The sequence below is a fragment of the Amaranthus tricolor genome, chromosome 7 (genome assembly GCF_026212465.1).
Source record: "Amaranthus tricolor cultivar Red isolate AtriRed21 chromosome 7, ASM2621246v1, whole genome shotgun sequence".
In the NCBI taxonomy this organism is placed as follows: Eukaryota; Viridiplantae; Streptophyta; class Magnoliopsida; order Caryophyllales; family Amaranthaceae; genus Amaranthus; species Amaranthus tricolor.
In genome coordinates, this window is record NC_080053.1 from 29,209,773 (window position 1) to 29,279,078 (window position 69,306).

Here is a 69,306-nt window from a genome sequence, read left to right on the forward strand (position 1 = left end):
TTTTTTTTATGTTTTTCATTAATATAATGGTTAAAGGGTAAAGACTAATGATTATTAAAGCAATGATATTTTTAGCTTTAGTTGTTTCATTATGTATTAGATAAACTAAGTTTTATTCAGCATGAAAATAATTAACAATGTAATTCTTTTATCTTATTTTCTCTATTCTTTTGTGATCTCAACATAACATAAGTAATGCACGTCAAATATCAGTTGAAAGCATGAGATATCTTTCGAAATGGTCTAAAATACGAGTTTTTTACACCTTTACAATGCAAGAGTATTGATTCCTTTTTTTAAAAAAATCTTTATATCATGATTGATGCAATGTGATGCAGCCTTATTTTTACAAGCTCGAGTTTCCTAATAATGCTTTAAAAACATATTTTTTTAGTATGATTTTGAAAACAAAATTTGCATGCCAACTTCTTTGATAATGCTTCTCTACCTCTGAACATCTGCTTTTTCCTATAAAATTACATTTTTGTTACTAATGTAGTCTAATAAAGAGACTCTGGGTGAGACTTAGAGAGTTATTAGAATTGTTTTGATTCGGTTTAAAATCTAATTTTGTGTTTATGTTGGATTATATATTATTGTAAATTTATTTTTAAAGTCGGGTCAAAGTCGAATTCAGTTATAGAGTCGGATAAATATCAAATCGTCGGATTTGTTTTGAAAACCTCTAACAATTACCAATTAATTTCTACTAGTTCTATGAAATCTTATTCTTTAATAGACTTTAAACAGGAATAGTTTATTATGTTGTTAAAACTATATGAAAGTCATATCCGTACCAAGTTGAACTAAAAGTATTGGTTATGGCTCTATAGAGAATCTAAACAAGGGGGTGGGGGCATAGTGACCTTAAATGGGATCGAGGGGATTAGAAGATCAAGCCCTTGTGTTTAACGGTGTGTTTACTTATTAGTATTAATAATATTGAAAATTTAATGTTGAACTTTAAAAAGGATTATAGTAGATAGATAAGAATAGCGTAAATGAAAAGATTTTGATTGAAGAGTAGGCATATATTGAGAATTAAATTTCAAAACGAAGATATAAAAAAGAGCTTAGGAAGAAATTGTGCACGTACAACTAGGTAAAATTAGATGACGCGTATAAATTTTACACTTGTCCCTTATTTTGGTGGTCTCAAGATTTATAATTTTTTTATTATCAGATATTAATGCATATATTAGAACGACTCAATAAATTATGTACACTTCTTATTTATGTAAAGATGTAGATAATATTTACAACCAAGGGTCAATCATAAAGAACTTCTTTGTTATCATTCACAAGGGTAACTCTAACCCCAAAACCATACGTGGATGGGAGTCACTTAATGACATTATGTTATATTATTGAAAATAGAATGAATGCAAATAACGATTATAATCAAGATCAGTCAATCAAAAACAACTTTATTATTACATTGAGGATAAAATTGCGTATATCTAATTTGTCAAACCCGTTTTTACATAATGAAATATTGTTGTCGTTCCCAAAAACAGTATTCTAATCCTTACAAAGTTGGCTAGTAAAGAGAAAAGACCCTTTATGAATTACATGGTGAGTGTTTAATAAAATGTTTTGATCCAATTATACTTAATCTGGTTTTAAGTGTACTTTTATAAAAACAAAAATAAATATAGAAGTGTTATCCGTACCAAATTGAACGACGCTTCATACAATTTAGGTATATGTAAGTTGACCCTTAAGAGAACCTAAATAGTAGCATTTTTAGTAAAGAGGAGAATGGGGATTACTAAATACTATCGATCATTTCGGTCATTTTGCTCTATTAACTTTTAGTATGAAAATTAAACCGTTGAGTATAATGGCTTAAGTAGTGAGATAATTTACAATAAAAGAGAATATAGAGTAAATGTAATAAAGGTATTTCTGAAAATAGAAATACAAATAAATTTATTGAGACAAACTAAAATTAGAAAAGAAAAATTATCGAAAATAATTCAGTCTATCACTCATACCCTGCGAATAATCTCACATTTGAATTATGATTTAATAATCTTACCTTTGCTATGTATCAGCTTTTAGCATACACAATGATCTGAACCACCACAACCTCATCCTTCATCTTCTATACTCAATATGTTAAGAGTAAATACATATTAAAGATTAAATTATTAAAAAATAATCAATAACACAAATGAGTAAAATGTTAGATTATTATAGAGTAAATCGAGTGATAAAGAGGAGGAATGGGCCTTATCTAGAAGTGCTGTTAATTTTCTAGTTTAGAAGGCAGTGCCACAAAGCAGTGAGATTAATTTTACACCGACCGTCGGTATGCTCATGCTTTTGTGCTTGAGTGCACTAATATTCATTATTCATTGGGTCTTACATGCTAGTGGAATCATGCTCTTGATAATTGTCTTTATGTGACCTGAAAATGCATTTTTAAAACCTTAGGTTGCATTTGTATTTATGTATAAATACCATTTCCACATCTTTAACTTCTCACAATACCAACTTCAATTAGAACTACATACTTTAACTTGACTATACTTTACACTTGTTGTCATTAATGGCTTCGTTCAAATTTAAATTCTCGTTTTGCCTTGTCTTACTATTCAAAATTTTGTTCCAAATCTTTGCTCGCCCTCTCCCAGTTGCACCTACATTGTCGTTAATCAAGTATGAAAGCGTAGCTTCGTTTCCGAGCCCCATTGCTCGTCCTGAACTCGTACCAAAACCACCCACATTATCATCGGTTGATGATAAAGATTTTAATGCATTTTCAAGCTTCGTAGCTAACCCTCCACCAGTACCGTTACATGTATCACACACATTATCGACGAATAATAAGCATGATATGATCCAACAAGCCAGAGAAATGTTCAAAGGTAGATTACAAAGAGAGGATGTTATTAGAAGTTATTATGTATCTGATAGAGTGACTCCAGGAGGACCTGATCCGCATCATCATTAAAGTATAAATGTCAAAGCAAGACTTTAGGTGAACCTCATGTCAATCCCAACTGACTATTGATTACGTTTTTCTTACCTCGTTCTTAGTATGCCAAAAACATAACTTTTCGCATGTCGACTGTCGAGGGAGGGAAGTGTAATTTTGTGATGTAAAGAATATGTATCCTTACATTTTTCAAGAGAATGAGTGGCATACAAATTCGTTTTGTCACCATCTAAATGACTCTTCATTTCTGATTTCACTACTTGAAACAAGTTTTTATATCATCATCATCTTTCACACTTTTTCTGTGTAATATTTTTCTGTCTATCTGAATTTGATTCATCAAATTCAAAAAGTTTTGACATTTTTTTAGATGCATTAAATTCAAAGAGATAAAGAAAAGACATATACGACTCGTTTAGTTAATTAGTAATACTAAATAGTGGTAATAAAAATAATTCATAGTGTGAAATTTCATCACAAGTATCATGTCATTTCCATGGTAAAGAAACTCTAATCACAAAAAAGTTATTTTATTTACAAATTTTCATTATCACCTAATACCACATCTCTTAATGGTAATGCATTGGAATGAATTTGATGAAGAAAATGATATGATTGAAGTTGGACAAACATGGCCATCAATGTAACCAAGAGATTTTTCAACCAAATTACACTAGTTTTCATTCTTATTACCACCGTTTATTACCACCTACTAAACGGGCAGTTAGAGTTAGAGTATGCTATTACTCATGAATTAAAATACTTGTATATCAATAAAATATTATGATTTACTTTCAATATTGGTATACATTAGTCATAGCCGTTGATTAATAAGGGCAAAGTGTGCTATCGTCCGGGGCCCCAAATTTTTAGGGCCCAAAATATATTTTTTTCTATATAAGTTTGATATTAACTTGAATATAATTTATATATAATCTACACTTATTGCTATGTAATATGAATTATTAAGTTTTTTTTAATTAATTAAAATATCAACCATACAAAACAAAAATAGATTTTATTTTGTTATTAGGCCTTAATTTTTTAGGTGCTTTTTTTATTTTTCGTACTGGAGCCAAAAATAAATGAGACGGCCATGACATCAGCTAATTAGTTTCTCTTATTTTCTCATAGCATCCAAGGAGAAAAGGGGTTACCATACCATTTTATATATTGCTATGATTTTCTATTGCTCGAACTCTTCTACTCTTATCACAAATGATCCTGTTGAATCCTTAACACTCCTACATGAACACGAAACTTAGCTAAGATTAGTTCAAATTCTCCATATATTTTCATAAATAGCAAGTTTTAAATGCCACCGTCTTATCATTGAGAAGAGACCATACAATTAACATATGTCTAATTGATTATTTTAAGATTATAGATAATCGCTTTCAGATTATAATTGATCACTCTAAGACTATAAAAAGTTATCACTTTTTCAAACTTTAAGTGATCATTTTAAGGTAATCAGTGATCATTTTTAGACAATAAATATATATTAGATCAATCCAATAAAAATGTTTTGTCCGTAAAATCGTGTGTTTCATAAAATAAGCTTAAACACATATCCCATTTGAACATTAGAGTAAAAATCCAATTAAGATTATTATAAGTATGCACAAAGCTTCTTGTTTAAGTAGTCTTAGATATTGTTATTGCTGAAGGCCTTGTTAGTTTGTCCCTATCTGTTTATCACACTTTCTTTTTTAGTCGATATTTTTTGTTTCGCTATAATTTTTTTTATGAAAATTTTCCAATCACTTTTATTTATTTTTTTTTTATGCTTCAATTTTCTTTTTAATATCATCTAAACAATTTAATGATCTCATCATTTTTTAATCTTTGTGCAAAATTTGTAATACGTACATTTTAATAAATTTGTTGTTTGAATGATGTAAAAAATTTAAGTTAAATATATAGATCAACTTATAAGATCATAGCTAAAATAAAAAATATAGTAAATTTCGCAGGTGAATTAAAATTAAAATGAAATATACAGATAATCATTAGCTACTAGTAACTTAGTCTTACAAGTAGTTTTGATGAGTATACACAAAGAAGCTCTTCATCTTATAAAAGTCAAGAATTATTGCTTTTTGGAAGAAGGATCTATATCAAATACTAACATCCAAATTTAACTTTTTGGTGTATATTTGCTTCTAACATACATGTTCAGTGATCTGAATTACCACAGCTCCACCCCTCTTCTCCCACACTAGATACGCTGGGAGCTAATACGTACATATTGAAGTTGAGATGATTAGAAAATAACTAATAGTTGAGATTATTCATAATGGATAAGTAAAATATTAAACTATTTTTAACAATTTTTCTTTTATTTTGAAGATCGGGCCAAGTATGAATTAAAAATTCAATTTCTAATGAACTTATTTATAAATTGTCTAAATCTACCATCTTAATCAATAAATTTTGATTATTCATATCTTTCTCCCTTAATGTATATCATTTATGTCATATTTAGTCTTATCTACACTAAAAGTTACAATTGTGTTTATTTTACATTAGTGGAATCCATGCTCAATAGGATAAGGGTAACTTATGGTAAATAGAATGATAAAGATGACAATTACTCAACTCAAATACTTAAAAAGATTGATGACTCAAGTGATCAATAGAATTAGAATAAGTATATGGACTCGTTTCATCTTCTCATGGTTGGACAGTTTTATAAAAGACTTGCATGTTTTAATTATACTTAATGTAAAAGTATAAAAAATAAATATAAATAATATTTGTATTTGAGACGAATTAAATAAAATTTGATTTGATTACATTTAAATTCATTAAGATTAAACTTGGCCAAGACCATCTCAAATTGAGACCAAGAGTTGGTCGGCCCAATTTGCGCGTGTAACAACATCACACGTTTTTCCTTGTTTTTTCCATTTCTGGGTATTTATCAAAAATTGAAATTTTTTATTTTAATTGATTTGTTTAAAGTTTACTTTAAGTTGAAATTGATACCTTTAAGGTCAAAATTTGATACCTTTAAGATTAAAATTGAAAAATATCCAGAAAATGGAAAAAAAAAATGAGAGAAAGCTTGTGAGGTTGATATACACGCGAATTAAGCCAGCCCAAATTAACGGTCTCATTAAGAGGCCGTCTTGTCTAAGACCAGCTGACAAAGTTTTTGAAAGTTAGAAATATTTTAGTGACATAATCTACCTGGTTGTTATGAAAAGTATCAGCCCAATAAGAATCTACCAATTAAAGTCCAGCTTGGTAAAGAAGTCTATTTCATGTATCGTCATCATTGTCTTTTGCCTCTTGATAAGGTCAGATTGTTAGGCCCATATTTCAACTTTCCTTAGGTTGTAGTAGAGTTGGCCAATGAAATCAGGTTCTTGTAAGATAACGATCTTTATATAAAAAGTTTACCCAAATTTTTGTTAGAGACGGTTTTTTTAAGAGATCATTTTTAATTGGGCCGGTTCATTATATATCTTTTAAAATATTGTAAGTTGGCATTAAGATTGATATAAGTAGACATTTATGATATTAAAATTAGGCATTAAGGATACGGAAAGTAAGCATTAAGGATAATGTAAATAGGCATTATAGATATGTTAAGTAGCCATTAATCTTTAGCGGAACGGACTTGAAATACGTTTTTCCAAGAGACGGTCTCTCTAGAAACTAGCTGAAAAGTTTATATGTTAATGATTTATATTAGTTGCTTATTCAATCTATATATTTCCTCTGTTTTATTATACTTGCTACATTTTACTTTTTACGTAATCTAATGTGTTATTTTGATTATTTATATATTGAGCTACACAAATCTAAAAATTATAAAAAATTAATATCATGAAAGCTTGCGATTAGACGATTTAAATTAGATCCCACTTGGTTATATTTTTTCTTACACATGAGCCGCAATATATAAAATAAGCTTTAATGATGAATAGTGTCAATTGCTCTAATGTAGCAACTATTTTAGAACGGAGGAAGTATAAAATATATTTCATGGTGAAACTATCTCATACAAAAATTGGTACAATAAAAAATTAGATTTGAATTGGCCCGATCAATTTAGAAATATATTTCAATCAATGTGAGATTTAGATTCAAACATAAACTGGCTTGTTCAGCGCCAAGTAGTTGTGGAGATAGTTGTTAGTTGTAGATAGCTATAATTGTATAATTATTTGGTTAGTCTAATCAACAATATATATAAATTAATAATGTACGACAATAGTAACAATTTTGGTATCGACATAAATATAATTTCTTGAGAAAAATATAAAAACAATGTTAAAACGCTACTTTTGATTCGGAATGCAACAAGTGGTAACATCTTGAAAAATAGTTACCGCACCACTAAACACGATCTAAAGTAGTTTTTTGTCAAATAATACTTTTTCTAAAGTATTGTTTCAATTACAGTAAACTATTACCTAAACCATAATGTTGAAAACGCCTTAAAATCTTTAATTTGTAAACATATAATGGACTAAAACAACAAATTAAAGTCTAGAATGATTAGGGATTTATTTTGGACCCTAGACCTATTAGACTTAATAATAGTAATTATTATTTGCAAAAGACTACCTCAAAATTATTTTTATTTTTATTTTTGCAATAAACTATTTCAAAAGTTATAAATAACACTAAATCAATAGATTTTAATATTTTTTTAGTCTCTTTAAATTTGCTATATTAAACAAATTAAAGTGTAAGCTTTAAAATTATTTTGCAGCAAATTTAAAAGAACAAATATATTTTTTTATTATGAGTTGAATTTGACTCTAGACCGAACGTGCCATTTGCCTATGAGAAAATTCTCTTTGAATTTATTTCTCCACTATTAAAGTAAGAATAAAAAATTTAGGCTGAATTTAAGTGGACATATAACAGCCGAACATGTGAAATGAAGTCATTAATGACACAATCAATATTTAAATAAATATATTTTAGATTCTTTTAAGGTTTTAATAACAATTTACGTGGAAATCACCATCTCTAATCATTGTGGATATCAGATATTCATATCCCAAAATAGTATATTTTTTAATCTTTCTTTTCTACACCAATTTTTTTTGGTACAACTAACTATACATAGCAGTGGACCTTGGATTTTTACACCCCTGAGTCCAAGAAATTAATTAGAGGAGTCATAATATATTTTACTTAAAATTTTAAATATTTTTTATTATAATTTGTTTTAAGAAAATCGATATAAATTATAATTTATGATAAAGCTTCGACACTTACACATCTCTTATTACATGTATAGCTTAGTATCTCACAATATGTATTTATGCTAATAATTGACTAAAGAATGTAAATTTTATTGGAAAATTGAATGTAAAATCCTTATCAATTGCCAATAATAATGACTAAATTTATCATTTTATATCTATTACATAAAATTTTATATTTCCAAAATATTTTTATACCTTAAATTTTTTTTAATTATTTTATAAATATTTGATTGGAAACTAATCAAGGATATTAGTATAGGATGTGCAGACTATTCATTTTTAAAAGTATGTTGAATAAACTTGATTGTCATTCAATTGTAGTATGTAGTATATCCGTGTATGCGACACAATTCAATATTTTTTAAAGAATAGTTACGCTTTGAGAGGTGACATAAAAAATTAGACCTAATAATCTGAGAAAAGTGATACATGCTCTAACCGAAATAAGACTAAATTGTTGGTTTAAATAGGGGTAGATGCATGCTTTAAAAGTTGTGGGGTTATAAGAACTTTACGGCTGGAGGCTAGGGCTAGTTGGGGCCAATATTTGGCATTTGCCTGCCGCCACTCATCGACGTATAAGCCCACATGTAGACCACCTTGTCGCCAAGAAAATAACTATATAATCCATTATAAAAGTTTCAATCAAAAGTGGTCTTCTTTTTGCTGTCCACTATTTCTCGACCCCAATTATTTTTAGTAATTCCTCCTCTAAATACTCGCATCTAATTCTGATATGTTGGTGCAAAAAAATATTATTATCATTTATAAATATTATGGAACGGATAAGATATAAGCTTTATATGAACTCTCTCATTATGAGATAAACTTATATAATTAGTTTATTTTTCTAACTGATCACTTTAAGGTTATAAGTGATCACTTTAAGGTTGTAAGTGATCACTCTGAGTACAAAAAGTGATTACTTTAGAATTGTAACTAATCACTTTAAGGTTATAGGTAATCATTCTATGAATATAAAAAGTGATTACTCTAAAATTGTGAGTAATCACTTTAAGATTATAGGTAATTAATTTAAAATGGTAAAGATACTGTGACACCTTTTCATTTGAGAATTTGTGCTTTAGTCCATTGTAAAGTATTGAACTTGATGCAATTGATATAGGATTTATAAACAAATTTCCTATCTCACTCTTTTTAGTGAGCTCACTTGTTTGTCATATAACATTAAGCATAACTCTGAAAAAATCTCAATTAATTATTATTTTTTTTCAGCCTACTCAATAATTAAATAAAATATAACTAAAATTTGAACTATGAATATTATTTAAATAATTGAATATTCCACTTTCTTTCTCTTTTGACTCCATTAGTTTTCATGGATTTGTTTCAAGGTATTCTTAATAAGGAAATCAACTCAACTAAGCTTTATAGCATGCTTTGCGGCGGGCGCCCACCTATTCCAGCTGTGCTAGCTATGTCTAGGCTTGTTAGTAGTTCCATTTTTTAATAGTTTCTTAAAAATTATAAAATGTTAATATTATGAAAGTAGACGATTAAACAATTCAAACAAGATCCCACTTGACTATTTTTCTTTTTACACATTTATCGCAATATACAAAATAAGTTTAAACGATAAACAGTGTCAATTATTATTATATAGCGAGTATTTCAGAACGAAGTAGCTATTGTGTTGCTTGGACTCTTCATTGCTAAATCTTTTTATTATCACCATAAGATTGCATATACTCGGTCTGTCATACTTCATAGATAAAAGACATTTAGGTAATGAAATTTAACAAGCATTTCTATTTCATTAAGAAATTAAGATCAATAAACATGATAGTCTTCCGATTAGAGATGATCAAAATTATCATTCAAATAAAAATTTAGGGGCCATGAACACTCAAGTTTTATTTTTTTTAAAATACTCTTATCGTTAAGCCACATTATTAGTGTATATTAGATAATATTCTGCATATATATATATATATATATATATATATATATATATATATATATATATATATATATATATATATATATATATATATATATAATTAAAGATATTAATAATTTAAATAGAGAGTATATTACTTAATAGGATTAGAACTAGCATAAAACACTTCATTTGTTGTGTGTTGTGTGTTGTGACCTCTCATTTCTTTTTTGCATTCTTCTTAAATCTTTGCAAAGACTTGAGTCTTGACTTTAATATAAATCAAGATTCAAAATTATATGAACTATGAAGTACACGTTGTCTAGAAAGCTACGGTTCTACAAGTCGAATCTTACCTATAAATGCGTCACATTTAATCATACTAGAATAATTCACTACATCTTTAACTAAACATATTAACAAATAAAAATTATAATTAAAATTTATAACTATTTTATAATTACCACCAAAAATATATTTAAAAAGTATGTAGTTTTTTTTGTTAGCATTTACATATTAATAATTCTAATAGTACTAAAAAAATAAAATTTTGTCGTAAATATTATTTTTTTTTGGGTAAATTTTGACTTTGATTTTCACTAATCATTCCATTCTCTTAGCCTACCATATATAAAAGAAATAAAAATAAAAGTTTTAATACTACTAAGTGGAAGACCCGATTCTCATTTAGTTCCACCTTAAAAATTCTAGTATACTCGATAGAATGGAAGGATTAGGTGAGAAGCTCGGTCATAGGCTTTCAGTCCGTTGCACAGGTGATCTAGAAAAGATTTGATTCTTATAATTTCATTAAGTATTAGCTAACAATTTGTTTTGTATGAGACCGTCTCACCCTGAAACTGACCTATATAATTAGCATAATTTTCTAATTGATTACTTTAAACTTATAAGTAATTACTTAAATATATTAAATGTACATGGATCAACCCAATAATAATATTCTTAACCGTTTTCATTTAAGAATTTGTGATTAGATAAAATAACAATTAAGTATGATATCACAATCCAATATCCATGAAAACACAATTGACGGTTGCATAGTATTATTCTATGATTTGAGTCGGCGTATGTGGTAGCCTAGTAAACCACATGAAGATCTCTTAGAATATAGACGTATGTAAAAGCACGTTATATGAATGGTTATCATGCCTTTAATTTGAGGTTGGTTTTGGCTAATGCTAGTGGCAACTATGTATTTGTTATTTTTCAATTTCAACCCTACTAAATATTTTATCTCAAAAACTCTCCTATAAATTTATGTAATATTGCAATTTCAATGAATGGACGAATATATTGTTGTGAGGTTTAAAGACGTTAAGAGATGAGTTGCGCTTAGTGTTCATTCAGGTTATTGAGTTGATTTTAAATCAAGTGTTTCAAGATGGTTTAAAATTAAATCTTATATCCACATGAGTTTTTACATAATTTAAAATTTTAAAATGTATTTTGAAGACAGGTCAAATCAAACTCAACTATTAGATAGATTAATATCAAATATGTTTTGAATACCCACTACAACAAATTTAACTTTTCGCAATATTGAATTTAGTGGCATTAAAAAAATGCCACTGATTTGTATTTTTAGTGTAACTATTTTTAGTTTTTATTTTAATTTCCACTATAAAATGATTTAGTAGTGACACTTTACTTGGCCTTTAATGGTATATGTAATTTTTATTATATTCTATAGTGACATGTATGAGAAACGTCACTAGATCCTATGTCGCGAAAAGTTTTAACATGATTTTTTATTATGCAGCTAAAAGATCTAAAAAATATTACTAAATCCACTATATATACCATTAAAAATATAAAATAGTGATATTTAAATTAAATATCACTAATTATCCCATGAAACACAAATTATATTGTAAAGAACTCAGATCTTATTGAGCACTCATGCCTACTTGTAAATTATCCAATCCACTTTAAATTAATAGTAATAAAATATTCTAAAAAGATTCAGTATCACAAAATAAAGATAGTAAACTTTTCCCCTACTACTTTGGGAACGAACGAAAATAACGTTTGGCTATCACACGTTGGACCAACCAACCTAACTAATGCTATATTTCACTTAATTTGTTATATGATTTAGTTTATTTTGACAAATTTACTTTATTTTTTTTATACCACCTTATTGCTTTTACTTTATATGTAATCTCTTTTAATTCTGAATAATTTACTATTTTGATTTATTATATTTAAATTTTTTAATCACTGTATCAAAAATTAATGAGGCTAAATGGCTGGAACATAAGAATAAAGAGCAATTCATAATTTAGTCTGGAAAAAAGAAAAAAATAATCATAATTTATATTTAATTAAAAAAATTAATTTATCTCCATTGAAGTAAGTATCGCATTTTAGTTTCAATATTCGCTTAATCATCTATTTCCTCTAGCCTACCCTAAAAAAGCACTAAATTAGGACATGATCTAAGCAGGACCACTAAGTGTGCATGCTACTGCTGGTCGCTTACTAATTATTCGCGTCACAGGGGCCAAATTACAGTCAGAAAAGCGTCAATGGTCCCTAAATTGCCTTAAATCTCTTGAGTTTTGAATGATTATCTTAATTATAATAATAATAATTATACTTTGATTAAGAGTTAATGACTAAAAAGATCACTCCGTTGACTCTTAGTTTTACCCCTCGTTTGGTAATCGGTACTAATAATAGGAATGGTAACGAAAAGTAGCGTAATTTTGGTATGAATATCTTTTAACAAGATTAATAGTCATACTTATTCTCCTTCAACAATCTCATTTTATTTACTAAATTCATTCCAATGTTTTATCATTTGAATATATGATATTAGGTGGTAATAGAAAATTGTAAACAAAAAAAATTTTTTTATGATCAAAGGTCATTTCCATGGAATGACCTAATACTTATCATGAAAATTTGTAGTACAAATCATTCTTATTACTATAAACTAGTACCGTTAACCAAAAATATGTCGTTATTAGTATAGAGTTATGACAAGATAGGGTTAAGTGAGAATTAAACCTAAAATCTTACCTTAAAAGTAGTATTAATTCTCCAATTGAGATAAAATCCGATTCTCACTCTTTTGACCTTCATAATCATGCTCAACTTTTTTTATTTTCAATAGTTGCTTGCATGTTAAACCCTAGATAGATAAATAGTGTGTATCCAGATTGTTTGAAAAGAAAAATAGGTTATATTTCAGTTGGAGAATAAATATCACTTTTTCGAGTAGTCATAAGTTTAATTTTTACCTAACTTTCACTTTTCTTAACCTACCAAGTACCATGTAATCACTTGTTAGATTTTTTGCTTTCGCGCACTTCAATGCACTATTAAGACCCTTTACATCTTTAGTAGTTATACACATAATTAAAAATGAAGAATAAGAATATTATTATTTTGTAGATAGTAATTAATGTTCAAGTGTAACAACTAATATAAAACAATACTATTATTAAGTGTACACGGAGAAAATAAGTTTTTAAATTAACATAAACATATCCAATGTCCTTGGAGATTTTAAATCAACAAATGTTCATAACAAATTACTTTGTAGGAATAAGTCGCGTAATTTTTTTATAGTACTTTTAATATGAAATTTATTATGTTTGAGAATATTATATTACATTTGAGAATATTATGTTAGAACGTAACAACAAATTATAAATTGAAATCACTTTATTTATACGTACTATTTAAGACCTAATGTTTATTTTTTTTTACTATTTGTATTATTATTATTATATTATCAAAAACACAATATATTCAAATTTGACTTCAGACTATTAAAATTTCATAAACCAAATATCGGATGATAAACGTATAAGAAGTGGAATCTATGGTTGCTTAAGCCATGACCCGAGTTAATAATTAAAAGTTATTAAAAATTAAATAATGGATGATAAATTTACATAATAGAGATGATTGTTCCACTTATTATACTAGTATTTTGAATTCGTCCGTGTCTTTTATTTATGCTTTAATCAACCACTTACCAAAATGCATCAAACATTCTTTATTGTTAGCTTTTAGTGTCAATCATAAAATATAGATCTTGCACTCTATATATATTGCTTATAAAATTTGAACATGACATATCAACCTTAATTCATTTCATTTTCCAACCCTTCATCAATTCAATCATTAATAATAATCATCACTAATTAAACACTAATCATCTTGTTAATCATAAGCTAATTAAAAGAAAATGGCAAGGCATCAACAAAGAATTGCATGCATGATGATGATTAATATGATTATGATCATCATGATCATGATCTTGCTAACAAGTGTTGATGCACGTGTTTATCATGATTTTTTACCAAAGAAAAATGATAGAAATAATTATGATATTTATAAAATATTTAAAGAATTTGGATATGATGATGATAAACTTGAATATCATCGTAGAAGATTTATGCAAATGGAGAATCAAACAAGTGATAGAGTTGCACCTGGAGGTCCTGCTGCTCAACATCATAAATAAATTATTTTCGGCTGTAATCCCGAGTTTTCGACTTTTCCACGTAGTAGACAAATAATTTTTTTCATTCGCGTAGTAACCCTGAACTTTCAAATTACCCATGTGGTAGATAATAGGTTAAGTTTTTTCGTAAATTAATAAGTACTCATTTTGAACATATTTTCGAAAAAATGTGGGTGATCGCAACGTTTGTTTTATGTTTAAAGAGAATATTTGTCTATCATTTGGAAAAGCCAAAAACTCAGGTAATCACCAAAAATTTCGTTTAATTATGACATGTATGAATTTATTTATGTTTTCAATATTTAAAAATGTTGAATTTGGTTATTAAATTGTAAAATTTGATAATTATATATATATGTTGGATTTTTCGCTTTTCAATTGACTTTTTTGTTGGTGCTTAGATTTTTTATGAGGTTTAACACCGAAAAAAATATATGTAAATGTTTTTCTGGCTATAGAAAATTGGTTTTGAGATATAATAAAAATGATTAAGTTATTTTAGGAGTAGTTTTTTTTAAGTAGATGGATGAATTTGTCAAACATCTCTATAAAAAAATATATTAATAAAAATGGGTTAGACTTTTCGCCATTATTTCTATATTATGGCGACTTGACGAGTTTATTGATTATTATTATTATTATTATTATTATTATTATTATTATTATTATTATTATTATTATTATTATCTAATGGTTAAAATATTGTTTGATGAAAATATAAAGCTAGAAATTAAAGATTTATTTTTTTTCTATTATATTCGTCAAAATCTTAATATAGGCTGTAAAGAAAAAGCAATAGAATGTTATAACTATGATAATAGTTAATAAGAAATTTATATGAATTTTAGCCTCTTGAACAATTATGGTCTAGTTTTGTGGTCTATTCTCACCTTAAGTTATGACTTTGTTGCTTCGTCACTGTAAGTATTTTAAAAGGCAGAAGCGATTTAATGATATTAGGCGGTGTTTATTTGAGTCATCGGAAAGATTTCTGATCAGGTGTTTCAGACTAGTTTAAAATGGAGTTCTGTGTGTCCACATTAATTTTTACAGTTTTTTAAATTCATCTAAAAATTAGATCAAATCAAATTATGTTATAAGGTGGATAAATATCATTCATTAAGTCTGTTTCAAACACGTATATGTTTGGGTAATAAAATCTTATTATAATGTTAGATCCTTGTTATACTCGACTTGCAAAATATAGACCAAATACAGATCAAGTAATGCATTGTTGCTTTACCAACTTGATGGGTTATTTTCTATCAAATTTTGGAACTATTTTCGAACTAATTTTACTTCCATAAGTATTGCCAACTTCATGTATAAATATTAATCTTCTCGCATCGTATTGTATCGGTCACGTTATAAATATTACATATAAAAAAAAATAATATAAATTTTTGATGTTGTTAAGATGTAAAAATTACATTTTGAGTCGTTACAAAACATATCTCACACTTTCGGTTTTAATCCTGTTACCAAATGACTATAGTTATTGTTAGATCACAATCATTACTATATTTTTGCACACTAAGATAATCTGGTGTACTCAGTGTAACATCGTTTGTCAGTTAATTAACTTTTTAAATTCATAATTCGCTCAAAATAACTCAAAAATAACCCAAAATCGTTTATAATTCGCTTTTATTGATTCGCAATTCGAAAAAAATAGTAAATGATGGAACAGTGTGGGTGGTGTACTTTCAAAAGATTTGTTTCTAAAAATAGTAGGATCTACGACTAATTAGTAATTATGGGGTGAATCTTCCACTAAAGAGGTGAACAGTATTTCCTTATTTGTCTTGATGCAGTTTATACAGTTCCTGAACAGCAAAAAATACTGCTGTTAGTCTACCACCACCACCACCATTATATAGACGTGCCTTGCAAAGAAGTATTTTTATTTCTAGGAAAAGTTCGATGTTTAGGTACAAATCCATTCTTAATTTGATCACTTAACGTACTCTTTCTTTTATTAGCATTTGGTTGAAATTAATTTGGAGGCTCCTAATTAGAAATTGCGTACGTTTTGGATCCTACAAATCTCAAAAACTGCCGAAGGTACGGTTTGTTTGATTGTCGATGTTAAATAGTAAAAATGATGATGGAAATTTAGTTTTTTAGTGAGAAAATTTTGTGTACTTTAATCATTTTAGTTTCTTCATAAAATTCATTATTCGAACGAATCATCATTTGGATAGGTAATATTAGATAGAAATGAAAATTAAATTATGAACAAAAAAAACTTTTTTATGATCAAAGTTTCAGCACAATAGAAATAACATGGTACATTTCATAAAAATTAACAGTATAAATTATTGTTATTACTACGATTTAGTACTGACAACTAAAAGGATAATAACAGATAGATATGGGGTACCGAAGTGTTATTGATAGTATCTAATTTCAATGACTCTTTTAAACATAATCTTCAATAGGGCCGAATTCGAATTCAAGTCCGAGTCTAACAGAAAATTTAAAGGTTAAGAATATGATCTTATATTTAGACACTTAATTCATATATATTTAGGACTCATCCAAGACCCTAAGACTTCGAATTTGGATCTAGTTTTCTAAACCCTTAAAATAAGAGTTTGGGTCCAAACTCGACTCTAAAATTAGGGTTTAGATAAAAAATGTTCATCCTTATATTTATTGTTCTCAATTGAACATGAAATTTTTTTTTCAAGTCTCATCTGAAAGTCTCACTTTTCTATCCCTAAATCCCTCCATACAAACACCCCTATAGGCTGTATCACAGTATAAGCATTGTTAATTATGAATAGTATGATCAAGAAGAAATTAAAAACAATGTAAAATAGAAAATCTATTTTGTTATATGTTAAGTTACGTAAGTTTAGTATTCCATACATGAAGTAACAATCCATTGAAAACAACTTGTGCAAACACCCATTACATCTTGGTGCCTTATATAAACACTTCTAGCCAATGCTTAACCTTCAACAATATTGTATCACAAACATCCTCTACATACATTGTACTGAATACATTTTTCTACTTATAAACAATTCATGATATCTAGGGCAATAATGATTATGATCATCCTAGGTTACGCACTTCTTCTAGGGTTATCAATGCTCAATTTTCCTATCGAAGCTACAAGGATGTTGAAGGACAATAGTTTTCGGTTTGTTCTCGATCATCCGGGTGTTGGAAATAGTTACGATAGATCTTTGAGTTCAGTCCCTAGTCCTGGAGTTGGACACAAATATGGTCGGTTTCTACAATCTATTCCTAGGCTTGGTGTTGGAAAAAATCATGAGCTTTTATTGAATTCAAATCCAAGTCTCAGAGTCAGACATAACTACGACAGATTTTTGAAATCTGTTTCTAGTCCTGGTGTTGGAAATAACCATGAACGTTCATTATATTCAGTTTCAAGTCCTGGAGTCGGACATGACTACAACAGATTGTTGGAATCTGTTCCTAGTCCTGGTGTTGGAAATAACCATGAACGTTTATTACATTCAGTCCCAAATCCTGGAGTTGGACATAATTACAACAGATTTTTAAAATATGTTCATAGTCCTGGTGTTGGACATGACTATAAACAATCTTTACACTTTGTTCACAAGGTCAAATTTGAAAACAAGTATTGATCATTCTATGCCGTCGTTCATCATCCTAATGCCAAAATATGAAACCTTCTTCGCAAAATGTTCCTAGCTTGAATTTCAAATACATAAGCTGAAGTCCATATTGTAATATATCCTTATTTCTTAGTCTAAGTACTGTTATAGACACATTTGTACTAAATGTCTACTGTCACTAATTCTTATAGTACTTTGTTTTCAAAGCAATACTTATAATAAATTTTTCAAAATACGAATTTCATCGCTTTAATGTTAAATTTGATATTATTAACGGCTACTTAGAAACTATAAGTTTGCTTGTAGTAGTATTACATTGACTTGAGACAATTGCCACCTTGCCGATCTTTTTCGTAGTTGCACCGTGCATGATACGATAAGTCGGGTAGATTTTGATGTCAATCAACACAGTCACAATCGAAAACATCTAATGAGATCTGAGTTAACGGTTTTCTTTCAATGCCATTGATGCATCCATACAACCAGCCAAAGTCTACAGCAATTCCTTGATCCCCTTTTTGTTCCAAGGATATAACCAGTTCAGCCACTCTTGTGAGATACCATCTCTTAAAGAGACGAACTCAAAGCAAGAAGTCCACACTCTTATTAATTAGGCTATTTAGCCCATATATCTAATGCGTCTCTCACAACAAGTTGTGTAACCGGTAAGCATTAATAAATATTTATCGGAAAATACAAGCAACCCAATGCTATGAGGTCAAAATTACCTAGATGTTACATAAATTTCAATTTGGGTGAGTTTAGCTTACTATAAAGGATGTCAAAATAGAGGCATAACTCAATAAATTCTGATTAAATATCTAGAAATCCTAGGTGATGCAGGCTGCAGATACTACTACTTCGGCTGAGATGCTGGAGGTTGGGGAGTTGCGGTAGGTTGGTGGTGCGGGTATTGGGCTGGAGGGTAATGCTGGTAATGAGGAGGCGGTGGTGGTGGCATATAACCATAAGGTGGGTAAAACGGTTGTTGATAGTGACCCGAGGAAGGCGGCATACCCGGGTAGCCATATGGTTGGTGTACTTGAGGCTGCTTTTCAGATCCGTTTTTGTTTTCCTCCAACCCAGATGCACTATTTGAGGATCCTTCATGAGATGGGATGAGCGCACCCATTCGTTGTGGATCCATAGATGGGTAGAACGCTCTATCCTGCTGCGGTGGGAGTGGAATATTAAAATACGGCACCGGTGCAGAGATCTGATCCTGACTTGTGCCAGGAGGAAGAAGTTGAGTCTGTTGCTGAGATATGACGGCTCTAGGAAGCATCCCACTGTGTGCCACTGCAGCCTGTTGTGCTGCTTGTTCAGCGACATCTGTCTCAGGCTTGGGCTGTTGAGGTCTACCCCACATTAGCTTCAGCCTCAGACCCCTTATGACGAGTTTGTTCGATAGTTCTTCTGCAGCCTTTTCTGCGGCTTCTCGAGTGGTGTATGTCACAAAAGCGCAAGCTCGCTGGAGAACCATCCGAATAGACTCTATTTCACCATGGGCATAAAAGTTATCTCTAAGGTCTTGCTCGGTAATTCTGGCATCAAGTCCACCCACATATAGAGTCTTGATGCTCTCATCCTCTGGAGGCTCGAGTGTCTGCATTTCACCAGCCTTGTTGAGCAGCTTCATTGCAACTGGGTCGTTCACTCTGTTAACAAAGTAAACCATGATCAGGGTCAAGTTGTACAATTGAAATGAAACAGATAAAGGGCCAAAAAAACGGAACACCGATAATGTAAACAGTTTCAAACTAACAGAAATGACAGCGTGAAAGATTAAATTAGTACATCTTTTCCCTTCCCCAATACCCCCACATTCTTTCCTTCAGCGCCACTCCCATGATATGGCCAAAAAAACACCACAGAGCTAAATGGCCCTAAGTCCATGCAATAACCTAGGGAGCCATCCTCTCAAAAGATTGCAAATGAGCATCCTTCATATAGTGCGCCGCCTAGGGATGATGTATTTAGTCATATTTTACGGAAGATATGGAGATCTCTAATTTACCGAATTAAAAATGAAGCTAAGCATCCATGGGTTGAATACTAGTGCACCAAAGTGAGACAAAGAAGAGACTTTTTACTTACCCATAGTAACGGTCCTTGATGTTTTGTTGTGAGAGCTCCCCGGTGTCAGGCATCTCATGCCTGTAAGGACACTCAGAACCTCTAGTACATTCACCTCTGATATAGAAACTGCAAACGTGAGCTCTGTTTCTTTTGTAATACGGTGTTGTTCTCTGAAGCTTCAAAATAGTGTCATTAGCCAGCACCTTTCCATAAGAGGAATCATAATCCAGACCAGCTCTCGCCTATCAAAAAACAATTAAAAAAACTTGAAAATTTACTTTCCCAAACAAATAAAAGCAAAACAAAATAATAACATAAATCTCAATCTTTGTTCATTGTTGAATACAAAAAACAGCATAATTTCCAATGTTACATGCTTCACATAAAGGGGTTTGAATGCCAAGATGAAGAGCTCTACTGGCCAGAATATCACACTTACACCCAGACCCGGTAATCACAGACAAGACCGTTAGAAGCAAGGTAGGATAAGGGGATAATCACCCCCAAGGAACCCGTAGAGGGGTTTGGTCCGAAGTCCCAACCTCTCGGTTGTGACATGTGAGACACGGAATTTATCACTAAGACACACCTTGCTTGGCTATGGGATAAATAATACTCCTATGAGATAGCTCAAAGTAGGAGTTAATAACGTTGGTGACAACTGACAAACATCATGGGCCCCGCTTTTTGTTGCTTCTTTCCCTCTATATAATGCACAACTAAAAGTCACTTGCATAACAATTTGTTTGACTAGAGGTAAAATAGAGCACCTCCTTCACCTGGCTACACCTGGGCAGGTCGGATGTGTCCAAAACCATATCATCACTAACCCTAGTGCCGAGAAGCTCTTGTCGGCTATTAGAGAAAATCCACTTGTTCGGTCAGATATTCCTCTCCCTCAACTAAAACTAACAAATAACACCTTCTGATTTCGAGAAAACAAAATAGACATTTAAAAAAAGCAATCTTAAAAGGGAGGATACTCATTGCCCAAGATGGCAACAATATATCCTTCTATTAATATAAAAACAATAGGTACATACCTTGCGGTCATGTTCCTCTGCAAAATATTCCCTATTGACATCACTCTTGGGGATGGCATCATTGGTATTGATGCTAAGGGCAGTATCTCGAACTTGAACAGGCAAACCATACTCAAGATCCAAAAGGCATACTTGACATACATTTTTCAATTTACAGCATGTCTGGCAAATCTCAGTTTTCTTATATCTTGCATCTCTACCAGGTCTCCATCGGAAAACTGTAAATGGCCTTGTGCAGATCTTACATTCTTTATCGTATTCTGCTTTTGTCTGCAAGAAGAACATAATCAATATTGAAAAAGTTCCCTCAAAATTAAAGAGATAAAATACAAAAAAAAAAGTTCATATACATTGGAGAACTAGCTAAGTTGAGAAAACACCCAAAAGAAAATTTATATGTTTAAATACCATATTAATAAATTTCCCGAAAATCCAATAACATCAATATGATGATTAAACGATTATGAAGAAGCTCAAGAAGTATGTATCATAAATATCCCAAAAAATCATTAAGAAAGAGGGAGTCCATAGTTAGTTTCCTCCTCGATAATCGATATACAGTTAATCAATGAAGTTATCAAGCAGTAACAATCTCCCCAAGCTATCCAAAAAAGCATACACAAAACCTTAGTGATGTAATCCGGCACAGTTCATTTAGTAATTATATAATTTGAGCTTGGCTCATGAGCAACTCATATTATTCATTTGAGTTTACAACCAGCTTATTTCATATGGGGGCATTCGTTTCCATAAACCAGCCATTTGTGTTCGAAATTTGTTTAGAAATTTAAATTATTATCAAAAATCCCATCACAATTGCACGAGTAATGACATCAAATCTAATAATAGACATGCAATCAAAAGTACAAACAATTCTTAAATCAATACTATCATGTAAATGAACTGTTCATGAACTTACAAATAAACGAATAGTAAGATTCTCTCAACTATTATAAATAACGACCAAAGACGAGTTATAGTCGAGCTCAAATCTGAGTGTCTCATCTCATTTCTACCACTAACTTGTTAGATAGTAAATGACAGTCATATAGGGGTATATATGGCAAGCTCCTACTTGTGTTAAAAGCCACAAAATACAAATGCTGTGAATTTGTGAACCATACGAGGACAACACTCTGATTGTGAATGAATATCACTCTAATTCAAAATTATAACAGCACAAGCATTTACTGGCTACGGCATGCAGGTTCTACAATAAGAGACTTATTTTTGTTTTCATATAACTTAAAAAAACATTTCAAAAAATCTCAAAATAAGTAATAATAACACCACGTGATTCACTAAAAAGCATTAGAGTTTCAAACAACAAGATGGAAAACTATTTCAGTAACTTTAAACATGAAACAAAGGAAGTTAGTATATAATGGGGAAGCATACCATGCGGACATAGGGATTGTCACCAAGGCAAGATTCACATATAATGGGGAAATCAGAACGTTCCCACCCATCTGCTTCGAGATCTCGGAGTAGCCGATGCGCCATCAGTGTTGTTCTCAAGAATCAACAATAGTACAATACCTATTATTCAGGTGAAAGAAAAATTGTAGCCAAAAAAACTTAAAAGCACCTTGTGTTGGAGGAAAAAATATATACAAGTACATCCTTAACAAGAACATATGGAAATTAGTAGAAGTGTAAAACTCTAATCGTCTCTTAACCCTAATTCCTCGTCCCCCCTGCACCTTTGTTTTCACTTTTTCCCAAAAGATTAATTAAATGAAACGGAAGTGATTTTGATTCAGATGTTGCAGGCTACAGCATCCGTGTCCAATGTCCATGATTCCATCCAGATTCCAGATTGACAACCAGGCTTACCCTTTGAGTCCAAGCCAAATTTACTTTATATAAGCTTAAATTTTGTGTAAGGAGTTTATTGGTCACCTTAAAATGCATTAATACACAATTGGTTACTTAAAGCATTCAGGAATCAGGCCCTAGTTTGATCGTTCCTGAAGGTATTCTTCCTGATCATATCCAATTCACCTACCTTTAAAAGTACTACAGTAACACATAATAAAATCTTGGAGGCTCCTAAATCACCAATGAGATCAAAGGGCACGTAAACTTTTCATATAATTCTTACCATTTTCTAAAGTGCAAAAACAAAGGAACAATTAAAAAAAATTAAAAAAATTAAAAAAAAATAAAAACTGAACTTCTAATTATTCCACCCACAACCCCAAAAAACTATCTCAAATTTGATTTCCACTACATAACTAGATTCAATTATCCTAATTCTCTAATTTGTAGTGCAAAAACGCATAATCACAATACAACCCACCAACAACATTCCAATTTTCGAATTTCATTACAAACCCTAGCCCTTAAAACAACATAAGACCTTGATAAATTGAACAGAAAGAAGAAAAAAATCAAAAAGTATACGATCTCTGAATCAAATTACTAAACGAATCAAAGATAATATATTTAGTTTATAGGAAAACCTATAAATTACTAGCCAAAGATAACAGTAAACTTACTATAGCGAAGAAGTTGTTTTCAGTCTTTCGATTTGGGGAAAATCGGGATTCTTGAATTTTAAATAAGCTCTAAGTGAAGAAGCTTCACAATCAGAATTGTTCTCCAGAGTCCAGAATAATGGACGAGACTCGAAAGGGGAATTTCGCAATCAGGAATTAAGCACTATTAGTACTACTAGTGATTCTAGCCTTCTAGGGGATGTTTAGCCGTTGGGTCTTCACTTTCTAAATTATTTTTTGCCCTTACTATTATTTTTTAAATTTTAATATCTCTCGCATAAACTCTTTCAACACATTCAGTTAGTTATTTGATCATATTGTATCCAAAAATAATTTATATCATCATTAACATTTTGCGTCATGGCACCAAAAAGGTAGGAATAAGTTTGAGAAAAACTCTGATTATCACTCATTGTCACACTAAGTATTGGGAATAATATGCAAAAATATTTCGCCTATATAGTGACGTCATTTAACTATAAACAAGGTTTATTTGAGATGAAGATTGAACGTGAGTACGCCTGTAAGAAAAGGGTAAAAAGGTGCACACGGTTAATCTTGCTAAAGACTTGCATATGTGAAAGAACATAAAAATCAAGTTTGAACGAAGCCATAAACATATGGATTGTGGTAGTTCTTGGGGTTGTGGATTCTTCTTTTAACACTTTTACTATAATAGACACGTATATGACAAGTTTTGAAATCTACTGTGATAAAGCATATTGATCACCTTATTCAGGATCCCAAACCCATCGGTGATGACTCTAAAAAAAGGATAGATGCAAATCGAACTCGCACATCTGGGTTCCTAAATGAGATTAATGAGTTTGCATGTCGGCAACGTTCATGTAAAATTAATCGAGAACATGGTCACAACAAGAAAATTGGTCATCTATGAAATGTGCACTTATGTGATAATGCTAATTTGTTTTCCTTAGCCTTTTCAAAGATTAATGTTCAACGTTTTCATGTAGTTGTTTATGTTCTTAATTTTTAACATCAATGTAGCCATTAGTATATGAGTTGAGACATATTATTAAAAATCAGGGCATTATGAAAACAAATTATGTTTTAGAGCTGTGAAATTCTTAAATATCGAGATTTTTACGTTTTAAATATACACTTGTTGAATTTGTCAATTATTTTCATAAGACGATTGAAAATGCTAGTGTTTTTCCTAAAAAGTGTTCATAATTTCAGCGATTTTATGCACGTTTTTTGCGAGAATTCCTCGAGCCTACATGTATGCTATTTAGGAATTCAATATTTAGGCAACTTTATTTTGAGAATTTTAGTTATGAATATGATCTATTCATTAATGGCATAGACATATTCGCAAGAATAAGGATCCTAATATATATTCTCTAAAAAATATTCAAATGTTTATAATCATTATTTTAAAATTATGTTTCGAGGTTTAAAATTTAATTTTTATAACATAAAATCTTTAAATTTCCCCTCTAAACTTCCGAAACTAAATTAGTTACTCTCCTGTGAGATAGTCTTAGACGTGTAACTGGTCCAGATCCAATAATTTTTTAAAAATATTATGACATACTAATTTTAAGACTTAAAAGGGCAATTTCAAGATTTAAAAATCCAATTTTAAGACCAATTTCAAAGTTTTTAATATCAACTTTAATGTTTTAGTCATCCTATTTTAAAGTTGAAATGAGAATGTAATGTCATGTAATTACTCTTTTAAGTCTTAAAATTGATTTTTTAAGTATTGAAACTGTCGAATTCCACGACTTAAAATGTCAATGCCAAATCCTCGAAATCGGTCTTTTAAATTTTTTGAATTGGTCTTTTTAACTCTTAAAATTGATATTTTAATTTGTTAAATCGGTAAAAAAAATATATATACAATTAGGCCGGCCCAATAAGACGCGTCTCATAAGTAAGCTCACCCATGTTTTTGTGAAACTAAATTAGGCTAAAATGGAAATCGTAATGTAAAATTCATGAATAACTAAAAATGCACTTACAAATGGAAAACCAAACCTACAATACATAATTACTTACAACAAAAACATTTATTATTCATTTATTTATTTTTATTATTTTTTTATATATAAGTTAAATAATTAGGTGAGATCTTGCTTAAAATAATACTCCTTCCGAACCAATTTAGTTGTCCCATTTCCTTATTTGGCAAAGTCTTCTTAGTTGTCTCATTTTTATTTTTGTCAATCTTTTTTTACCTAAATATCCTTAGTTCACATAAGTAATTACGAATATACCCCATATACATTACTTGTCCAACTACCCTTCACAACTTACCTTTCACAATTTACCCTTCACTACTTAATCTTTACTACTTACCCTTCACTACTTAATCTTTACTACTTACCCTTCACTACTTAATCTTTACTACCTACCCTTTTTAATGGACCCCACAACATCCTTAATAATCGTGTCCAAGCAAATGGGACATCTAAATTGGTTCGGAGGGAGTATAAATTTTTAGATAGAGATAATGATATTAAAATTTAAACAAATGCATTAGATTAGTAAAAAATCAAACGTCCCGACTTTTGCAATATCTCAAATTCAAAAGGGAGGAGTAAGGCTGTTACGTGTTAGCAATGAAGAACAAATCTATTACCAAGTGGAGGGCATCTTAAAGAGTGCAGAAACATGCCTAAACCAAATTAGGGCATGATTCATGAGTTTGACTAAAAATGATTTGTTGATCGAAGGAATTCCAATTAATAATTCTGGGATCCTTCTTTATGTCGGTGAGTCTTCTCATTCTGTTCTATCTCTATACTTCTTCTCAATCCGTTTCCATCTTTTTGCTTTCAATCTGGTTCTGGTAAGTGTTTCATTTCCTCTCGTTTTCTTATTATTTGTTAATTTCATTGTTCTTCTTTTAATTTGTTGTTTGATTGATTGTTCTGTATATTTTGAATCTTGTTTTCGTTGTATTATTAGATTTGTTATATAATCAATTTTTTACGGCAAATCTCCTGTGAGACAGCCCTATTTTCAGCTCATAATTTTGAAATTGTTATTTTAAAGTTTAAAAGGGACATTTTAGACCTTAAAATAGACGTAAGTCTTGGATTTAACAAATTTTAAACCGAAATAGACACTCTGAGTCTTGAAATAGAATTTTACGGTTGGAGTAGCTAAGTAAAAAATTCAATAAGTAAAAAATTAAATTAAGACCGTGGAGAAGGAAAATTGAGGCTTAGAGCAAGGGTCCTAAGTGTTAGATTTAGCTTTTTAAATCTTGAAATGGTTGTAAATCTTGAAATGGTTGTTTTAAGGCTTATATTCAGCTAAGTATAAGATTGTAGCCAGCCACAACTAATAATGTACAGGTTACAGAATCAGAACCTAATCTAATTTTACATTTTATTGTGCTACTCCTGTCCTGTCTGCTAGATCAAGTTATATGGGTTTTAATGGGAAACATATTCTAATGGCTGTTATATTTCAATTTACTCTGCAGCTTCTAAATACCTGTTTGAGCCAAAATTAGCCAAATATGGCAAGCACAGCATCTTTATCCCTGTTATCTCCCATGCTCTCTACACACAAACCCACATTATGTACCCTCAATAACTCCAATGGACATATTAAATTCAACCCAAATCTAAAAAATTCAGTATCCAAACTATTTAACACTACCCCAAAACCTCAGTTCCTGAGATTTCAATACATGAGAAATCAAATAAGTTCCATGTTTACTGGCATTGTTGAAGAGATTGGACAAGTTAAGGAAATGGGTACTGGTGAAGATGGTGGATTTCACTTGAAAGTTAGGGGGAAAATTGTCCTCCAAGATGTGAATCTTGGAGACAGTATTGCAGTTAATGGAACATGTTTAACTGTGACAGAATTTGATGCTAATACGTCGGAATTCACCCTTGGTTTAGCACCTGAGACGCTTAGGAAGACGACGCTATTGGAGCTTGAACCAGGCTCACTTGTTAATTTGGAACGAGCTCTTCAGCCTACTACAAGGATGGGTGGTCATTTTGTTCAGGTTAGTTGTTCATTCATTATTCAATGAGGTGTTTATGGACACTAAAATTAAGGGCATTAAGTTTCCTTTCCATTTTTATGAGATTGACACACTAATAGTAAGAGGAGTATAATTTAATTTATGGTTGAACTATAAGACTAAAAATTAGTGGGTGGAAGAAATATACGAATCAGTAAAAGAGAATGAGTTTGTAGATAGATTAAAAGAGAGAAAGTTGGAGCCAAACAAAAAATGTTTAGTTTTAAAGGGTCAAACTAAAATGAAAAGTATGTCAAACTTATGGGGATGAAGAGAGTTCTACATTAGTTTATATAATTTTGCTGTAGTTTAATACTTATTGTTAGGCTAGAGTCTTTGAGAAATTGTAAATTGTACGGTGAATAGAGTGTAATATTGCGTGTTATTACTATAATAGCTCTAAGTGTTTTCTAGTATACATGCTCAATTGTATTGTATATATGTTGCTCCATAGACCTTATCCCAAATAAATAGCTCTAACTATTATGAGGTTGTGATAGCTTAGTGGAGCTAGCCTTCGCCCTTTGGCTTCCTAATAATGTCCTTGGACCGAATCTTCATACTCCTTTTTGTCGGAAGCGAGGTAACAAAGAGGTTGTTTATGATTCTGTAAACTCTGTATGGTGGGAATTCACTTGATATTAGAGTGATGACATGTTATTGATCTTATTTTGTGTCACTTTATTTTAAAAATAGAAAAACTATAATGATACATTTCATTATTCTAGTGCCATTAAGTGACTTCCACATAGGCGTGGTTTGAAGGGTAACAAAGAGGTTGTTTATGATTAATCATTGATAACAAACATTATCTACAACAACTTCATATAAATAAGAAGAGCACGTAATTTAAAATATCTTTCTAATTTAATCCGTTATATAATGCTAAACCAAAGAACTATACTCCAGGGACATGTTGATGGGACAGGTGAAATTGTATCACTTACCGAAGAAGGAGATTCATTGTGGGTGAAAATAAAAACAAGTCAAGAGATACTCAAGTACATTGTACCAAAAGGGTTTATTGCAATTGATGGTACAAGTTTGACTGTGGTGGATGTCTTTGATGAAGAAGGTTGCTTCAACATAATGTTAGTTGCTTATACTCAGCAAAATGTGGTGATACCATTGAAAAATGTTGGCCAAAAGGTGAATTTAGAGGTTGATATATTAGGTAAATATGTGGAGAGACTTCTTAGCCCCAAATTAGCATGAATGATATGAAATGTATGATTTTGAACATGTTCTTGCTAACCATTTTACTAAACACCTTTCATGTAAAATGTTGTGAGATTTGAGTATCTTTTTGACCGTAATCTTATTATCTCCTTCGATAAGTATATCGTATGTCGCTTTATAATCCTCCTCAGACCCTGATATTGGGCATGGTGATGACATGAAGAGCAAGTTCTTAATATTTTTTGAGAAATTTCACGTGATAACTTTGAGGTTTTGGGTTTTTCATGTGACAATTAAAGCTTTTAAAAAATTCACAAGGTAAATCTTGAGGTTTACCAAATTGTTCCACCGTGACCTTTTTGCACATAAAACGTTAGCAAATGTTAATTTCGAAGCTTTAAGATTGTTGTATGCCTATTTATGTGACTCATCATTTTAAATGCCAAAATTATATTGTAATGAGTGGGAAGGGGAGTACAATCTAATAGAGTTTCATCATAAATTTTATTTTTAGTTATTTCAGATTAATTTTCTCTATGAATTGTATGTTTGGCTGATTCTTTTCTTCTTTATTAGCTAAGTTCATTTCAATTCAATATTAACAATTTAATCTTATGAAGACTATGAAATGCTACCGTAGCGAGTGTAAGAGCTCTATTTCTCGTAAAATTAAATTTAATTAAATTTGACTTATTTATGTTTGATATTCATATGTTTAGTAAGATTTAGTCTAGTATCGTTCAATTGCAAATGTTGAAAATAACATGGTCTCGCGTAAGAACGTTTTATTTTTAAAGTAGTCCTTTTCAACTATTAATAAAACACATCTATTGAGGATATGTGCACTTCGCGGTATACATCAGATATTTGGTGACGGTTACATTATCACACTTTCAGCAGTTTCATTATCTTTGGTGACGGTTTGGTATATTTGGTGACGGTTACATTATCACACTTTCAGCAGTTTCATTATCTTTGGTGACGGTTTGGTGACGGTTTTTTACTAATTCTACGGTTACCATCTTGTATTATATAAATATTGGTTGGAGTTAATGAAAGGACAACACAGATTATTCCCATATTATAGTTTTCTCATGGTATCGGAGCCACGTTAAACACTAATTTTTCTAACAACATCACTATATAACTTTTTTACCAACTAATTACCTTCATAAATATATTTACCTAATTTGAAGGTAGTTTATAACAAATAACAACTATTTTATATGTTTTATACTCCATTGGATTCACATTAAATTTGGAAATTAAAATCACTTCATTACAAAAAATTAATTTTAAAAGTTTCTGATTTGCATATAATAAAGATGTTTTCCAACTACTAACTTAACTTTCAATCATCTCCACAAAAGAAATTAAACTTGCTAGGTTTATTATTTTCGATTTGTTATTTTTATTTTAGCTTATATGTAATTAAGTTGTCAATTAATTCAATTTTAAAGCAATTCTTTTAAAAAAATTCTATTTCGATTAATGAAATGTAATTTTGTACTAGTTTAGTTTACCTAAAGAGGACAAACTCTTAAACGCTCACGTCACAATGAATTGTGACAAACCTATGACCCAATTCGATTAAGGGGGTTTAAGTATTTGACCCGTAACTTTTAAAAAAGTAATACGATTAATACGGATTAGCGGGTCATCGATCGGATTTTTTTGAACAGGATCGCATTTTGCTCTTATTTTTTTACCTATACCCTTAATTTTTTTTTATTACATATTTCTTATTATGTTGCTTTATATTTTTGGAGTTATTTTTCAACTTTTGCTTAACATTTAACTCAAAAAATTATTTGAAATCTTTAGTCAAACAAACTATTCCTTTTAATTGTCGGCACGTGGGTGAAATCACGTGTGGAAACTCAAACTTCCAACTCAAACTCGTAAAACAATTTCACTTTGTCGGAAGCCCCTTTTTGCAAATATTTCTCTCAAACCCTAATTTATCTTTCTCTCTCCTCGACGGCTCATTTCTTCCCTCTTTCTATTTATCTCTTCTCAATCCCCCGATTTCTACACTCAATTACCATCCATCTCCCTCCAATTATTTAGATTGATTCTATTTCTACAATCATCAATAATTTAAGGTTTGTATATTGATTTCAATTTTAATTTATGCTTTTCATTAAAGTTGGGATTTTTATTTTTTAAGAGAGAGAAAGCATAAAAAGATCTGTTTTTTTTTATATGATTTTTTTCTTTATTTTAATTGTATTCAAATTGTAATTTTTTTATTTGTTTTACTGTGATTTTCTGTTGATTTAGGGTTTAATCAGATCTACTTCTTTGTTCGGTGAATTCTTAGGGTTCCGATCTAAAACCCTAGTTTTCGAAATTCGACACCAATCGAAAGTTAGGGTTTTTCAGGGGATTAATTTATTAGGGTTTTTGGAGCTGGAAGAAGACCGTACATGTATGGCTTCTGGGACTTTAGGAGCTGATGAGCTTCCCAAAGAGAAATATAAATGGAGTGAAAACAGTAAAGTTTATACTCGTAAGAATTTCAGAAAGAAAAACAATGTTTTGAAGAATCCTGATTCTTCAACCACCACAACTGTTACCGCCAACACCAATTCTCCTGCTGCTGTCGTTGCCTCGAAAGCCCCTGAAAATGAAAACAATAATGAAAAGAGCATTTCTTTGAAGGAAAACAATGTTCCAAACAATCATGTTGTTGTCAATGGTGTCACTACCCCTGCCAGTAACAAAAGTAGCAGTTACAACAGTGTTGACAACCATGAGAATGACAAGAATACTAATGATGTTCAGCAAAACCTTCCGTCTTCATCTTCTTCTCCGAAAGGGGCTGTTGAACAAGCCAATTCATCACAGCCACAGCAGAATTTGTCTCATGTAGATACTATTTCTGGGGATTCCTTTAGTCTTAATCGCGCTGAAGCACCTCATCCTGATGGACATGATGGGAATTTGGGTAATGGGTCTGTGTTTAGATCCTTGGCTATTCAGGTAGGTGATAGGTTGAATATTAGTGTTTCAGCAGCTAGGTCAATTGAGGAGATTAGAGACTTGAAAAGGAAATTAGAGGATGAGCTTGATGAAGTTAGGAAAATGGCAAAAAGGCTTGAAGCTAAGGAGGTTGAGATTAATCAGTATTCTAGTGATATTGGGGTTGAAAGCAATGTTCCTGTAGGTGGAACCGAGATAAGGGGTAGCGGTATGCGGATGGATTCTGATACAGGTTCAGTTCCTTATAATGACCCTAGGCCGTTTAGGCAACTTACTGTCTCTGTCATGGATAACAATCATCACCATGGATATGTTGGTGAAATTGTTGAGAAGGAGAAGAGGACTCCCAAGGCCAATTCTTTGTATCGAAATTCGGAGTTTCTTCTGGGTAAGGATAAGCTCCCACCGGAGAGTATTAGGAAGACGAAGTCTAGTGGAGGCAAGAGGCATAGTGGGTCAGAATTTGATTATGGGTTTAAAATTGATAAGAAAAGTTTTAGCAAATGTAGTAGTTTGCTTCAGAAGATAATGAAACACAAGCATGGGTGGGTGTTCAATCAACCTGTGGATGTAAAGGGGCTTGGTTTACATGATTATTTCGATATTATAAAGCATCCAATGGATTTGGGCACAGTGAAGACTAGGTTGGCAAAGAATTGGTACAAAACTCCTAGGGAATTTGCAGAGGATGTGAGACTTACTTTCCATAATGCCATGACCTATAATCCTGCAGGGCAAGATGTTCATATCATGGCTACAGAGTTGCTTGATATGTTTGAAGAGAGGTGGCCTGCTATTGAATCAGAATATGATCAAAAATTGAGGAGCCAAATGATGGGTGATTTGGGGGTGCCAACTCCGACATCTAGGATGACTTATTCCCATGCTCGTGGTTCGGTTCCTATGACCTTTGCTCCGCCTCCACATATACAAACCCCTCGAACTTTCCATGATATGAGAAATTTGGAGAGGTCACAATCCATGCCTGTTCGTCCACAATCAACGCCGAAGTCTACATATTCGGTGGGGAGAAAGCCTGCTTTACAAAAGCCAAAAGCTAAGGATCTCAATAAAAGGGATATGACTTTTGAGGAGAAGCAAAAGCTTGGCACTAATCTTCAGAATTTACCTTCTGAAAAGCTTGATTCTATAGTTCAGATCATTAGAAGGAGGAATTCAGCTTTGTCACAACGTGATGATGAGATTGAAGTGGATATAGACAGTGTTGATACTGAGACACTTTGGGAGCTTGATAGATTTGTAACAAATTACAAGAAGAGCTTGAGCAAGTATAAGAGGAGAGCTGAACTTGCTCAAGCTAGAGCAGAAGCTGCACGGGCTGCTCAAGAATCAGTGAGTATTTTTGTTCTCGAGGGTCTCACTAACCGCAACCTCCTTATCTCTTTTGATGGGGGTATGGTTTGCCGTCAACCAATCTTCCCCACATTCTGATCATAGGTTCTATGAACGGGATATGCTGGGTTCTGGCTATGACGATGATGTATATTTATGACCTAAAACCTTTCAACATGTTTATTGATCTGTATGTTCACTTGTTGCAGATTCCAGCTCCTGCAAATATTCAAATGCCTAGAGAAACCACAGCAGGTAAATTGCTCAAGAAAAACTTAATGATGGGAAAGGCATAGTGATAATGTTTTCAGATCTTTTTTTACCAATTGGATTTGATATTGTTCGCTTTGATTTATTTGCTTGAATGGATCTTTACTAGATGAAGGGAACGTTGCCGGTTCTCCTCGTGCTCAACCGGAAAGGCATAGTGATAATGCTAGTGGTTCAAGTAGCTCGAGCGGTTCTAGTAGTGACTCAGGATCCTCTTCTAGTGGTAATAAAATGAACCTAATCTTTTAGTACTTGGCTCGGATGCCTTCCCTGTTTTTTTTATAAAAAAGAACGACAGAACATTCATCATACCCTCACATTTTTCTTGCAGATTCAGATAGTGATAGCTCTTCTGCTTCTGATTCAGATGGAGGCCATTAACATAGAATCTAATTGTCTAAGGTGGGTTGCAATTCTGTAGTTCTATTTAATAGATTAATTTCGCAATTTGAGAAGCTGGTTTGTTTTTGCTAGCAACTATAATATTCCTTGCTTGTTACAACAGTTTGACAATGTATATTTGTGTCACTTTTGAATCTCCCTGTTTCCTGAACCCATAATAAAGAAATATTTGGTATTGTCGTACATTTCTTCGAAAAGTATGTTTACCGGTCACTATGCTGAAAGACTAAGTGATATAACATGTTTGCTCTGCTTTTTATTAAGGTAAAAGTATGATCTTTGTGCCAAAGAACTAAGGCAAACGCGCCACTATAATGGGGAATGATGATCTCTGCCAGTCTGCCCCCTTTGGCATTCTTGGGGCCTTTTAAATTGAAAATCAGCCCTTACTAAGAAAATTTATCGACTTTTGTCGCCTTTGTTTTTGTTATGTGATTTAAACGCAAAGGCAAGTTGCTTCGCTTAATCAAGATGAGTGCTTTTGCCCCTGGATTAGGTTCTGGGACTCTTGTTTCTCTGTGTAAGTCATTCATAACGCTGCCTGGACAGGTGGCTTTGAAATTTTGTGGACAAAAATACATACATATCTGAAAACCCATTTTGACTTTGCTTGAAGATTTGTCTATGCTTTGTGACAAATCAATTTAGCTTAACAAAGTTAGTCCGAGGAGTTAAATGCTGCCTAGTTTCATACACTTACTGTTTGATTTAGTGATTTATTTAGCAGCAGCTTGTTCGTAAAATCTGATGTGAGTTTTTTTTTTCGGGGTTTGGCAGTATTAGGCTGTTAGATGCAATAGTACGTGCTGATGGATGCAGAACTGCAAAGCTTATGCATTCTGCTTGATGTTGCTGCTCAGTTTGTGGCTTTTGGCTCGCCATCATCATAAGTAGACACCTTTTTTACATCAATGGTCGTAATACATAGGTTTTGTATCATAATCTTTGCGTTGGTGATTTCGAGTCTCGAGATGCTGGTGTAGCGATTGTACATTTTTGCTTAAATGCTACTCACATTTCTGCGTTAAGTATTTTTATGTTAGGCAAAGATGACATACTTGATTATTACTGTCTACCGGCGTACATATAGGGAGGTAAGTAATTCCTGTAGGATTGTAGGTGGATTAGACATGAATTTGTTTCCAAATTAGCGTTTAGCGATGTACTGTAATTTATTTATTTGTACCGAGGATAGATGGAATTCTTTCGGTGTCTAGTTTGTTTGCATCGTATTTGTTTTGAGTTCGAGTGCTCGATCATCACCCAATATTTTGGTCTTTTTTTGTTGTGCTTTCGGCCTCTTGGTCACATACAGAAATTGTAAGGAAACCTTAGAAGTCTCAACACCAAACAGCATAAATTGTACGTGCTTTCGGCCTCTCCTTCAATTGCATGTGAAGGCTGTCGGCTATATTCTGAAATACTTGCAAGTGGTGATATTGTGTGGGAAAATGTCACATGTGACAAATTTTCAAATTAGTACACAAGTTGAGAAGTATATTTTTGATCTATTCTTTTATTTATTGATTGATTATTGAATTTGAGAGTATTTATAAATATTCACAAGCGATGTGTGCTGAATGATGAACTTTTAAATCTCACACTTCATCAAACCAAGATGGGTTATCGTGTCTTTGCCCAACTCCTAGAAACCCAATCGAGACCCCGACTAATCCAACCTATGTTACTAACATTTTGAGAATTTTTAAGTTTTATATTAATATTTTCAAGTACTAGTCAAATTTTATTATTTGAATTAATTTTCTACAATTATGGCTTTAAAAGTTCTATTTTATAAAGATGAGATTAAAATGATGATAAATTTATGACTGGGTCAATTCAATGAACTTGAAACATCCAGCCCATTTAACATGTCTAATTTTGAGGGCAAGCGAGACATGATACTTCGAGAAAGAACATAACCACAAGCACGGTAAAAATCTTGATTTAGCCAGTAGTTAGAAAAAAATGAGCGCAAAGCGCAGGCACGAGCATGAGCACGGTAAAATAACTAATTGATCTCACCAAAACGTTTGGTCCATGCATCTTATTAACGTTTCAATCCAGCCGACACCAAAAGGCAGAGCCTTTCATGGCTTTCGAATTCAGAAACCAACTAACAAAATTTGCAAGGTTTTACAGTGCAGGATACCAGAACTAATATTTGAAATACTGGACTGTATTTGTGTTCTGACACTCAGTTCTTCCTTGCGAATTCAATTCCTTTTTCGATGGATGCTTTGAGCTCAACCTTCAGTGCTTCCAGACCCTTTTGCTCATAATCCGACAAGGTCCCCAATCCATAGATTTCTTCTACTCCGTTCTTCCCCAATCTCACCTGTAGGCCAAAACAAAACAGCACATTCGTATAATTAAAAAAAATATAACCATAGGAGTTGGAAGAATACAAGACGCTGAACCAACCAATATCAGCAACAAAATAACAAGGAAATATGAACTAGCCCACAAAACACAAGCAAAAACAAGAACCGACTGTTATTCTTGTTCTACAGAAGCGAATAAGTTTAGGAAGTTTCCTTTACGAAAAACAGTGTACAGTTGGGAATTCCCTCATATGCGGAAAATGATGAAATGTAAGGGTGCAAAATACATAGTCCAAGCAACATTTCATCAGCACCCCATCAGCAGCAATTTCATTATATTTACATATTGTGAAAATCAAACTAGTTTATATAGTGATTTCATTATCCGGGAGCTTTATTGACGTAATTAAGTCATAGGAATTAGGGGGCATCCGTCAACAGTTTATTAAGCGTTCAGAAGTCATAAAAACAGTCGACATAATATCATTCTTACCTTAGAAGCAAAGAAGGGTAGTTCAGTCACATTTGACTCTACGAACGAGCATTCCACAACATCAGGTACACCGTTGAGTCCCTTTAAGCAGGCATCGGCAAAAATAGCCCCAGCATAACTGCACAAGATCAGAATATTACTCCAAGAGCTTCAGAAAATGATAACCACCTAACCAACATCTGACATCTTAAACTTTTCAGAGAAGATTGAGCTTGATAAAACATTCCAATTCAAGGATCAATCGATCCAATTAAATCCTGATTGAAATTAAAGGGCAAATGTCATCTCTGATTGAAATTAGCTTTATGAACAAAAATGAAACCAGCTGCCTAATGTCCCAGTTACTGGAAATTTACGAGTCTTTAAGGTCAAGATAAAAACAGCCCACATATAGATAATAGAGAAATTTTCCGAATTCAAAAGCACTTACGCCATTGACAATGTTGCTGAACCCTTTCCAGCCTTGGCCTCGACAACCTCTGTTCCTCCATCTTGTGTTCGCTTTGTAAGTTTCTCAATGTCAGATTCTGATAAATTGGCTTGTGGGTGAGCCTACATGAGAGCATGTACACTTAGAAACGGTAATGTAAAAGGACAAAAACCAACTCAAATAATGGAAGGGCACAGTTTCTTCTCGTCGAGAGGCAGGGGGGAGGGGAATGAGGGAAAGCAAGGGCCATGAAAATCACTTGAGAAAACAAGGGCAGGATGGTTATGCCAGCATGTCCTCCAACAACAGGCACATTGACCTCTGCAAACAAGAGTAGGCAGAAAGGGTAATTAGAAAAACCACAACGGTGCAATTATGGGCCATTTAAATGTGAAAATTCAACATATAACAAATATATTCGACAGTTCATCCTCACGAGATAATTATAACTTATTATTAACATGCATCATTAATAGCTCCATAAATACCTTCAACTGGAAGACCAGCTTTTGTAGCATAGAAAGTTTTAGCCCTAACTACATCCAGAGTTGTCACACCGAACAACCTCTTGGGATCATAAGTCCCAGCTTTCTTGAAGACCTCAGAGGCAATTGGCACGGTTGAGTTCACGGGGTTGCTGATCATGTTGACAAGAGCCTAATCCAGAGCCAGTCCCCAGTTCAATACAGGATGCATAATCAGTTACATAAGCTAAAAGGTATTAGTCATTAAAATAGCCAGACGAGTGAATTTGAACTCACATTAGGACAGTACTTGGCAACAGCAGTACATAGGTTTTTCACGATACCAGCATTAATGTTAAAGAGGTCATCACGTGTCATACCCGGTTTCCTAGGCACACCAGCGGGAATTATAACAACATCGGAACCTTCAAGAGCCTTCCCCAATTCCTTATCTTCAGCATAGCCAAAAACCTGCATGAGCAATCACATAACAAATTAATTCCCAAAACACAAAATACACACAAAGAGCAAGAATATATGCTAGTATATAGGGTTAGTAGTAACTCAATAGGACGATGTATTTCAATACTGAACAGATAAGATCTCAAACTAATAACTTAGCATGCGAAAAATGTACTCGCTCAGAAAGCAAATGGTCATTTTGTCCTGCTGATTGCTAACATAACAATCACACATTGTACTATTACATAATGGCATGAATTTATTACAAGATTTCAAGCTTATAAATGAGATATTCTGGTCCTTTAATCACAAAAATCTCATCTTCACGTCTTTTTTAGTAGGAAAGATATGAACCAAAAGGAAAGCAAATTGAATTATGAAATATTTTGTGCACCGCATAGGAAAATAAAGGTTTTCATAGAAATATGTTTTCTCTAAGTTGCATGCTACACATTGAAAACCACACATGTCCTGAAAACAATTGATGTGGTCGAGCAGAACGGTGTTGCACGATGCACATAATATTTTGCTTCGGGTAGAGATTGAGTGAATTTTCGATGTTTGATAGGAGAAAGTAGATGAGATTCCTTAAAAGCCAAAACAAATTGAATGTAAAGAATCCTACAAAATCCCCACTTTGCTTTGTAAAGCTCTGATCTTTTTCTGCCTAACTTCTGTTCACTCTTTCACTGGTGTTCTTTTACACTATTACTAGCCAACCAAACATAATTCATTCCATTAAAAACAAGCATTGAAAAATGGAAACTTGAATTCTTCAAAATTATTCCCTTTCATGTTCTCCTATACAAAATAAAGTACCTAACAAACTGCAAAGTTTCCTCCTTTTAACCTTATTACTCATACAATGATCTAATAAATGGGTTTGGATCCTCTCCATTTCTTTCCCTTCATTGCCTATCCTAAAATTTCAACACCTAATGTACCTTTAAAAAATAAACTCCAAAAAACCCTTCTAGTTTCCCCATTGAAATTGCCCAACCATACATTGAAAAAATGGAGCAATCATATCCGAGCTCAATGAATGTCCAAACAAAATGACAAACCATCCTACTAGACCATACGGGTTATTTGATTACAAAACAGAATAATGCAGTCAAATTGGTTCAGTGTTGACCCGTCCTACACTACTACCCTAGATTCGCCATTGCTCCATCACTAAGCATAAACCCTAAGCTCCATAGGGTAACAAAACCTTCCAAACACTAAAAAAAAAACCCAACAAACAAAAGAGAAAAAGGGAGAATAACACAGATTTAGAAAAATGTAGGAGCTTAGAAACAGTCAAAAACAATTAAAATCACCACTAATCCACCATAAACACAATCAACACAAATTAAAAAAACCCAGATTAGAGAAGAGAAATACTTGAGCTCTAGTGTTAATATGGCTACAATCAGCAGCAACACCAGGAGTACCAGCAAGATCGTAAAGAGAAAGGGTGGAAACAAGAGGGTTTAATTTCATTAACATGGAAAGAGGTTGTCCAATCCCACCGGCGGCACCGAGAACGGTAACTTTACGCTCTGGATTTGAGGTTGATGCATAATTACGGATTGCAAATTTGCTGCTTTTCGACGCTGATTGAACAGATCTTAGCATTTGGGTTCTCATTTTTTGGATTTTTTGCAGAGAGATAAGAGTAGGAAATGGGTTTTGGTTTGGTTTGAGAGATGGAGGCGACAGGAAAAAAGGGAATTGGGGAAGAAATGAGATAGGGAGAAAGAGACGTCTTGGGGGCTTTTATTGGGGTTGTGAATTCCTTGTGATTTCAATGTTATCTTATGGATTACCTTTACTGCGCGTTTGGTATGTGAGAGTGGAAATTTGAATATATTTAGATAGAATTGGGATAGAAAATTAATCGTTAGGAATTGTTAAAATATAATCCAATCCTTTCTCGTGCGTATGGGAATAATTTAAGAATTAATAAATGAGAATGAGATTGAAAATAAAATATAAATTTACCAATTACCCTTTTATAGAAAGAAAAGATTCTCACCTTTTGTTTTCTTTTTTTTTTCACACCATATTTTAAAATATTGTTTAATAAGAAATTACAATTGTCCGGTACACAAAACGACATCAAAATTAGCGAAACAAAACATTATAATAGGCAAAATACATTATATCATGCTCCAATACATCTAAAAAGGGAGAAAATATTATAATTACCCCCACAAAGTTATAACTAATTACAAAATTTCAAATTAGTAATATTTTCAATTAGACCAAATTTTTTCTTGATAATAGACATACTTTAATTAACGGATAAACATAACGGACGCCTAATTAGTTCTTCAAAATGAATACATCCTTAACAACATATTTAATAAGCTAATTTGAGTCATCGATTTCTTGTCGCGCAAAGATCACTTTATAGTCATCAGGCATAGAGAGAAACAGGTTCAATTTTGCAGCTTCTTGCCCAATAAATCAAGTAGCCTTCACAACTTGTTCAGGGGTGAGACTAGGAAGTGAGCAAAGAACTTGGAATAATTTCTTCCTCGATTCACAATTTTTTTCATGGACATCAACTTCATGTGTAAAAGCTTTCTTAATGTCATTCATTGACTTAGATATTTGAATAAATTCTACCTCTAAAGAATCTAATTTAGTTGTCTTTCTTTTGTGAGAATACCTAGAAATATGGGGTAGTCTTTGTGGCTCCTAGAATAGGTGTTTGACTGGCATTTTTATCAACTTGTTCACCAGCTACATTTGGATTGCAAGTGGAGTGTTCTTCATCCATACCATTCTCAACCAGTTTATCAAAGTGCAAGAAACACTTTCCATACAAAGTAGAGGCTCCATCTCGACTCTATCAAAATAAATGTAGTTTAATGAAAAATGTAAGTAGTGTACAAAGTTAAAAAAATTAGTTTAATGACAAAAATTTACCTTTGCCCATTCCATAAATACGTCTTTATTTCCGACCACCATTTTCTTCTCGTCATCCCATCCGAAACCACTTTCATGTTGTTGGATGTCTAAAATATTAAACAATTGTTTCTTCAAGATCTTTACTTTTGATCTGATGTGCGGATTAGCTGTCAAATCAAAATTTGGTAGCTTTTTAACCATTTATTTCCCAATGAAGTTAAGGTAGCCTGATTTGTGACCAGTATTTACTTTCCATCCGGAACCATTCATTTCATATAGTATGTCAACAAGCACAACTTCTTCTTTTGCAGACCATATTCTTTTATCCCTTTTGTTTGCTGAGATCACATTCTTCTTTTTGTTCTTCGTATTCAACACTTGCAACTTCGTTATAATACACGCAGTGCAATAAAAGGATTAATTACATAACTAGCAGGAGATGATGACATTTCCAAACAAAATCATTTCAAACAAGTACAATGTTCAACGAGACAACAATAATATGAACAATAAAAACAAACTAACAAAATAAGAACATTAATTAACAAAAGAAATGCACGATCATCATAAAATCTACCAAGTCTTAAAACAAAATGTCTACTTCAATAATTTTTTTAAGTTATAGTGTAAGCCTAAATCATGACTTCACACAACACGTCTTTTAGTTCTCCGGTTGTTCCACATTTCTTGAGCTATTTCATCTCTCCATCTACTCCATTGTGGTGATGTTTTAGTTGAATCAATGTCGTCATCTGATTGCAAGGATCCCATATATTCATCTAACTCTTTCTCAAGTGGCTCATAATTCATTTGTTACCTGATAAGGTTGTGGATATAACAACATGATAATATTATGTTTGTATGTTTTCAACCGAATAATACGATAGATTTCTAAGTATAGACCAACAAATTTTCAATAAGCCAAACGTCCTTTCAATCACGTTCCTTGCAGATGAATGTTTCATATTAAACAACTCCTCCTTTGTAGTTGGTGGATTAGTCCACTCTTGTAAATCGTAGCGTTGTCCCCAACATGGAGCAAGAAAGCCTTCATAATTTTTATACCCAGCATCAACAAGATAGTAACAACCTATTGATAAAGAAATAAAATAACTGGTTATGTATGGTTCCTTTTTAGTACTGAAAAAATAGTAACTCATTTTAAAGTCGTACTATGAGGTACTTTAAAGTCATTTGGCCTTGAAAGTGCATCTCTTAGTATCCTTCCCAGCTAGCCAACACATAAATGAACTGCATGTTTGGTGCACATACCCCAAGAACATTCGTTGAAATATCATTCTTTCTAGAACGATATCTTGGCTTATCGGGAACACGAACATTTATTGATATAAGTCTCATCTAATGCACCAAGACAATTCTATAGTATAAAGCACAACAAAGTCAAATACTACTAGGTAGTGGATATCTATACACACACACACTTGTTTACTCTAATACTCTAAGTTAATTTAGTTTAAATACCTTGAACCATTTCCATCTCTCATCGGTAGAATTTGCAGGGATTGGTTGTGGGGTCGTTAGAAGTATTTTCCAAAGCTTTAATATTGCTCTCAAAACATTATTAAAATGTCGACTTATGGTCTATTGAGATCTTTGAAAGGAAAATTTGATTTCTCGATTTTTCTCATCAAAAGCTATTATATGGAAAAATATTGCAACCATTCCCTCGAAATTGCTCGAGAATAATTCATTTTTTTGTCAATTTAATATTAAAACGATATATGAATCGACTCATAACAAACTTAAGGTGTGTTGTGAAATGTGATTCATTCGACACAGAATCAAAAATCCTAAGAGAACCAAATACATTGACATCAAATTTCAATTCATTCGGAATGTGATCGAGATAAATCGGTTGAGTTTGTAAAAGTTTCTATGAAGGATAGTTTTTCGGATATAATTATTAAGACTTTGCCTACCAATAAGTTTTATTTGTGTGTGGACTTGGTTGATGTTTTCACCCGTATTTTACTTTGATGTGATGCCCTTTGAGGGCTTTGTAGACATATGTATGTAATTTGCACAAAGATGGTGTTAAACTTATCCTAATTTTATCAACTCTAATCATTTTTAAACTATAATAGATATTAGCTAATATTGTATGTCAAGTTTTACATCAAACAAATTAAGTTTGAATTAGTATTTGCAAATTAAAAATAATTTATTTTTAATGACTGCAATCTTATAAATAGTTTTAATAACGAACCAAATTAAAATTGAAAATAATTAGGTATGCAAATGTTAGGTACTTATGGCTCAATTTCTGAAGCAGTATCTCTCAAAAAAAATTTTTTTTACCAACACCCAGCAAAAATATTTTTTATTTAAATAATAAGGGGTGTATGTGATTTACTTATGACTAGGTGTTTGTGTGTGTGTTTATTAAGTTTGATGGTGATGAAGTTTAGAGGTTATGATACATATAGTTTTTGTGGGATTCAATTAATGGTGTAGATTATTGTATATATCTTGTGTAACGGCAAAAATGATGGGCTATGTATGAGAAAAAGGGTTATGATTGTTTTCCGTAGATATACAGAATTGAATTTTTTATCGACAAATAAGTTTCTATAAAAGACTACTTGGTTTATAAGATTCATTTGTTGGTTTATTTGACATATTGAAGTATTAACTGATAAGCTACTTGTTTATGTTAATTTCTTAAGCTAGTTATTTATTAGAGAAAAAAGTAATCCAAAAAGCCATAATTTAATAGTAGTTTTTTTTAGTTTTGACTTAAAAACCAACTTTTTACAGGATTAAAATCTATTAACCAAATACTTTTTGACTGTTTGATTAATCAAATAGTTAGAAACCAAATCAAGAAAAAAAAAAAACAATTGGCAAACATCTCTTTACTCCTACAATAAAATTTGCTACATTTTTTTTATATGGATGACCACAATTTATCTTCAAAAAATTAAATTATTTGAGTAGAAAATCCATGTTCCAAAATCCACATGAAAGAAAAAGATGAAGCTCCAGTGTACCCTTTTTCTACTAGTCTCTCAACCCAATGGCAATGGCCACGCGTCACCTGACCTCTTTTTCCCCATTTACAACTCTCTCGAAACGACCTCTTTTTCCCTCTCCACTTGATCTTTTTTCCACATTTCCTCTTTCATCTTCTCTCAGATTCTCTTCTACCTCTGCTTCTATGTCAGCCATGGCTATCGATGCTAAAAAGGTGCAGTCTTATTGATTTTTCTCATTTGGGATTTTTTCTGTTAGTCTTTTCTTGATTTGACTCCAGTACAAATATTTGCCTTAAAATAATGGGGTTTTCTTATTGGGTTTTGTGGGGTTTTCTTATTGAATACTAGTATTGATTGATGTTTTATCATCCATGATACTTTATGTACCACAAATTGCTTAGAATTGTGAAATCTTTCAAATTTTTTTGTGGGGTTTTATTGAATATTGTCTTTCAATGTCTATTTTTGAATAATGAATACGGTCAAGTGTAGTTTCATGGGATTTTTTGTTATAGTTTATGTCTTTTGGGAATCTTTTTTATTGCCATTTCATTGAGGAAGTATGAAGATAGACGTATATTGACTTGCTGATAACAAGCCAAATGAAAAGTGATCAAAAAATAAATAAATTTGAATTGTGTTAACATTCTAAGATTGCAAAGAATTATAAGAACACAGAGGAATCAAGAAAGTAAGGATTTCATTATTCTAAAATCAATCGATTTTACATGTGTACATGAGATCCTATATATAGAAGAGTACTAACAGAATAACAGCACTTTACTTAGTTGGTTACAAGTGTAACAACCTTTATAACAGCCTACAAAACAAACTATACAATCTAACAAACTCCTAAGGGTAAAGCTACTGACACGTGCCCCTTTGTTTGTCAAAAACTAGCTGCTCCCACGTGCTTCATGCTGATATAGTTGTTGACATATGTTGGACTTGGTTGTAGGCATCACTTGAACTTAGGACACTGATCTGCTTGGCTTCTGCTTGATTATCCTGAGAGCTATTCTTATCATTCCCCTCAAACTGGAATGGGGGCTTACCATTTCTAGTTTGTCAAGGAGATTGTTGAACTGTGAGGAGGGAATGATTTTTGTTAGGACGTCAGCCAGTTGGTTTCTAGTTGGCGAGTATGAGAGCTGAATCAGTCCTTCTAAAATTGTGAAGTGGCAGTCCACTTCGATATGTTTAGTCATGCCATGGAATACAGGATTCTTTGCTATATGTATTGCAGATTGGTTATCACAATGGAGTGTGATTGGTCTGAGGTTTGTTAAACTCAATTCTTCAATTAATCTAACAATCCAGGTGATCTCAGCAGCAGTGGATGCCATAGCCCTATATTCTGCTTCAGAGCTAGATCTAGACACAATATTTTGTTTCTTTGATTTCCATGAAATAGCTGACTGACCAAGCATAATAAGATAGCCAGTTACAGACCTTCTAGAGTCAATGCATGAACCCCAATCACTGGCTGAAAAGGCTTGGATGGTGATTTTGTTTGAGGCTCTAAGGAAAATACCTTGGCCACAAGTGTGGCTAACATATGATAGTGTGTGATGGAGGGCCTGCCAATGTGAGCTTCTTGGTTTCTGCATGAATTGGCTCAATGTTTGTATAGCATATGCTAAATCAGGTCTGGTATTTGTCAGAATATTTAGCTTCCTTACCAAACTTCTGCATGGTGTAGGGTCTTCTAAGAGATCACCTCCCAAAGCAGACAGTTTTAAGTGTATTGGGAGAGAAGTGAAAGCCCTTTTATCTTTTTCAACAGGATGATCTTTTAGTAAGTCCTTTGTCAACTTATGTTGGCAAAGGAGTAATCCATTTGGTAGGTAGTGTACCTCCATGCCAAGGAAAAAATGTAATGTGCCTAATCTTTGATTCTGAAAACATTGTTGAGGTGTGTTTTCATGTTTTTGATTTCTTGATCGTTATTGCCAGTCAATATTATGTCATCTACATAAATTGCTAGGATGGTGATGTTGTTTGCTTTCTTCTTAGTGTTAAGTGAGTAATCATTTTTAAATTGTTGAAATCCTTGATTGACTAACTCTTGTACAAGTTTTGCAAACCATTGTCTTGAGGCTTGTTTTAAGCCATACAATGATTTTTTGAGCTTGCAAACTGCTTCTGTTGCTTGAAAATCCTTGGGGTAATTGCATATAGACTTCTTCCTTCAAATCTCCATGCAAGAATGCGTTGTTTACATCCAATTGATGTAAAGTCCAGTGTTTATCCTGAGAGCTATTCGTATCAAATTGTTAAATATGTGATGGCAAAATTAGTGGGACATTCTAGATTGAAATTTGTAGCAGCAAAATAAGTGGGTCATTCCAAACTGAAATGTGTAGCAATTTTCGGTTTGATGGAGGTGGGTAGCCGGTAGATTTGGAGAATCAACTTGATTTTCCCAATTATATTTACATATTGGAAATTGTGGGTTATAGGTGTTAGTACCAATAGCAAATGAAACAGAACCTATGGAAGCTGTGATCACCATTGATGTCTTGAGAAGAGCTGGAGCTGATGTGACTGCAGCATCTGTCGAGAAGGAGCTCCAGGTTGATGCTTGTCATGGAATGAAGATTGTTGCTGATGCATTGATAAATGACTGCAGTGAGACTGTTTTTGATCTGATTTCTCTACCTGTAAGTATTTATTTTATGTGAAGACTTCTTTTGATATCTTGGATTGTGTTAGTATGCTAAGTGCAAATGTTTGAATGTTGAAATTTTTTTTGATTTCATGGATTATTGGATTCTTTGTTGATTCAATTTATAATATTGTCACTTTTCCAGTGTCACATGATTCGCTGATTTCCTCATGAATCCCGAATCGGGAAAAGCGAATTATGGTCGGTTTTAGGCTATATTTTGATCATTTTGAACGAATCAAGAATGTGAAAGGCAAATTAACTAGCGAATTATGTAACATTGCTTTTTCCTTGTATCTGATGGCGCATTTCAGTGTGATCTTATTCATTGGTATAAGGGGGCCGGAGTTTGGTCTAACTCATTAATGTGGTTCCGATGCAACTTGCAAACATATAGTTTTCTCCGTTACGAACTGAAGATAAAAGAGGTCCACTACTTACGCTTTTATCCAACATGCCTATATTAGATGTCTAAATACCACTAATCTATACTATATTTTACCAAACTAGAACAAAAGACAGAATGCTAGTGCCTTTATGGTATGTGCTTTCTAAAGTGTTGTTTAAAGGTTTAAATACTTATGTAATTAATTATAACCTACCTGGTGTATAAGCTTTGTAATTTCAGTTGACCTTGGAAAAAGGAGTTTAGCTAAACCAAGTTTGCATAGTATTGCTGAAACTTTTTGCTGTACACCCGTCGGATATTGCAATGTCATCTACAAATTCTTCAATATTGTGGAGATACCTAGAGAGCGGAAGGGAGAATCAACTTTTCTTTGTCATTTATACATTCTAATTCTAATGTGTAACTTTTTTTGTCTACTTATGTTGTCGTTAGGAGCTTAGGTTTGGAAGTTGTCTTTCTTTTAATTTCATCAATACATTTAACTTTTCTTTTAATAGCATCGAAATTCGATACAATTCAATTTCTCTCTTCATTTATAATCAAATTCTTCCTCTCTTAAAAACGCCTCATTTACAAGTGATGCAAATTCTAGGGAAAAACTAGTAAGTCATAAGTACATGAAACGGTACAATATTCTGATTTGCTTATGTTCTATGGGTAAGGAAAGTCCATCAGCTACATATGGCACATATACTTTAAAACTAATTGTATGTTCCTGGTAATTCACCACCAACTTCTGGATTCGTAGTCTCGTACTATGTTGATGATTAAATCACTCCCCTTTTATCTACTGCGCATGATAGTTATATATGCTTCCTGATACAGTAATACTCTTGGATGATGATTCTGGTTTAAGTGATCAAGGAATGTATTTTATTTCTATGCAGGGGGGCATGCCAGGTGCTGCTGCTTTGAAAGATTCTGCAACCTTAAGAAGCATGGTGGAAAAGCAGGCTGCAGATGGTCGTCTTCATGCGGCAATCTGTGCTGCCCCAGCTGTTGCCTTGGGTTCTTGGGGCTTGCTTAAAGGTGTAAAGGTAAGGCCTGATGTTTCTAATGTATGAGGTGATCAGATTCTAGAGTTTCGCCTTTTTTTTTTTCATTTGATTAACGATTGACCCATGAGATATTTCAACGATGATGTGGGAGATAGATATAACATAGACCTTGTTCCTTTAATAGGCTACGTGTTACCCTTCTTTTATGGAGCAATTGTCATCTTCGGCAACTGCAGTTGAATCAAGGGTTCAACAGGATGGTAAAGTTGTTACAAGTCGAGGACCGGGTACTGCTATGGAATTCTCGGTGGCTCTAGTTGAGCAATTATATGGGAAGCAGAAAGCTGATGAAGTTGCTGGCCCACTGGTACGCTTTTCACACTAATGCCATCTTTCAACATCATTCAAATTCCATTAAGTGACTTCCACCTAGGATTAGCGGTTTGAGGGTCGGATGTACGCAAACTTACCCTTGTGATGATAAAGAGTTTGTTTCCCTTGGTAGCAAACATCATCTGCAATCAATATCTAAATGATTAGGATGAATTTTCTTACAAAATCAAGAAAAGTTTTAGAGGGGTCGAATGTATGCAAACTTTCATAAAGGGTTATGTATTATCTACTTAGGATGTTTTCTTACTATTCATTTTGTAGGTTAAGCTATAGACAGACCTTTTAATCTGTGATAAATGAGTTTTAGAATCTGGTATTTATCTACAGATCTTATTATTTTGAGATTCTTGATTGTGATGATTTGACTTTTTGATAGGCTTCAATATTTTCCTGTTCCCATCGTTGGGATATAATCTATCTTTGGGGTAACTTGATTACTTTTCTAGTCTGAATGAAATAAGTTTTCTTCTTTCCTCTATGACAGGATTTGGACCGAGGGAAAGGGGTCCTCTTAGACATTGAAGTTTCTTGTCCCTTAATTTTGAGGCTTTGGGTTATTGGATAAATGTTTTAAGGGGAATACAAATTGTTAAGCCGGTTTTACTTTGTGATCTGGCTTCAATCCCGAAACTGAATGCAGTAGAACTAATCCTCATTTTGAATGTCCTTGTTCTCAAACATAAACCGATTTTTTGGCTTTGATTTAACGTTATTAAACATTTGTCTCATAAAGTGGGTGTTATTAAGATATGAGTTTATAGAACTACGGGGTACACACAGTAGTTTGTGGGAGGTGATTTTCATTGCTGTCACTTCTCTTTTGTTTCAAATCTTAATATACCACAGTAAATGTTTAAGGGTATCATTCTAATTAATTCTGTTACTATATGTCATCTTTTTTTCATTTATTGGGGTACATAGATATTCTGATTACATCAGTGCTGTAATGTGGTGGTATACCTCTCCTTCTCCGTTTCATTTTCTGAAAAGTTTAAATTTAAAGTTTTTTTGGAGGTAAATGAGAAATAGGCTGATTTTTTCGATATTTGTTCTTGAATTTAAATGTCTTATAACTAGCTCAAAGTATCTCTATTGCTGAAAAGATATGTTTTTTGCTTGACTGTATTGTGATATCCTTGTTTTCTTGTATCTGTTCAGATAATGCCACCGAACATTGGAGGTGAATTTCTATTCAGGGAGCTGAATTCAACACACTGGACATTTGATGATGGTCCAAAGGTGAGATCCATGATCCTTTGGTTGTAAATGTTTGATCATCTTGCTTTAAAATATTATTCTAGTTGGTCAAAATTCCAAATAAGTAATCCAGTGATTCCAGTCTAAACTTAGTTGTTTGGGTGTGCCTCCCTGTGTGCTTGAAAGCTTGATGATCAAATGTTGTATATAGAGCTTTTAATATTTGGGATTAAGGCTTTGCCATTGTATATCGAGTAGTTAATGCTCATCTTGCCCACATCCATGTTATGGTCTTTTCTGAATTTTTTGTGCTATATGGATTCAACCGGTGGCAAAACATGACCGATTTCCTCAGAGGAATGGAGACTTGAAGAATTTTTTTAAGTTGGAATTTCAGCTTGTCAACTTAATCTTTTCAATGGGTTATTTAGTTTTTACTTTATGTTATTTTGTTTCTCCAAATGACTGTAATTCTTGTGCATGCTAGATTCTGGTACCTATAGCTGATGGTTCGGAGGAAATGGAGGCTGTCATAATTATTGATGTCTTAAGGCGAGCTAAAGCAAAAGTTGTGGTAGCCTCTGTTGGAGAAAAGCTAGAGATATTGGCTTCTCGGAAAGTGAAACTTGTGGCGGATGTACTTCTTGATGAGGCTGCAAAGTCCTCCTATGATCTCATTGTCCTGCCGGTAAGTACTGCTTTTTGAACAATTTACCTTTTCTTTTAATTTAAAAGATATATATTTTTCGTTGGCTGTGAAAGATCGGCAACAATATTTAACGGTTTTGTAGGGTGGACTCGGTGGCGCACAAGCATTTGCAGCCTCAGAGAAGTTGATTGAGATGCTGAAGAAACAGAGGGAATCAAACAAACCTTATGGAGCAATATGTGCATCCCCAGCTCTAGTCCTTGAACCTCTTGGCTTGCTTGAGGTAATTTAGAAATTTTATCCCGTCACATTTATTGATGTGTTGTTTCTTTCAAGGAAGACACGTTGAGCTTCTCTGTTGCTCATTCTAACTTGGTAAGCTAGTAAAACATTTGTGCTCGATTTTCTTTATGCCGCAACAAACGTTAGGTTTTTACCATGAACAAAAGGGAATGCAATATGGTATTTTTAGGTTCTAATCCATTTCATTACACTACTTCTTTATTGAGCCCGTTTCACTGTGAGACGACTTCAATTAGGTCAACCTAAACAATTTAAAAAAAAATTGTTTCCTGTAAAAGTGTAAATTAGATTTCATTGTTTTTTCTTATGTTGTTTTACTAATGAGCCTTTTGTATGGACCTAGTCTCACGGTGAAACGGTCTCATGCAAGACTTGCTCATTCCATTATCCCAATGCCACCGAGGCGGGGTTTTGGTGCCGAATATACGCAACGTTACCCTTGTTGTAACTAGAGGTGTTCATTCGGGTGATCGGGTCGGTTTCGTACGGGTGTCATTCGGTTCGGTTGTATTTCGTATCGGTTATTTTTCGACTGTGTGTTACAACGGGTCACACTCGGGTCGAGTCGGTTAGTCACGGTTCAGTTGGAGATCGGTTATTCTAGCTATTGGGTTAGCATCGGTTCGGTGTCGGTTGAAATTCGTATCGAGTATCAATCGGTCTTGGGTTGTCATCGGTTACTAATTGGTTCAGTTTTGTCAGGTATAGATCGGGTTCGGGTTTTTTTTAAAAAACAGAATTCGGCTACGTATTACGAATTACTATCGATCGAATCAATATCAAATTAAGTTAGTCATTTTTTAATTGATGACAAAATACTTAAAGCAAAATAGTTAAAATGCAAATCAATTAGTAATCATTATTACTTTATTACTTTTACTTGTTTGACTGGAAATTAAAATTATAAATTTCTCTCAATTTTCATCTAATTCGATTAAAAGTAAACATTAACCATTGATTATTAACTCTAAATATATGAAACCATGTATTTATAAAATTTAAATTATTAAAATATCTAACACTTTATTAGATTAACTAATAAGATGATTGAATATGAGTCTATCATACTTCTATGTTAAAAATTAATTCAGGTTTACAGCAGTTCGATCTAAAACTTGTTCGGGTTAAGTAGGTTTTAGCCGGATCTAATTCGGTTTCGAGCATGATTCGGGTCGGATATGACTCGGGTCGGTCATCATTAGGTTCGGCTAATCTCGGTTAATGGTTATGTGTCGGTTCAAAAGTCGGTTACAGCTCAGGTTCAGCTTTCCCATTTTCGGTTGTCAACCGATTCGGGTACTGTCGGTTCGATAAACCTAAAAAAGGAACACATTTTCGTGTCGGTTTACTTTCGGTTTCGGTTCAGCTTATCGAGTTGGGTTACTTTTGAACAGCTCTAGTTGTAACAAAGAAGTTATTCCCTTGGTAGCAAACATCATCTGTTAAATATGAAATACACATAATTTAATGAGTCATATTAATGTAGTCCATTATAATCCGAACTATGAATCTTTGACCTCATCATGTATGGCGCACGTTTTCAAAATTGTTATAAATCCTCGTTAGATTTTCAAAGTCTTTTTTGGCTGTTACTAATGATGAGCACATTAATACCATGGTTTGAATGTAAAGGCTTTAGTTACTTTTCTAGCTTCAGTTCTTCTGCGTGTGGCTTGCAATTCTACTGCGTCCTGAATTCAAGTACGAATATGCACTTTTTTTTTGTTTGAATAAAACGACAACCTAAGAGTTACCACGTGAATTACATTTGCTTACCTTTTTTTATTAAGTTCCTATTTTCAATCCCACCATTTAATACTGACTACCAAACAGACTGTAATGTTCTTTGCTTTTGGTTGTTTGTGAATATTTATGTTTCGCTTTTCAGGGCAAGAAGGCAACAGCGTTCCCTGCTATGTGCAATAAGCTATCGGATCAGAGTGAAATAGAAAACAGGGTTGTTGTTGATGGAAATCTTATTACTAGTAGAGGTCCAGGCACCAGCATGGAGTTTGCACTTGCAATTGTCGAGAAGTTTCTTGGTCGTGACAAAGCTCTCGAACTTGCAAAGACAATGTTGTTTGTTCATCCATAAACCTTTTTTGCGTTTTGTAGCCGAATAAGTTGCCATTATCTAGTGGGTTATGAATGTGTCGAGTTAAGCGGGAACTATCAATGTAATGTGGTAACCGGTTTTCGTTCGTTTTAAGATGTAGTTTCAATTTTGAATTATGCCATGCCGTATAATGTGGAGATAAATTTGTTATGATTCATGATTAATCGAGGATAATTAGGATCGATATTTGTTATTAGGAAAAAATAAAAGGGTGAGAATTTAACATCTATTAGATAAAAGAGAAAATTTCAAAAGTTTTAACAGCTATATCAATCTAGGATTCTCATAAATGCTTATTTTATTTTCATTTAATATCTTTAAACTATCTATTGTGAAAATAAAATATCTAAGATTGCTTACAAATGAATTAAAAAAAAAAAACACTAAAATATCATGCTGACCATCATGCATAAGTTGGTAGGATTGATTTTGGGTCAGCCAACTTTGATTCAACACGTTATAAATTAATTACTCCTATTATTTATTCATATTGCTATAAATAGCCAAAAATACTCTTATCTGCTCTCTAATATTTTTTTCGTATAGAATAAGGGAAATTTAATTAAGCTTTTTCATATATTTTTTTTATATATATATATAGACGATAAAATATATTTATGTGAGATCTCGTTAGATTTGTCTTGATGTATATTTTTTATTATATACTTTTTATTATTTTTTATAATGTATATTTAGATATATTACAGCTTAAAATTTACTTTGACAACTATGCAAAAAGTAAACGAGAAGAAAAAAAATGGATGAAATATCTGTTGGGATGAGTTATCCCACATCGATAAATTGAAAATAGTGTGCACACTTTATAAGTTATTAGAGACCTTCTTCTCATTGCCATATGGTTTTGGGATGGTATATATCTCCATGGCTTATGAACTGTGTGCACTTATGTCCCCCGTTAATATACTGGCATTCACAATAAGTCCAGCCTAATTTAACAATATCATGTCATTTTTATATTTAAAATTTTAAACTTAGTTTTTCTTATAATTTGGGTGAAAAACCTTTATAAGTCAAGGAATATTAACTCAAATAATATAATTGAAGAAAAAATAAGTTATTACTCAGAAATATTGACATTGAACTCAATGAATCACCAAATAAGACAAATTGATTGTGGTGATTAAATGTCGGTCAAATCGAAATCGATGGAATCCAATTTTGACAAATCTAAATAGATGTTGCGAAGTCAGCGATATGGGTGGAATCCGGTGGATTGATTGAAACACTTGAAACCATTTAAATTACCCCATCTTTAAATATCGCCACCCTTTTCATTTTATCGTCACTCCTTCCTTCGAAATTACGTATTTACACTTAAAATTTAAAAAATTACAAATTTCGAGGGATGAAAGGTGGTGATAAAATGAAAAAGGGTGACGATATTTAGTAACTCTCTTAACTTATGTGATAACATTGGAATACATAAATATATATATAAAAATATATTCATAATATAAGATTATAGCAAAGTTGATCTTATCCGTACTCTATCTGTATCCAAATTTATACTCCATGACGTCTTGAGTGTGTATTTCCCAAGACGCCAACCCATAAGTTTTAATAAAATTTTGGGAGTGGTTGACCATGGCTTGTTATTTTGGTCCTTTTATTAATTAATTTTGTATTATTTTTATTTTTAAAAATTAATTTTAATCTTTTCCAACTCCATATATTTGTTTTTATTTATTACTAAATATTCATATTTTCTTAAAAACACAATTTTTGTACTTGGTATTAACTTAGAGCGACAAAGTAGTTTTCTCTTTATTTCATAGAAAATGAGACATTTACTTTTTGACACTATTCTCTGATTACTCTCAAATTGTATTTTATTTTTAATTTATATATAATAAAACATAATCAAGTGAGATTTTGAGATCTTGTTTGATTCGTCTCAATACAAAGATTATTAATATCCATTTTTTATAATATTTTGTTATGTATAATAAGAAATATTAAGCATTAAATATCAAAATAAGTACACTAAATATTGTGAAAAAGTAAATGTCTCATTTTCTATGAATTGGAGGGATAACATACTCATACTCATGACTATAGATAAGCAATGGCAAAAGCAGACTATCATCCACAACATCAAATTTCTAGGGCCTGAAAAATACATTTTCATATACTTAATATTAATTTAAATTAAATTTAAATAAAATCTTATTATGACTTTTCTAATAGTTAAAATTAATAATATAATATAAATAAATATTATATTCCCTTCTATTCACCTTAGATGTCCCATTTACTTTTGAGACACTATTTATTTATCACTTTTAAATTATATTTTATTATTAATCTATAAGTTAAAACATAGTTATGTGGGATCTTATTTGATTCATTTTGATGTAAAGATTATTAATATCAACTTTTTATAATTTTTAATTATACATAACTCGATATATTAAGGATTAAATAAGTGCATTGGATAGAATTCATAAAGTAAATGGAGTATTATTTTAATACGTCTTAAATTTTTGAAAGCCTTTTATACAAATGAGATAGCCGTGTTCATCCAATACACGGAAACAGTAGACGGTTATCGTATAGAAACGTCAAGCTGATTGTTCTTCTCATTCTCATTCTTTTATTTTTCATCTTTCAAGCTACTCATTATGGGTTCTTCAACCTTGATTCCAATTGCATTATAATCTTTTTTTTTTTATTCCAAAGGTGAGATCTTGTCATTTTCAATTTTGTAGTAATTTTTTCTCTTGGGTGTTTTTTTTAGTGTTCTCTTTTTTTTTTTTTTTTAATAAAAATGTTTTGGGCACTCAATTTGACATGCTCTCGATTCGAACATCACCCACCCCTCTTTTAAGCGGCATATTTAGTATATGTATGATAGAGGTTCTTAGATTTTTGGTTGAATTTTTATTTTTACCTATTCATTATCAAGAATTAACCCAAATAAAATGTTATGCTTAATTCGCCATATGGGCTAGAACAGTCCTTGTCGTTTTTCACGTCTGCTTCTGATATGTTTATGGCAGCAGGATATGTTGATAATGACCCATTTAATTTTCACTCAATTTAGTTGAATACAAGTTAAAAACTTCCATTAAATTCCATTTTTAAGTTGTTTTTTTTTTTTTTATTGTTTTTAGGTATGGCTGATGAATTTATTGTTTGATGAAGTTAACTTTGAAGGACTAACTTATGTATTGATGATCCATCTGATTTTCACTCAATTCTAGGGTATTTACTGAATTCTCATTACTTATTTTCTTCTTCCTAAATACTAAATCAAGAATTTGAGAATGTTAGGTTTAAGAAATGATTCTCAAATTTTTTATTTTAACGACTTTTAAAACGATGCTAAATTAAATTAAATTTTAATTTTTTTTTATTTGTCAAACACTAAAATCCTGCTAATTCTTGATTTTCAAATGAAATGGTCGTTCGGGCATTATTGGGTTTGTGCCTTTATAAAGGGTTGGGTACTTTTCAATGTCATAAGTAGAATCTAGTAATTTGGTTGATTTGTTGAAGTTTAATGTTGGATTTGATTAGAAGATGCCAATTTTATTCAATTTTTGAATCATTTTATGAAGGGAAATATTGGTCGATTTCGTTGGATAGAGTGGAACATAGCTAATCCAGCTATGACTTGCTTCCCTTTCGTTTGTCGAATGAGAGCCAGGGCGTCTACTGAACCGAATGTAGACATTGCTGGAGGTATAAGATTTTCCTTAATCACTATACCAGATTTCTTCTGTTTCTGCTAGTGTTGTTACTTGTAGTTGCTTATGCCTTGCATTTGTACGTGTTTACACGCTTATTTGATTGAACGAGATGATACATTTCGGCTCAAGGTCGTAAAAACACATTTATTGCCAATGTGCTAGTATAATATCACATCTTTCTATGGATTTTTTGGCTTATATGATTGGATCTATTTCACATTTTATAGCAAGTCGTTAGCATTGGTCGAGTCCCTATGTGGTTTGGCTTGGGAAATCGCTTGTGTCGTCTTAAATAGCTGGGAGGGGTGTCTTATGTTGATTAGTTGATCTAACTGCAAGGGGGTGTTTTATGCTGATAAAGTGATTTTGTGGTTGGGAAAACAATTAAGGCCCTAGATGGAATAACAATCAAGCCTATAAATGTAGTTAAATGAGATAAAATTGGAGATATCCTTGATAACCTGAGATCATCAGGTCGATTTCGGATCAAGTTTAAAATTGGGTCTTTTGTCCATATTAGTCAAGTCAGGTCAAAGTCTAGTTTGGTTATAAGGTTGGGTAAATGTCGAATCGTCGGATCTGTTTTAAGCACCTCTACCTAGGAGCATAGACGTTTAAACCATGAACTATGTTAAGTATATAACTATGTCATTTGATGAACTATGTTAATCATGAACTATGTTATGTGTATGCAAGTCTTCTGAGGTCCTGCTCTCTCTAGTTTCAGATTTAAATAACATAAAGTTCTATAAATACAAGGAGTTGCAGCACGCAACGGACAACTTTAGCCAAGCAAATAAAGTCGGCGAGGGAGGTTTCGGACTTGTCTATAAGGTAACTCCCAATTCTTAAGTCTTGATAGTGCACAAGTTCTAGGAAGTCATGTACTTTCTTTCTGATTATGGTGTCAATGGTAAAAAAATATAATGAACTAGCTTTACATCAATAGTTGTTATCATCTTGAATTAAATCGAAAATGAGGGTCAATCAAGTTTGTTGTTCTTTGGTTTTGGATTATAATGGGCATAGTAAAATGACTCGTCAAATTATGTGCACGTATTAATGTGAAGTTGCGGATGATGTTAACTATCAGGGTCAATCAAAAGCAACAATTTTGTTTGTACAAAAGTAAGGTTGTGTACGTCAACCCCCCAGGTGGGAGTCACCTGGCTTTTGGGACGATGAAAAAAGAAATGAGTACAATAATAATAAGTTGAAATAGTCTATGCTGTAACGTAAGTATATAACTACTTCCTCTGGATTTTATTAGCTGCTACAATTCCTGTAGCAACTACTGCTCATTAACTGATCTTATTTGGTATATATTTTTTTCCATGTACAATGTAAAACAGAATTGTAGCAACTATTAAAAACTAGAGGATGTATGTCATTTGATCAAGCATGTTGTTTGGTGGTCTATTATCTTAAGTAGACCTGTTCAAATACCCGAATGTACATCTCTAATGTTAAGGGCGAGTTGAGAATTCTTGACTATGGACGATCCTTTACTTTACATTTCTTTTCATAGTACTGATGGTGTAGATGAACTCTCGGTTGTGGCCAGGGTAAGCTGAGAGATGGGATGGTGGTCGCTGTCAAGGTGCTATCACCCGAATCAAGGCAAGGCTTACACGAATTCGTTACAGAATTAACGGTCCTTGCAAACATAGAGCACGAAAATTTGGTTAAGATTTTAGGTTGTTGCGTCGAAGGGAATAATAGAATTTTGGTCTCCGGATATCTCGAGAATAACAGCCTTTCTCAAACTTTACTTGGTAATTTTTTGTCCTAACTCGTATTCATATGTTAGAATTTGATCGATTTCTTCTTTTGGTGGATTTTTAATATAGACTGTTGAATTGTAGGTCAGAACCTTAACAACATTGATTTTAACTGGAAAAAACGAAGAAACATATGTATTGGCATTGCGAAGGGCCTTGCATTTCTTCATGAAGAAATCCAGCCTCGTATCGTGCATAGAGATATTAAAGCGAGCAATATCCTACTCGACAGAGATCTAACGGCTAAGATTTCAGATTTTGGTCTCGCGAGACTTATACCTGCTAACATGACACATGTTAGCACTAGGGTTGCAGGGACACTGTAAGTTATAACTTCTCTTTTTATTTTGCAAGAGATGAGTGTGGCGTATTTGTTGCTGTTTTTGAGCCTTTTATTGTCACCCCGACCCTCCTTCTGGACCCAATACAATAATATTTACCAGCTCCGGATCTCTAGCTTTAATGATTTTAGGTACTTCTGTGAATTCAAGGCCTTCTCATAGATCCCTTTAGCGAGCGTTTCGATTGAAAATTGGTACGGGTTTGGGATAACACAACAACAATTCCAAAGCCTTAATTCCAAAAAATTAAGATCGACTACATGAACAAGTAGATTAGTTCCAGTAGTCGTCCGCACGAATTCTTCTTCTCCATTCTTTTTGATTTTCTATTATCTCAACCTGTAAGTCTAAATCATTTATATCGCTCAACATGTCATCTTCAGTCTTCTTTCCCTCTTTTTTCACTTTGATATACGGGTTTGGAATCAGAAATGAAAAAAGTTTGGTATGGGGTTGGAGCAAACATAGTTTTGCTTTTTTAAATTCCAAATTCATTTTACAGATGAAACTTAGTTAAATAGAATGCTTGTTTGCTAGATTAATAGTCAAGTAAATTAGTTAATGTGTCTTTAATTATGTTTATCAAAATCATGTTGCATTTCTTTGTTTTGTGACCTGATAAAGTGACTTTTGTGTAGAGGTTATTTGGCACCTGAATATGCACTCCGAGGTCAGTTGACAAGGAAAGCCGATATCTACAGTTTTGGTGTTCTTCTTCTGGAAATTGTCTGTGGTAGATGCAACCGGAATAGACGACTGCCTCCTGGAGATCAACATCTTGTGCAGAGGGTAATGAATTTTGGCAAATCGTATACTATATTGTTGTGCATATGGACTTTGTCTGTTTGAACTCTATCTCATTATTAGTGATTATGTGTGTTCAATGGGTCGGATACAGGCCAAGCCAGGCTTAAGTAACTATGGGTCGGGCTGGATAAGTGCCCTTCAAATTTTATATGGGCTTTACATGGATCGGGCTTTCAAGCCCGGCCCGACACAGTCCATTTTTGTTAAAAAATAAATAGTCGATGTATAAGCTATAAGAACGAATTAGGTTGGGAGGTTTTAGTCTCTTGTAATTGAAGCTAAAACAAAAATTCTGTTATGATGTTGAAGTTAGAGTAAGGTGGTTGGTGGTTGCTAGACGCTGGTACAATCATCATTTTCCGCCATTTCTTGCAATTTACGAAGGCCTGTTTTTGGCCCTTATTAAGCCCTTTTATAGTCCGCTCCATTTTAACTGTACTAGAGCTTGTTTTTCCCCGGCCCTTTCAAAACCCTTCTAAAAACATGAGGGCCCGGCCCATTGATCACCCCTATTAGTGATGTTGAGTACTGGAATGCTGATGTTGATAATATAGTTATAGAGATTCTGTGTTTCATGTGAATTAAATCTGATGCAGGCATGGAATATGTTTAAGAACGAGTCGCTTGTCGAGTTGGTAGACGAAACATTTAGAGAGGATCTTGATTTTGAGGAGGCAAGTAGATTCTTCAAGATCGCGCTTCTTTGCATGCAAGAAGTACCAAAACTACGACCATTGATGTCGACTGTGGTAGCGATGCTTCAGGGAGAGGTTGACATTACTGAAATGAGCATAACTCAGCCCGGGATGCTTTGTGAGTTTACTGATATTAAAGCGAAAGAAATCTCTATAGAACACACGGATAAGAGCACGTCCGCCTTTGTTTCTTTAACCTTCAGTCGATAAGTATCGAGATGACTGAGCTAACCAGTGTAACATAATTGGCTTTTGAATTTGGGATTCACTCAAATTTGTCCAAGAATAGCCTAAAACAGACCATAATTTGCTTTTTGTATTCGCGATTCACAAGGAAATTAGCGAATTATGTGACACTGAGTTTAGCAGGTAGATTTTACCCCGTATTCTATTTGTGCCTCTTTTTGGTAGATATAACACTGAAACTAGTTTCTTTGGAGAGCCTAGATGTCAAAATGGTCTAGAGTGTGATCCTACTCCCGTCTTTACTATTAGAAATGCATAATAAATTTGAATTTTGTATTTAATTGTATTAATTGATATGAACCCATATTTTATCTTTCATATAATGTTTGTACTTTTGATGTTTTTTTTGTTTTTTTTTTTTAAAAATTCTTACAACACTAACTCTTTTAACATCTCCTCGTCGCGTCATTGTTCTTTCGTGTTTTCCTTGTGGATATTTTTGTAGATCCCATTATAGTTCTTTATCTTTATTTTTCTTTATTTGTCTTTATTTTGTAGATTGTATACTATTTTAGAATGTTTCATTTACTTCGTTACACTTCTAAATTTTGCAATGTTTCCCATTCTCTTTCTTACCATTCTCTAATTTCATATGATCCACATATATCTTTCAAGTTCTATTCACTTATTTTTAGTTTTTACTTTCCCTATTGTTATATCAAAAATATTTAAGTACTCTTTATAACAATCTCAAAGAGACAAAAAGAATTTAGTAGTTCTTAACGGTATAACCGATCGTTTGTTTGAGATTTGATTAGTGTTGCTTCAAACTTGTTTTCTTAATTGTAACGTAATAGTTTACCTACCACATATTTTCTTCCTTAGATATGTGAAATATCAATTTGGAAGACGTGCATAAAATCAGGCCATTTAGGAGGGAGTTTTGGTAAAAAAATTTGAGTTAACAAGCCAAGTATTTTTTCTTAAAAGGGTGGACATTTATAAGTTAGGGGAAATACATGTACATGATTGGAAAGTACAAATTGTTAAGGATGAATATTTGAAGAAGGATTTTATTAATTAGGATAATATGTGTGATTTTTAGGTTGATGATCCAAATAATAACAGAACATAACAAAACGTGAATTATTTTTCGTGTTTCTTTGAATTTGCTATATAATATCAGAAAGCTTTCATTTTAGTTTCCATTTTTTCTTAAAACATTTTACTTCTCCGATCTTTCAAAACAAATTCATTTCACTTTTATTTTGGGTTGTTGCAACAATCCTAATTGATTCTTTTGACTCCTTTTCTATCCATATTCCATGGCATAAAAATTTCTTTCTTTATCCCTCTTTATCTATATTTAGTTTTAGGATTAGGGCTCTGACATTATTATTGTTGTGTTATTGTATTCCTCTCTATCTACTTTTAGTTTTTCACTTGGTTTTAATTGCTCTGAATCTTCGTACTTCCTCGCTGTAAAGAAAATGAGGGATAGAAGCTATAATAACTAAAGATTTAAAACCAATTACGAATATGAGCTATACGGTCCTTGGGAAGAGTAGATGACAGGAGTATAGGGTTGATCGAACACTAATCTTTATATTGTGTATGATAAACCAACTCGGCCATCATTATTCTATGCTATATATTATACAATTTAATATTAGTTTTTCTCGAATGACTCAGACCATGGCCGAGATTCCCCTGGTGTAGAATCCTTGAGACGATTATACAATACAAGCTAAAAATGCAAAATTGTAGGGTATTTTATTGCTCATCCTTAGGAAAAAAAACATGTTTCACAAGGAATGTCAGAAAATAGTTACATAGTGCATCATAAATAAAATTTGTCAAAAGAAACAATATTAAGCAATATCAACAATAAATCAATGAAAATAAAACTTTTTTCTTACTTTTTTTTAATTTTTTTTTAATTTTTTTTACTCATATACTAGTTTCTAATCTCTACTTCTATAGCATCTGTACCACAGAATCAGAAAAGATAGTAATCTGTACCCAACTATGAACCCTAACATTACAGCAAGATAAGTCCACTTTTGTGATTCTTGCAAACCTTGCTGTCTTAAGAACTCATCACCATATAACGTACACCCACTTAGATCTTTCTGTAGGCATCTCGACTTCCCTCTATCGCCTCCATATTCGTTGATTATAAAACACTCGAATGGATACTTGAACAAGCTTAAATAGTGCATAAATTTCCAATAATTCGGGATCCTTTGTTTGTCGATGAAGTATCCCGAGAAGAGGAAGAACGAGCCCATTAGCCCTGCTATAACCGATGTTCCCATGATGAAATTAGGCACAAGGGCACTAAAACAAGCGACAAATGAGTTGGACATGAGCATCACGATCCATACAACGAGTGAGAAGTAGAAAAAGGCGCCTAAATCTGGTCGTAAACCAGCGAGCCAATAGACGGGTGTAGCATAGAGTAGACTAACTGTGAATAGAAAGGGTAGAAACACAAGGGAATTGGCTAAAACATAGGAGCACACTCTGTATGCACCTCTTGAAGTTTCTCTCATTAGTATTCTGCTTTCTTGTAGGAAAATGGGTAAGCCTTCGGTTGTCGAGGAAAGCAAGAAAGTTAGGGTAAACGCGAAAAGGCCTAGTCGGGTTTGTAAGTGTAGTTGCCCTTCACTATCTTCTCTTTTTAAGTAAATTGTTCCTAGTACAAAACTTGATGTAATGGCTTGTATCATTCGTCCAACAAAAAGTTGCTTTGTTCGTAGTATGTTCTTGCAAAACCTTTCCCCGAGGATCTTAACTTCTCGATATCGAGAATTTGGGTAGGCCTTATTGCTCCCTAAGGAGGGTATAGGATTTAGATTTCTAAGGTTATGATTCTCTTCCGTTTTTGTCAGTGTGGTGTGTTCGATTGAGGATTGTATACCACCCGCCAAGGTGCTTACGACAGCAATAGAAAACTCTAGCACGTTAACATGTGGGGGAATATGGTGGCCTAGAACTTGAACCTTCCTCTCGAGAAGGCTTAGCGGGCCATTATGGAGGACTAGTCCATCCGAGAGCAAAGCAACTCGATCAAGCAACTCTAGGATCCGGGATCCAGGTTGGTGAATCGTTACAACTATAGTCTTCCGTTGTCTAATGGCCATCGATTTAAGCATCGACATTATATGAAGAGCGGAAACAGAATCCAACCCTGAAGTCGGCTCATCTATGAGCAAAACCGAAGGATCATGTACTAGTTCAACTCCAATAGACACCCTGCGTTTCTCCCCACCGGAAATCCCATGATCCGACCCCCCACCAACCCTTGATTTCGCTACTTGATCTAGCCCGAGTTCTGTCATCAGCCGCCTTACCCTGTGCACAGCTGCTTTTCTACCCCCCGGTAACCTTAAAAGCGCACTGTATACAAGCGTTTCTTCTACTGTAAGCAGCGGAAACAAAACATCGTCTTGCGTAACATGCCCTGACACCCGCCTAAACGATGCAGGTTCGACGGGGCAGCTGTTTATCAGTACCTGTCCCGAACACACATTTTTCGGTAAAATTTTCCCTGCAATTATATCTAGCAGCGTCGTTTTCCCTGCACCACTCGGCCCTGCTATAGCCGTGATTTCCCCTGGTTTAGCCACAAAATTCACATCGCGTAAAATTAGCCTCGACGATTTTTCATCCCTAAAACAGTTAAAGCTGTAATCTGTGGAAGTATGTAGTTTGTATGATAGATTTAGGGTCTCAATTTTGTATGATATGTCATTTCGACCACCCGGATCCTGTGTCGTCACTGGAAGATTCATGGATCTAAGGTAATAGAGGAAGAACAGATGATATTAGAGGAAAATGTAGGATTAGAAGAATGTATAGTGAGGGAGTTGAATAGGGAGATGATTTAAAAGAAGATAAACAAACTTACCAACCTTAGATGTTTGTTTGATGATAGATATTTGTGAATTTTGATGCATGTTTTCTTGTAAAAGTGTTGTAATTTGTAAGGTGAGCTATATATTGACCAAACAGGGTAATGTTGGTTGTAGTTATACTAATTTTTCCCCTACTTTTAAGTGTTTTTGAGTGCACAAGTTCCAGTTTTTCTGCTTGAAAACTATTAAAAATATAGATACTTGGGAGTTGGGATTAATGAAATCACTTGTATACTCCTCTTTTGTGGGCCCACTCGTGTGAGCACACCCACGAGGCATTCGTGGGCTTGGCTTACAAATCCACAAGTAATAAATAATCACATGTAAAGTATTTTCAACATCGAGTTTGCTGCTTAAAGGATTGATATAAATATAAAGAGGTAGTTTATTACCGGGAGAATAAGACAAAAATTTAGATTTTGTGAATGATTTTAGATGAGAAAGGAAATGTAGCAAATTCAGGTGTACGGAAAAGTTTTTACTGAATAGTTTATTTTGATTAGTTGTGAGGTAGAAGTATTATTTATGGAAATCACTTTGACAAATTCATTTTGAGTTTGCTACTTACATGATTTGAAATAAATATTAAGGAGTAATTTAGTTGTTGGGAGAATAAGACAATAAAATTGAATTGTACAGATGGTATTCATACGCCATAGATACAAATTTTAAAAGCGGTGTGCACCACCATTTTTATAAATAGAAATGTAGCAAATTTGATAAGACGTATAAAAATAGAAATCAAACCAAGTATTTACTTTCAATAGTTATTTTGGGTTAGTTGTGGAGTAGAAGTATTGATTTATTGAAATCCTGACTTAGGCAAATTAAACCATTATATTCTTACCAAACTGTTGCAAAAATTATATATACCAATTTACCATTTGAATTTATCCGTTTAAATTTGCATAATATAATTTAAATATATAAGCTTTTATTAATCATATAGTGCAATTTCAAACAGATTGAAAATAAAAGATATTATTTTGTTGTTTTTAGGGAGATGTGTCAAATACAATCAGTCATTCATCGTGGTCTAATTTTATTTTTATCTAATCCAATTTTTCTGGCATTTTTTCATCAATTTAATTAATTCTTATATATTTTTTGCTAAAATAAATCCTATATTAGAGGTTTGTTCTCTGCTCCTTTTCAAACGAAATGAAGTAAATATTCAGTTTTACTTTCTCAATTTCATGCCCTATTTATTTTTTTATTTATTATTTATCTCATTTACGTATTTTTTTTATTTAATTATTTTTTTATCGATACTCTCATACAAATTAATAAAAGTAGCATTGCTTGATTTGCTTCCTTGTATACCAACAACGACAATTTATTACTTTTAACGCTATTAAGTGGCTTCCATTTAAGGTGAGTTTTAAAAGGTGAATATAATAACTTTCTCATTATTAGTAATAAAACTATAAAAAGATATATGTTGTTTTCAATTGATCGTTGAAAGCAATTATCATATGCAATTTCACATTAATAAAAAATACACATAATTTAATTAATCGTTTTACTTTAGTATATTATATGATTCATTTGTATACCAATGGATCATAATTCATAAGCACTTCTTCCCCAATAAAGAAGCAAATACAAATTGGGAAATTGATTTTTAAATTGGTCTAGTTCAGGACCAATTTTTTAAAATCAGGGCAAATATAGATATAATTATTTATTAAAAATTTTGCATTTATGAAATTATTAGCAAATAAAGTCATGATCAATCTCATTTTAGTTTAATTTCTTAATATTTAATAATTTTCCATTAAAAGTAAATTTTGTAAGTAGGGATGTAAGGTGATTACTACAAATGTAGGTATACCAAATACCACTTGTTACTCTTCCAACTCCATATAATACACGCAAACCATGGCAAAATTCAGCTGAACTAAATCAATTGTATAAAGAAATTGAAGGCAACTCGTGTGAGATGAGAACCACTCGTACAATCGGCTCACTTCTTTGATTGATCATTTTATGGGGGGTTTGGTATGACAAATTAAAATGTAATGGAAAGGAAATATACGAATAGAGGTAAAGGTAATAATAAGTGTTATTGTTATTACTTTGGTATGAAGACAAAAAAGGGAATGAGGTAAGGGAATTTGTTATAACACTATTACGAGCGGTAACAAATTAGAGGATTCCATTTCTTGAAAGTAACATAAACAATTACTTTTGAGTCGAAACAAACAATATGTAACGGATTGAGTTATGTGTTTCCGTTAGTGACCTTCAAACTATGGATACCAAACACACCCTTATGATTATAAATGATCACTTTATAATATTATAAATAACGATTAATTTAGATTATAATTGGTTACGTTAAGATTATAAGTGACATTTTAAGACTATAAGTTATCAATTTAAAATTAAAAACATATATTAGATCAGTCCGATAAATATGATTTGAGCGTAAAACCATTTCATTTGATAATTTGTGAATTGAAGGTGTTCTTTTGTTTGTTTTCCCTTTGGGTGGGTTTCTGAAGAGGATTTGGGTAGAATAGTAGATACTCCATTCATTTCTTAAAAAAGTTTCCATTTGTTATTTTAATGTGTTTTATTTGTTGTTCCCATAATTAATTTTTCTATTTATATCATAAATTTTAGTCAAAAATAATCTTATTCATTTTCATTTTAATATTTTAATAATGCATATGGTCTTCATAAATCTTCCACTAACTTCCATTTAACATTTTTATATTCTTTATGTCCCCACATATATATATTCCACTAACTTCATAAAAATAATTTTTTATCATTTGCGATTCTCATTTTTTTCTACTAACTTTCTTTTAATATTTTTTAATGTTTGTGGTTTCCACTTTTCCTCCATCAAATTTATTATTCAATAAAATAATATATCCACTATCTAAAAGATTTTATGGAGTATTTTTCTTAATTTCCGTGAACATTCATTATTTCATTGAGGATCGGAGAGAGTACTAAAAATGAAATTAATATTATATTTTAAAAATAGATATATTTATTGATACCGTTTAAATTTATTGACATTTATATATTTTAACTAATTATTGCTGTAAAACATGTTATGAGATGCCTAATAACAAGAAGTATTTTTTATTTCACAAATTTTTACTTGAGACCGTCTTTAAAAGAGACGCGTCTCGAATGGGCTAGCCCCTTATTACTTAGAAAAAAACTTTAAAAAAAATACGCGCTGTGTAATCCTATTTAGAGTTGGTGTTATAACTTATTGAAGTTGGTATTATTACCTGTAAGAGTTGGTTTTTATAACCTATTAAAGTTGGTATCTCCAAATAGGATATAATACCAACTTTAGTCGGTTATAACACTAACTCCAAATACCATCTTTAATAGGTTATAATATCAACTTTAATAGGTTATAACACCAATTTCAATATGTTATAATACCAACTCTAAATAAGCTCAACCGTGCGTGTCAATTTTTAGAATTTTTTTTAATTATTGGGCCTGGGCCTGAAGAGTCGTTCTTATAAAGACGGCCTCTCCTCTCAGCAGAGGCGTGGTTTTTACTAATGTACTTGAACCTTATTTATTGTTGATGGCTGACGGTTTGTAATTAGATTTTGACATGCTCGAACAAACGTTCAAATTTTGAACTAGCAAACATACATAACATCAGAGGAGGCAATTGCTCAAATGAGCATCCCTTAAATTGGACGAGCATACCTGCTATTTTAGGCCATGTCCGTGCTCCATTAGCTTTCTATCTGGGATGTTCGAACGAGAATGTTGTATGCTCGTTTGATCCCAAGGCTAACGAAGGAAAAAATTATTAATTATTGAAATATTTTAGTATATACAAATGAAAATTAAAAAAAAAACTAATTTCATCTATTAATTATTTATAAATAATCTAATCTTAATATATTTTATATTGGTTGCACTCCATGCAACATTTTAACCAATTATCGTTGGTACCTACTACGTACCAAACATGAGTATGGGAGACTAACGAAGAAGCATAAAAAGGAAAAAAAAGTAAATGTAATGGTTAGTAGGTACCTGCTGATTTAAAATGTGACAAGGGTCAACAAAACATATATAAAGATTATATTATTTAGAAATAATTAATAGTAGAGATTATTCATAGCAGATGGATAATATGTTGGATTATTAGGATAATTTTTCTTAAAAAAAATATTTATAGTAATATAGAATTATTATTCACAATTTTAAAAGTGATTAATTAGAAAAAAAACTAATTATATAAGTCTGTTTAAGACGGTCTCATACAACACGAGTTTCACCTTCATACGACCTCCCTTTAAATAAAATTATTGGCGAGAAATTCTGTTCTCCTTCCTCTCAAAAAAGTTATGCCTCTGTAAAGAGTAATGGAGATTCATTCTGAAATGATATACATTCATTCTTGAATCATCGATCTATCTTCTCTCAATTCTTCTTCAAGAATCTTCTGAAAAATCTCTTAGATCTTCAATGGATCTTCGTCCAATCAAGAATTGACTAACCAAATTAAACAGAGTTTCTGACACCGATTCGATCCATAAACTTACTCCAGAAGAAGCGATCAAAATCATCGAATCTTTAATTTACATTGATCAAACACTGCGTAATTTTGAAATTTGTTTCGGTGTCACATGATTTGCTAATTGCTTCACGATTCGCAAACAAAAAAGTAAATTATAGTCGATTTTAGACTATTTTTAAATTAATTTAACCGAGTTACAAATTTAAAAGGCAAATTAACTGACGAATTATGTTTCACCGGTATATATACATTACAAATAGAGGGTTAATAGATCTAAGGACTATTGCCTCATTTCTCTTAGGTGTTTACGGGGAGTTGTAAGGTTGTGAGCATCTCTTTTAGGTGATTTGATACACTTCATTGTAGGAGTAATTCAACCCGATCCTTAAATTTCGCCACCATTTTTATTTTATCGCCACCCCTCCAAATGAAATTACGAATTTGCCCCTGATTTTTAAAAAATTACAATTTTACCACTCATTTTAAATTTCTTATTTATAATAATAATAATAATAATAATAATA

General features: G+C 32.4%; 7 protein-coding genes across 13 annotated transcripts; 4 read left to right on the forward strand and 3 right to left on the reverse strand.

The window, feature by feature from the left end:
- Nucleotides 1-18,452: 18,452 nt before the first annotated feature.
- On the reverse strand, nucleotides 18,453-24,037 carry LOC130818006 (zinc finger CCCH domain-containing protein 49-like). The gene is made up of 5 exons (XM_057684020.1): nucleotides 23,817-24,037; nucleotides 22,714-22,854; nucleotides 21,316-21,585; nucleotides 20,291-20,514; nucleotides 18,453-19,851 (listed from the first exon to the last, which is right to left on the reverse strand). Exons 2-5 carry the CDS (start codon nucleotides 22,816-22,818, stop codon nucleotides 19,050-19,052), a joined length of 1,401 nt encoding a protein of 466 aa, XP_057540003.1. The 5' UTR covers nucleotides 22,819-22,854; nucleotides 23,817-24,037; the 3' UTR covers nucleotides 18,453-19,049.
- A 2,330-nt stretch (nucleotides 24,038-26,367) lies between these two features.
- LOC130818112 (riboflavin synthase-like) lies at nucleotides 26,368-29,147 on the forward strand. Of its 2 annotated transcripts, none has more exons than XM_057684152.1 (3): nucleotides 26,368-26,634; nucleotides 27,277-27,813; nucleotides 28,741-29,147. In XM_057684152.1, the coding sequence occupies exons 2-3, from the start codon at nucleotides 27,313-27,315 to the stop codon at nucleotides 29,044-29,046; spliced, it is 807 nt and encodes a 268-aa protein (XP_057540135.1). In that variant the 5' UTR covers nucleotides 26,368-26,634; nucleotides 27,277-27,312; the 3' UTR covers nucleotides 29,047-29,147. The 2 variants fall into 2 exon arrangements, with proteins under 2 accessions (XP_057540135.1, XP_057540136.1); XM_057684153.1 differs by having other exon boundaries at nucleotides 26,368-26,557.
- A 1,789-nt stretch (nucleotides 29,148-30,936) lies between these two features.
- On the forward strand, nucleotides 30,937-35,472 carry LOC130817459 (transcription factor GTE4-like). Of its 2 annotated transcripts, none has more exons than XM_057683172.1 (6): nucleotides 30,937-31,115; nucleotides 31,294-33,348; nucleotides 33,558-33,603; nucleotides 33,728-33,841; nucleotides 33,950-34,020; nucleotides 34,798-35,472. In XM_057683172.1, exons 2-5 carry the CDS (start codon nucleotides 31,444-31,446, stop codon nucleotides 33,997-33,999), a joined length of 2,115 nt encoding a protein of 704 aa, XP_057539155.1. In that variant the 5' UTR covers nucleotides 30,937-31,115; nucleotides 31,294-31,443; the 3' UTR covers nucleotides 34,000-34,020; nucleotides 34,798-35,472. The 2 variants fall into 2 exon arrangements, with proteins under 2 accessions (XP_057539155.1, XP_057539156.1); XM_057683173.1 differs by having other exon boundaries at nucleotides 31,334-33,348.
- Nucleotides 35,473-36,016: 544 nt separating this feature from the next.
- On the reverse strand, nucleotides 36,017-40,046 carry LOC130817461 (malate dehydrogenase, mitochondrial). The gene is made up of 7 exons (XM_057683174.1): nucleotides 39,580-40,046; nucleotides 38,029-38,202; nucleotides 37,756-37,924; nucleotides 37,527-37,588; nucleotides 37,268-37,389; nucleotides 36,838-36,955; nucleotides 36,017-36,358 (listed from the first exon to the last, which is right to left on the reverse strand). The coding sequence occupies exons 1-7, from the start codon at nucleotides 39,823-39,825 to the stop codon at nucleotides 36,218-36,220; spliced, it is 1,032 nt and encodes a 343-aa protein (XP_057539157.1). The 5' UTR covers nucleotides 39,826-40,046; the 3' UTR covers nucleotides 36,017-36,217.
- A 4,027-nt stretch (nucleotides 40,047-44,073) lies between these two features.
- Nucleotides 44,074-53,007, forward strand: LOC130817678 (protein DJ-1 homolog A-like). The gene is made up of 8 exons (XM_057683523.1): nucleotides 44,074-44,302; nucleotides 46,553-46,753; nucleotides 48,055-48,204; nucleotides 48,350-48,532; nucleotides 49,717-49,797; nucleotides 50,243-50,443; nucleotides 50,547-50,687; nucleotides 52,596-53,007. The coding sequence occupies exons 1-8, from the start codon at nucleotides 44,132-44,134 to the stop codon at nucleotides 52,800-52,802; spliced, it is 1,335 nt and encodes a 444-aa protein (XP_057539506.1). The 5' UTR covers nucleotides 44,074-44,131; the 3' UTR covers nucleotides 52,803-53,007.
- Nucleotides 53,008-55,341: 2,334 nt separating this feature from the next.
- On the forward strand, nucleotides 55,342-60,724 carry LOC130817595 (cold-responsive protein kinase 1-like). 5 transcript variants are annotated; one of them, XM_057683395.1, is made up of 8 exons: nucleotides 55,342-55,523; nucleotides 55,958-56,048; nucleotides 56,405-56,528; nucleotides 57,264-57,370; nucleotides 58,101-58,311; nucleotides 58,402-58,639; nucleotides 59,297-59,447; nucleotides 60,062-60,724. In XM_057683395.1, the coding sequence occupies exons 3-8, from the start codon at nucleotides 56,456-56,458 to the stop codon at nucleotides 60,368-60,370; spliced, it is 1,089 nt and encodes a 362-aa protein (XP_057539378.1). In that variant the 5' UTR covers nucleotides 55,342-55,523; nucleotides 55,958-56,048; nucleotides 56,405-56,455; the 3' UTR covers nucleotides 60,371-60,724. The 5 variants fall into 5 exon arrangements, with proteins under 5 accessions (XP_057539378.1, XP_057539379.1, XP_057539375.1 ...); XM_057683392.1 differs by having other exon boundaries at nucleotides 55,343-55,523; nucleotides 57,258-57,370; XM_057683396.1 differs by lacking the exon at nucleotides 55,958-56,048.
- Nucleotides 60,725-62,117: 1,393 nt separating this feature from the next.
- LOC130817594 (ABC transporter G family member 10) lies at nucleotides 62,118-64,426 on the reverse strand. Its single transcript, XM_057683391.1, has one exon. It carries the CDS (start codon nucleotides 64,141-64,143, stop codon nucleotides 62,311-62,313), a length of 1,833 nt encoding a protein of 610 aa, XP_057539374.1. The 5' UTR covers nucleotides 64,144-64,426; the 3' UTR covers nucleotides 62,118-62,310.
- Between the last annotated feature and the right edge of the window lie 4,880 nt (nucleotides 64,427-69,306).

Coding starts and splice junctions, on each gene's coding strand:
- LOC130818006 (XM_057684020.1), bottom strand. CDS start 22,818: ATGGCGCATCGGCTACTCCGAGATCTCGAAGCAGATGGGTGGGAACGT. Junction 20,515..21,315: donor CAGAGGAACATGACCGCAAG/GTATGTACCTAT, acceptor GTTTTTTGATAG/GCGAGAGCTGGTCTGGATTA. Junction 19,852..20,290: donor ATCAAGGACCGTTACTATGG/GTAAGTAAAAAG, acceptor CTTTGTTAACAG/AGTGAACGACCCAGTTGCAA.
- LOC130818112 (XM_057684152.1), top strand. CDS start 27,313: ATGGCAAGCACAGCATCTTTATCCCTGTTATCTCCCATGCTCTCTACA. Junction 27,814..28,740: donor TGGGTGGTCATTTTGTTCAG/GTTAGTTGTTCA, acceptor ACTATACTCCAG/GGACATGTTGATGGGACAGG.
- LOC130817459 (XM_057683172.1), top strand. CDS start 31,444: ATGGCTTCTGGGACTTTAGGAGCTGATGAGCTTCCCAAAGAGAAATAT. Junction 33,349..33,557: donor CACGGGCTGCTCAAGAATCA/GTGAGTATTTTT, acceptor CACTTGTTGCAG/ATTCCAGCTCCTGCAAATAT. Junction 33,842..33,949: donor CTCAGGATCCTCTTCTAGTG/GTAATAAAATGA, acceptor TTTTTCTTGCAG/ATTCAGATAGTGATAGCTCT.
- LOC130817461 (XM_057683174.1), bottom strand. CDS start 39,825: ATGAGAACCCAAATGCTAAGATCTGTTCAATCAGCGTCGAAAAGCAGC. Junction 37,589..37,755: donor AGCTGGTCTTCCAGTTGAAG/GTATTTATGGAG, acceptor TCTTGTTTGCAG/AGGTCAATGTGCCTGTTGTT. Junction 37,390..37,526: donor TCCTGCCCTTGTTTTCTCAA/GTGATTTTCATG, acceptor GCTCTCATGTAG/GCTCACCCACAAGCCAATTT.
- LOC130817678 (XM_057683523.1), top strand. CDS start 44,132: ATGGCAATGGCCACGCGTCACCTGACCTCTTTTTCCCCATTTACAACT. Junction 44,303..46,552: donor TGGCTATCGATGCTAAAAAG/GTGCAGTCTTAT, acceptor TGTGGGTTATAG/GTGTTAGTACCAATAGCAAA. Junction 50,444..50,546: donor ATGATCTCATTGTCCTGCCG/GTAAGTACTGCT, acceptor ACGGTTTTGTAG/GGTGGACTCGGTGGCGCACA.
- LOC130817595 (XM_057683392.1), top strand. CDS start 56,456: ATGACTTGCTTCCCTTTCGTTTGTCGAATGAGAGCCAGGGCGTCTACT. Junction 58,312..58,401: donor CCTTTCTCAAACTTTACTTG/GTAATTTTTTGT, acceptor GTTGAATTGTAG/GTCAGAACCTTAACAACATT. Junction 59,448..60,061: donor ATCAACATCTTGTGCAGAGG/GTAATGAATTTT, acceptor AATCTGATGCAG/GCATGGAATATGTTTAAGAA.
- LOC130817594 (XM_057683391.1), bottom strand. CDS start 64,143: ATGAATCTTCCAGTGACGACACAGGATCCGGGTGGTCGAAATGACATA.